This window comes from Phodopus roborovskii, unplaced genomic scaffold, assembly GCF_943737965.1.
Source record: "Phodopus roborovskii unplaced genomic scaffold, PHOROB, whole genome shotgun sequence".
NCBI lineage: Eukaryota > Metazoa > Chordata > Mammalia > Rodentia > Cricetidae > Phodopus > Phodopus roborovskii.
This window is the reverse complement of record NW_026126576.1, coordinates 2,217,556-2,289,644: the sequence shown is the minus strand read 5'-3', so window position 1 is coordinate 2,289,644 and position 72,089 is coordinate 2,217,556. Positions and strand designations below refer to the sequence as shown.

Genomic DNA, 72,089 nt, shown 5'->3' with positions numbered 1-72,089 from the left:
CATGTGTTTGGTCACTCTAGTGGATCTACAGTTTGAGGGACCCTGGTCTAGGTATTGAAGAACAAGAGTCTGGTTGGTCCATGTCAGTGTGATGTCTAAATACTGCTCCATGCTAATGAGATTCACCTGTCAATCACCTGGGATGGTGAGCCTCCCAGAGTGGCTAAGACAACAGTAAAACCAATTGCTTAAAAACAGTTTTCTGACAACTTACCCAACTTTTTAAGAGAGAACAAAATGGTATTCTCTCCATCTACAATGATTATTAAGTAAGGGTTACCTAGTATATTCAAATTTCTTTGCAACAAACTACAGATATGATTCCCTAGCTGGAGAGATGGCTCAGTGGTTAGGAGCACTAGTTGCTTTTCCAGAGAAATGGTTCCCTAAGGCATGGTCTTCATTTCCTGTTTTTTTTTTTTTATCATCAAGGAACAACTTAAAACACATTGCTGGTTAAATTCAGGCTTAAAGATTCTATTTGCTTAGTGACAAGGAAGTTTGGGTGGCCCAGGAAATCCTGCAGTATCATTCCTTTGGAGTTTTTGTCACTGTTCTCAGCCTTTAGGGCACCTGAAAATGCATTTGGCATTGAGTTAAAACAAAACCAATCCACATTGAGCAGTTGCAAAGAACAGCTGGATAGAAGGGCCACCCTCCCAAGAAGCACACATGCACCACCAAAACCATGCCTTTTGGTTACGTAATCTGACTTAACATGCTTCATTTCCACTTAACTCACTTCAGAAAATCTAAAGTAGTGACAAGCCCAACAGTGAAGTCAAGTCCACTAGCTCATCCTCTATGGTAAAAGCTAACTTCAGAAGCGGAATGCCTAGACTTCCAAAGAGTATCCAGTTGCCAAGAGCAGCTTCCAGGGATTTATCCAAACTTGCACTTTCCTACATTTAGAATTGCAGAGGAATCTGCATCTAAAACTTCTTAAAGTGAGGGAGATAGAACAAATGAAGCTTGTAAGGCACCACTCTAAAGTCTAAAGCAAAGGAGGAAGGCTACTGATACTGGTATCATCACCCATTGTTATTTTCAAAGCAGGCTAGAGCCAGAGTTCTCACCACCAAGTCCCGGTAGTTTCATCCTGGCTTCTTGTTCTTTTACATGCCAGCCTGACTGAAAGTCTTAGGGGCAAGTCAGGTGAGTCATCTTCCCAGCTGATGGGATGCGGCCCAACTGCTATCATATAATTTTGAAGTGCCTTGTAAGTAACATTAAAAACATAGCCTTACTAGAGATAGCTAGATATAACCATATGCATCATAGTCCCAAGGATTGGGACAACAGCCAAACTTGCTTAACTGTCATCACATAAGATCTATTTCACTGCTCTCCCTACCCTTTCATTTGAACTGGTCTCATTGGGGAACTCAGATCAGATATTAGTCATGAGGAATTACACTGGTTGACAAAAATCAAGTTAAAGGTGGCATGAAAGGCATGTCTGTGAGGAGTATGACCTGTGGATGTGTTGGCCAGTTATAAATAGCCCAAGGTGTCCCTAAAGTCATCCATCTTTGTTGTTGCCTGTACATATCCTAGCAGGTAAGAGGAAGAATAGTGGCCTCCAAATACCAAAATTCAAATTGTTACTCAACCCTGCACTAGTTTCGGAATCAGCAATGAATAAAACATGGTAGCCTGCTCCCCATGATGCATTTTCCTCACTAAGGAAATGGAGTCCATAATAACTTCCTCATTATGTTATTGTGAAGATTCAATGAGAATTCACTTAATGTGCTTAGCCAAAGCCCTTCATGGTGTGAAGTGTGAGCTAACTATCATTATTTTTATTATTATAAGAGATTCTAAAGAGTTGAATGAATGGAAAGTTAGGTGGGTGTGGGGAAGAAGAAAGAACCTAGCATTTAGAGTTCATTGCACATCTAAAATACTACAATTCTGTTCAATTTCCAAAGAACTTCATGGCTAAACACTTTACAACTGAATGTGTTTTATTAGCAGTGTCGGCTGTTACTGTGCCTGTTTGGAGGACAATATCATATAGGAGATGGGGCTAGAGGTCTGTGAACTGGGACTCAAAGCTCCAGTTCTTGTTACTGTTGCAGGTAAGCTGATAGGTATCCACTGACAGTTAACCTTTATGTTGAAGATACTACTAAGCCCAGACACAGGGGCCAAGGAGATGACACCACAGCTAGTATCTGCTGTGTGGCATCCAGGTAAAAAGCAGAGAATGGTAATGCCAGTCTAACCCCATTGCTGATTTGCAGGGACAGAAAAACCCCTGGTATCTTATTAGTCAATGCAGTCCAGGTTCCATGAGTGACCCTGTCTCAAAAGAAAAAAATAAAAATGAAGAACAGTAAAGAAAGATACCCAACATCATCACACCTTCACTAAAAGAAATAGCACACCATACTTCCTTTCCATTTTCAGGAGAACCAGATGCCAGGGAAGAACAGAAAGGAGAATTTTTTTTAAAAAAATAAATGTATTTGATTTTTAATTGAAGTGTTTGTGTATGAGTATGTGATCGTGTGAGTGCAAAACCCACAGAGGCCAGAAGAGGGTACCAGGTCACCTTTGGAACTGGAGTTATAGCTGGTATGACCCTCTTCATGTGGACAAGAGTGCTGGGAATTTAATTGGGGTCCTCTGTAAGAGCAGTATGCCCTCTTAGACACAAAGTCATCTCTCCAGCCTTGAAGTTACCTGCCTTTATTTTACACAAGAAAGGCCACAGATGGGTTGAAATCACAGTGTGAGCCAGAAATAGAATTGTAAACACCTCACATTCCCAACATGTGATAGGATTTTTAATCACAGTTGCAATAGGAAAGTATTTGTTAAATTAACAATATGTCATACCCACTGAATCCTTTGGTTTTTGTTTGTTTGAGGCAGGGGATAACTCTATAACCTTATTTTACCTTATATTTACTATGTACTCAAGGCTGGCCTTGAACTTGAAGTGAGCCAACAGCCGTTACCTCCCAAGTACTAGAGCTATAGGTGTGTACTCTATATCTGCCCCAACCAAGTCCTTTAGAGACCTTAGGACTTCAGTAAGCCAAAAAACAAAGAGGTCATTGTAGTCAGGAAGAATATAATGGAAATTGGTATATCAGACAATCCAAGTATGTCTGCATGTGCTATGCTGTTGGACTGGGCTGCAGAAAGTTTCAACAGTAGTTATGAAAACAATGTGTAATCCTATATAATTACTATGCTGGCTGCTTCCTCACTCTGATGGCTTTGACATCTTTGGTGACCCTAAAATGGTCTTGTCATCAAAGTCATGTTTCCAGAGTCTTCTCTCAAATGCCTTAATTTTCTCTTCTTTAATTCTTTTTGAAAACTTTTTTTTCAAAATCAGTAAAGCATAGAGAGAAGCAGCATTCATCTGGTGTGTGTTTTGTCTAATAAAAGAAACAAGAAACCTAAAGAGTAAGCCATTCAGTGTTGGTGCAATGACCATTCAATTTGGCCATCTCACCTTCTCATCTATACCATCAAGGTAGCACTCCTTTGAAAAAACCCTACCTGGAAGTGTTTCCAAGCATGTATTCAGCCAACATTTTCAAGCATGTATTCAGCAAACATCTCTAAATATTACTGTTTCAAAAATATTTCCATTGTATGTCGTTTTGTAACACAATATTCAGTGAAAGAATATTTTCTTATGTTTCATTGAAAACATTTTGCATTGAAATAACTATTAAGAAAATTTGAAAACTTGGGGGGCTGGAAAATTGCTCAGCATTAGCTCTGGCTGCTTTGGCAGATGTCTAGGGTTCCATTCCCAGCACCCACATGGTGTCTGAAATACATATACAACACCAGCTCCAGGGGATCTGACACCCTCCTCTGGCCTTCGTGGGCAGCAGGCATGCACATGGTATACATACATATATGCAGGCAAAACATTCACACACATAAAGCATATTTTTAAAAGAGGAAATTGGAAACTTTGGAAAATGGAAAACTAAAAGCATATTAAATATGCCTGGTAGCATTTGAATAATGCAGAAAACATGTTTGTGGGTAGAGAGCTCCTTCAGCTTGTAGTTTCTAGGCTACTTTTACAATGAAGAATAAAGATTAATTCAAAGTTATGTTTATATATTACACCCACACACAGTTCTATTGCCAGCCCTCTGTGTATTTCCAGGTCCCTGAGCTGAGCCTAATCATGGTAAAATTTGTGTTTTGAGAGTTTCCTCAGACTCTTCAACTTGAGTTGGTACCAATTAGTGGTTCATTTCTTATCATGTCTGCTTCATTTTTTAAAATTTTATTTAGAGATTATAACTACAAAAATTTTAAATCCATTTCTTTGTTCCATATCTATATATATGTACATATATATATATATATATACATATACATATATATGTATGCATGTATATATTTATATATTTCTCTGCTCTCCTTCAAATTTATGTCTTTTTCATGAAATGTCAATACATCCATATATGTACTGTATATAGATATATATTCCTAATACAACCTACTGAGTCTGTAAAATGTTACCTGTGTGTTTTCAAATGTAACTGTTTGGCAATGGACAACCAATTGGAAGGACACCTCTCCCTGCTCCAAGTCTCTTAGGTTGCTTGTCCTTCTTTCTGTAGGACTAAAGCCTCATGGGCTTTTCTTCCTCTACTTTGGCATGTCCACTCATGTCCTTGTTCAGTTCACATTTGGGCCAGCATGTTGGTGAAACACTATGGATATAGCTTCTGATACTACTAGGAGATATAACTTCCCAGGTTTTCTATCAATGAAAATAAGAATTTAAATAATCTTTTCAAGAAACCTGCTTGTGGGGCTTTAGGCATGGCTCAGCTGTTACAATTGCTTCTTGATCTTGCTTTCTTTTCCTAGTACTCATGTCTTGGGGCTTACAGCCACCTGTAACTCTAGCCACAGGGGATCTGATGCCCTCTACTGGTTTCCACAGGAATTTGCACAAAGGTGTGCATACACAGAGAGACAAACATAAATAAAAATAAAATATATATGCATGCTTATGATAATAGAAAATTTTGATATAGAAGCATGCTTATGATGATAGAAAATTTTCTTCTGGCAACATAAGGTGAAATTATTATACTTACAAAAAATATAAGCTGATCAAAGATAAAACTAATAGGATGTCATCTTCATCCAAAAATTCCAATACCCTACCTCCCTGCTTTCTGGGTATTGCATAAGAATGATTTGAGGACTGTTACACATTCTACCTTGTTTTCTTGGATGTTTGCTTTAAATTTTTAAAATTTACTTCATAATTCAAGATATTTTCTAGGATTATAGATATCATTTTTCTAAACTTTATGCAGCAGGGTGCACATTTTAAAGATATTATTACTCAAAGGCAAACATCCCAGGGTCATCTTTGAACAAAGCTGATGTTGGGATATCTGTGATTACTTAAGATCACTCTCTCCCTCAGATGTGATCTACAAGCTATGTCCTACCTGCCTAACATCAGCTTTAGTTCCTTGTCTTTTACCTTTAATCTATGGGAGATTTTAATATTTGCTTTCTATGCTACTTCTGTGATCTTCTGCAGTGTTGGTCCAATATGTTTAGTTTTGTTATACTTTATTTTACTTACTCTAAAGCAGATTTTAATTCATTAATTAGACCTTTTTCCTCTTTGCATCTTTCTTATTTCAAGAATTGCCCTCTGGATCTATTCTCTTCACTTGTTTAATGGTTAACAGAGCAAGCAAGCAAAAAAAAAAAAGAACAACAACAACAAAAAAACAGGTGTTTTGTCTTACCCTCATACTAGAGCCAGCACAAGTGCCAGAGTGACAGCTGACAGCTGTCTTCAGTTCCAGTGGAAGGATATTTTGTATGAATCTTTACCTGGGGTATCCATCCCACATTTTATGTATATGAGTATTCATCTTTCCCCATGTTGACACAAGTGTTTTGAAACAAAAACAGGAGACACTATGACAAAGACTCCTAAACAATACCTTCAGCTTTGAAGCCTTGACTGCAGTGACTATGTGGGCTGTGGAAATCATTTTCCAGGAACCTGTCATTATTAATAAATAGAACAAATGGACATTCTGTTTAAAAATAGACCTCCCCCAACATGAAATGGCTCAAGCACTTTATAAAATTGTCCTGTTATTTTTAAGACCTGAAAATTTAGACTAACTTTGTGGTAGCTTATTTTAACACTCTAAAATCTATGCAGAAGAGTTCACCTCGACATGCTTGAATGCTGAATATTTTATGGTTGGACAAAGAGCAGACTGTAGGTCTTTCACCAAGCATACTCAACACACTTGAGTATGGGTTACCAAAAAATGCTGAAGATTTTTTTCTATTTATTGTTATAGCTCAAATCCTTGTGTCTCTTGTAGGCTTTAAGTGACATAAATATGCATTTCCATCTGCACATCCTTGTCAGGAATAGTTCTACTGGGAGGTGTTATGCCACCCAAGTTCTTCCAGAATAGAGCCTGTTAATCCTGTTACCACTATAGAAACTCAGAGGAAAAGTCTACCCAGGCCACTACTGCAGCTGCTGTGGCTGTCCATGTTCCAACAACCACACCCTGGGCACCCAAAGGAAGCACAGGAAAATTCTTTAGGTAGGAGAGGATATGCAGTGTTGACCTTGGTCTTTTACTTAGGGCAGCAGTCTCCAACTGTTTTACTGGAAATCTTGGAAATCTTTAGTAGAAAAATAGCAGGGGACGGGATGGATACCAAACCTAAGTAATACCTATCACACACACACAGGGGGGGGGGGGAGGAGGAGAGAGGGGAGAGGGAGGGAAGGAAGGAGGGAGAGAGACAGAGAGACAGAGAGAGAGAGAGAGAGAGAGAGAGAGAGTATGGAAACAGATCACCATATTAACTTGAGTATACCATAAAGTATGCTAAGATTTACTACAGAAAATAAATATACATATATAGGAAATGATGTTCTATCTTCATTAGATAGGCTTGTGCCTCCCTGTAGGCACACTTTTTAGCACTCAGATAAATTTCTATCAGGAAGGTCATTAAAATTATAGCTCTTAAACTCTCTTTTAGGCCTTTTCTCAGATTCAGTAGCTCAGCCAGGTGCACAGCAGGCAGAGAAGCTATGGCTGAGCACATGGTTCGCTTCTCTGTCCTAACATTTTATCTTTCATCAGTGTGGCTTCACTTCCAGTTTCTTAAGGGGCACTGTGTAGATCTTTTATCTACTTTATGCTCATATAAGTAGATGGATGATGATTCCATAAAGGCCTGGAAATTTATAAGAAGCCACCCAAGCCCACAATGGATATGTCTATCACCTCCAAAGAACCCATTTTTCATTTTAAAGAACCCAATTAGCATTCATACAATAAATACTTAAAACAAAAATTTATTGATCTCTAAATACATAATGAATATTTTTAAATGCCCAATCCCACGTAACCTGATAGTTTTCTAAATTACCTAGGATCTAGCTGTAGAAGAAAAATTCCACAGAAAGGCAGTGGGCATAAAAAAAAAAAATCCTTTCTCCCCTTGTAGCACTGCAAGACTGTTTATTCAGCTGCTGGAAATTGCACACTCGAATCCAAGTTCCCTTCAAATTGATAAAAATATATTATTGTAATGGTAAAATCTAGAATTGGCTACAGAACAAGAGAGAATTTCTTCCTTTTATTCTTGGTACGAGTCAAAATGGACCATTTTTTTTCTGAAAAGCAAATTATATCAGTCTTTTCCTATAGTCTAAAACTATAGAAACTAACAAATATGAGATGAGAATCACACACATGACGTTAATTCAAGAGTACTTATAGCAGCAAAAATGTAAGCAACTCACATTTTATTAGATGGAGAATTGAGAGTTCCTGGTATGCCACACTAGTAACAGTATTCATTCCTTGTTTCCCCATCATTTGGGTACTCTTTGTATGCTTTTCTAGGATATAGTGATAATTTACCGACAGGGTCTCAGGCAGATGGCATCTTAAGTGTGGAAACACATATATCCCATAAGCAAGAAAACAGATAAGCAGATGCAGAAAATTAAACATGACACAATAAAAACTGCTGGTGGAAAAGTCTACTGAATTACTTTCTACAAGAGTCTTTCAGTTTTGGCACTATTGATTCCTGAGGTCATGGTCTGTAGTTTTGAGTGGTAAATAAAGGGAGCTCCTATGCACCGGGCAATGTTTGACAGCTTCCCTGGCTTTTAACCATGTAATGTTGATGAGACTCATCCTGGTTTGACAATCAAAGTGCACTGTTTCCAGAAGAACCTTGGGGGGGGGGTTGATGGCAAAGTCTGACTTCGATTGAGCAAAATGGAAGGTCTTTTTGTGCAGGTAACAGTTGAGAAAAGATTTGAGGAATGTTTTAGTAATCTTTAGGGTGTAGGGAAATGAATGTAGGAGAGTGGTAACTTGAATACCGTATTCAATAATGTCACAATACGTGTCCTTTTATTGTTGGCTGAAACAGACAGTGTAAGACATTGGTTAGGAGCCTCGACTTGAAGCCTGGCCTCCTTGGTTAAAACCCCGACTATATAACTGACTAGTGGTAATTTAGTTCTCCATAGAAGTGTATCCGTCTAATCATGAGGAAGCTGGTTATGTTATTAGCAGTACCTACCACAGGGCTGCTGGGAACATAAGTTGAGGCAAGACTCTTAGGAGAATAAATGTTTATTTATAGTCATATATTAATTTAAGTCAGAAAATATAATACTAACTGGGTCTTCAAATATACATTAGTATGTTGTACTATAATTATAATCTAATTAACATATAATAATCTTTACCAGATAAAAAAGCAGGAATTCTAATATGTAAATATTTAAAATATAATATGTATTTAAAATCTAATTAATGTATATGTAAACACACATATACACATATATACTTATATGTATGTATATTCATATGTGTATGTATATATAACCATAAGATATTTCTACCTTAGGTACACAAACAGCAGCAACAGATATAAAATTGTAACCATCAGAGAGCATTTTAACATCTTTGTGTCTTTCTATATTCCTTACATTTTACATACCAATACAAATTTCTCTTTGAGTTAAAAGTAAAAATCAGAGCTGGGCATTGGTGGTGCATGCCTTTAATCCCAATACTTTGGAGGCAGCAGCAGGCAGATCTCTGCGAGTTCAAGGCCAGCCTGGTCTACAAAGCAAATACAGGCTCCAAAGCAGAACTGAAAAACTGAAAAAACAAAAAAAAAAAAAAAATGTAAAAGTGAGAATGTATTTTATCCCAAAAGAACTACTATAGGAACACCAATAAGAATCAGCATAAATACTAAGAGTGGAAGCCAAAGGGTTGAGTTCAGAAGACCTCTCTAGGGATGAGTCCACTGTTGCCTGAAAATTGAGAGACTCACTTTGCTTTTGTCACTCAGCCTTTCAATCAGCTGAAAAGCAGATTTGCTTTCTGGCCAACACTGTGCTGGTACACTAAATATGAAAGGAGTATGCACCCCTTGGGAGTCACCACAGAAGGCGAAGATGAAACATCCATCATAGTTACAGCACCAGAAACACAGAAAGAACTACAATGAGGATTTCAACTCATCTTCTGAGACTTTCCATTGGGATGAGACAGTAGGAGTAGGCAGCTTCCCAAACAAGACTCGAGTTTGCAAAAACCAATCATTAGTTATCCCGTTTTCTTTAAACATACCTCTAAGGCATGTCCTAATCACATACCAGCAAGATCAGCCACCCTGAAGAGTTATCAGTGACAAAAAGAGTCAATCTGCAAAACAGTCCAACTTCTCATTGGCTTTCTGGGGACTATATATGGAAAGCAAGGCAGAAGGACTATAGGGACTGGGGACACAGATAGGTAAGTGCATGCAGCAGCTCTGCCATTCACTAGCTATGTACCTAAAGGATCCACCAGTACCTCCACCTGCCTCCACATGCAGTGACAGTCCTTCTACCAGAGTGCTGAGGGCTGCACATATGGTAGTGTACCCGGTAAACCTTAACCCACAATCAAGTACTTGGGTTAAATAAACTGACCCAGATTTAACACAGTAGAGGGTGTTTTGGGGGAGAGCTTGACCTTTTAACACTAACCTATTAAAAACTAATAGTGAAAAACCCAACTGCATAGATACACTGCCCATGCTTGAGTTTATAGCCTGATTGGCTTGATTCATTTTTTTCCCCCTCAGAGCCCTAAACTCATTAGCTACCCAGTACACGGAACTATAAAAGCTACTCACTATTTTTTCCCCTTGGGTAACATCATCTTTATTTCCTGAGACACTTCTTTAAAACATTAAACTGAAGGTAAGTGCATAAAAATGAAATGGGGACTCATAATTGCAAACTGTTTTCATGTTGGAAGAAGATTCAAACACCTCTTAGGTCTGCATTGCTCCTTGTTACCGGCCTAGAACCTGGCTATAAAAGTACATCATAGAGCAAGGTCTGCCTGCCTGCAGGGTGACATATGGCAGCCAGCAGAAGACTGAGTGAACTACCTATGGCAGTTGGGGGGGGGGGGGCGAGAGCCACCAGCAACAGCAAAACCAAAAGGACAGAGTCCCCAACCTGGAAGCTAACAATTGTTGGGAGAGCTTAGGAAAGGGCCATTGCAACCTTCTCCACTCATCTCTCTCAACTCTTAATCCTTTTCACCTTGAGCAGTCACTGCTATTCTTCTGGGGAAATAATACAATTATGGTCCCCCCCCCTTTAACATTTTCAACAAGATTCACTAAGGCTGATTGAAAGGACTTAAAATGTCATCTCGTCAGGGCCCTTGACAAACATTTCATCCTATGTCTCTGGGGCTAAGGGACTGAGGAAGACAAACCAAAGATACAATGTATAAAAGCACTGCTTTTACTGAAAGGTCTTTAAAGGCTGTGAGAAAATTATGGAGAGTAAAAAATCATGTCTCACTTATTCTGCCCCAAAGTTAGACTGATTGGATCTAAGGCTTTGCCTTATTCAATCTGGCAGCCAACAAGCCATCAAATAATTGCTTATTCTCATTCATTTCAAACAGGTGAAGTTTCCTGTCCCTCAGTTTCACAATCAAAAACAAAAAGGAGGTTTTCGGGGAAATGTGATTTCTCTGAATGTCCATCAGCATTTTTTAATGTAGGGGAATGAAATAGGGCGTCTTCGTTTTGCTCTGTTCTCTCTAAAATTATTCAGTGTCCCGGCGTGGCTAAAATGAAAATGAGAATGTCATGTGTGTTGGCACACACCTGTAATCCAAGCTGCTAGGAAGGCTGAGGCTAATGGATTCCAAATTTGAGGTCAGGATAAGCTACAAGAGAGACCCTACCTCAAGTTTTTGGGTACCCAGAGAAAATGTAAATGTAAAAAAATATACATTCAGAATCTAATAAGTTTAATTTTTTTTACAGGGTTTGATCTTGTTCTGTTACTTCTTTTATTTTACTGACTAAACTGTGGAAAATATAGTCATATAGCCTACCAGTGGTTGCAATTCCAACATCAGTGTAGACATTATGAAATTCCTCATATGCTTGAGAATATAAATATATAAAAATACATAATGATATAATATATATGTTATATAACTCTATATTGGTTGGTTGGTGGGTGGGTTGGAAATAGGGTTGTGTGTGTGTTTTTTAACATGTGCTCTTCTTGCATTGTGTCCTAAGTGCTGAGGTTATAAGGCATGCACCACAGTGCCCAGATAAATTAACTTTTCCTCTACAGGGTCACTTGGATGAACTACTTTCCCTAACCACAATAATTTGTGAATGGTTTGGTGGCTTGTACCTTGAAATGTCACTTGTCTACCTTGATCTGATTTCACCCACAGATAATTACACTACTAAATTCTAAGTGGTAGTTCAAGTCCAAGGGAAAATATAATTCAGGTACAGCTTAAAAAATGGTTCTTGCATTTGATATGCACAGCCTAAGTGTTTTGATCTAGAAATAAAATTAAAATCAGTCTAGCTTAAAGGCTCATCTTAAAATTCTCAGACAGGCTTCAGGAGTTGGCCACTCAGGTGAAAATGTTTGTAAGGTGCTGCCTGCTTCAAAAGGCAACTTGGCAACAGAATGGGGAGTCAATCTAAACTAAGAGAACTGAAAAATTATTCCGGTAACAATGAGCCATCAGCTCTTCCGTGTGCCTTGCTTTTGTGCTATTGTTGATTTAATCAATATTGTGATCGGAAGGCAAATTTTAAAACATTATTTTGATAATAGCATGTAAATGTCCTTAAGCCAGGCATGGTGATTCAAACATGAAATCTCATGCAAGCAGAGGCAGAAGGGTTGTTGGTTCAATTCCACTCTGAACTCATAGTGAGCCTGTGCGAAGAAAATCAGACTATAACTGCAGCTAAGTGGTAGAACATTTGCATAGTGTTTGGAAGGCCCTGATTAGACCCCCACAAACATAACAATGTGAAGACAATCATTCAGATTGAAGGTTCAAGTAATGATGGGAATGAAATGGTTGGCATGGACTTGAGGTTTATTTTGAAAAAGGAATGAGAACGTCTAAATCACCAACTGAAGGATGGGACCAGGCAAAGAATAGTTTCAAGTCTAACTAACTAACAATGGCCATACAAGGGAAGAAGTCCAGCCATGGATTCTCTGGGGATAGGTTGAGCTACCCACTTCAGTGAAATGAAGGGCTTAGTCAAACGGGGCATCAAATTGAAAAGATGTGGCTGGTAACCTAAATAAAATACCTGAAAGTCCATTGCAATCATGAGAGTGATTTGTGGTGACCACAGGCCTTTAAAGAACTGATACACTGTTGTTTTTCTCTGAATTCTCCAGCTATGAGTACACTACTGGAATAGAATTTATACTCAGCAAATGCAGCCTGGCTGGAAACTGGCTGGCTCTACAAGATTTAGAGCAGGCTCCACAAAACCAACACCTCAGTTATGAGAATGGACTAGTACTACCTTAGAAAGAGGGAAAAATAAGTGAAGAGGGGATGATGGGTGTGGGGGAGAAGAGGAGGGAGGGAGGGAGAGAGGGAGAGAGAGAGAGAGAAGGAGAGTGGGGGGAAAGGGAGAAGGTGGAGAGCAAGGGAGGAAGAGAGGGATCAAGGGAAAGAGGGGATCAAGTCTTAAGGAATAAAGATATTAGCTGATCTGGAAGTAAAAAGAAGTGCATAAATGAGACAAGGATGGCAAGTCAGAGAAATAAATAGAAAAAAATAAAAAAGAAGAGACCAAAAGAAAAGATGGGGAGAGATGAGAAGGAAACAGGAAAGAGAAAAGAAAAAAAAAAAAAAAAACAGTGAATAAGAATAGAGTGATGCTCTGGGCAGGAAGAGATGTTACTCATGTTTCTAACAATTGTATTATAGACTTAAAGAATATATGAACACAAAAATTATCAAGTGATATTTAGTGAGCAAAAATGGAAACCATTAAAATGTTTCCTTAATAACTTAAAGTAAATAAATGAATAGCTGCTGTCACGTTGATTCATCTATTGCATGTGGGTGCTCAATAAATGTTAATTGAATTAAATTAATAACATTTGCTCAGTGGTAATAAAAAATTAATTAACTGTCTGTCTTACTATTGCTAGTTTATGCCCACTGGTTCTTGCAATTACTTCTAACCCAAACAGGGATTTTTTGTATTACCGTGACTTTCAAGACACACTTTAATTTTTTTCTAAGAACTATAGAGAAGCTCCTAATTTTTGTCCCAATTTTTGGTTCATATTTTTGAAGTGAAAAAAATTTATTTTCCCTGAGTTAATGTCAAGAACTATGTATAACATCCCAAATATAGTTGCATGGGTTCCTTATTTAATTCTAAAATGCCATCTCGTGAGAGGATATGATGCCACTTTTCCGTGTTCCTCCTTTTAGCCCATGCTGCTTTTTAATACTTTGGAGACAATGTCAAATAACACTGTAAAGGAAGGAATCTGGGGGAATTATTGTTAGCATTCCAGATATAAAAAAAAAAAAAATCTGTCAGTAACATTTACCCAAAAAAAAAAAAAAAAAAAAAAGTGACTCACTTCAGATGTCAGAATTCTGGGTTGAACAGACTGGGCTCTGAATCATGTGCATGTCAGATGATTTTTTAATGAGCATCAGATAGTTCCCACTGGGGGATTAAAAAATAAAAATATAAACAGAGATATAGAGTTAAAATAACTTTATGAATGGCAGTTTAAATTCTCCATAAAATCCTCCCTGGGCAAACCTGGTGTGTTCCAAATGGTTGCTTAATGTAGCAAACCACTTACATTCAAAATGCTATACTTAAAAAATGCTGTACTTAAAAAAGTTGTCACAAAATTAAAAAGAGAATCATATACCACTTGGCTGTAAACTGTACTCTCTGCATGTTTTTACATCCCAGTAACCTCTATCCAACTCTTTTTCTGATGTTGTTGTTGTTGTTACCAAATTACTTTGTGCAAAAGTGATTCAAATTACATGCAGTCTGACTGTGCGTGATAATTTGAACCAATTGTTAATGAATTTTGTTAAGGAAAGAGCTGCTGTAATCTCTATAGTCATCATGGTTTGCTACCAGCTTCTTCCTGAGCTACCTTTGAATGGACAGCACAAAGGAGCTGTAGCTGAACAGACAGTTCTTCAAGTGTAAAATTGGTCGTACTTCACCATGCAGTGAAAGGAGGTCTGTCAAATGGAGTGATGTGTAAGACTGCCTTTAGGGTATTAATGCATCTCAAGTCTTAGGGTACATAGTGTATTGCTGATATGTAGTATAGTCTCAGCTACTAAAAGACAGCTACCTGAGATAAAGGCAAAGGATCCATTAGGGACATATATAATATTTATGAAAAACAAAGATATGAACAAAGATTTTGGAGTCCCTAGAGCAATGGTTCTCAACCTCCTTAATGCTGCAAATTTTTAATATAGTTCCTCATGTTGTGATGACCCCCAACCATAAAATTATTTCATTGCCACTTCAGAAGTATAATGTTGCTACTGTTGCTCTAATTCATCTACCAATTTCAACTCTAACTATAATAATTCACCTAGCAATACTAACTTCTACTTTTCCCATGCCAAAAAAGAAGCCAACAGTGGTGTCGATCTTCTATACTCATCTAGCTGGCGTTTTAGCAAGATAAGGCATATAAACAACAATGTTTGTGCACAAAGCAGTGGTTTTCAACCTGGGCAATATTGTCCCAGGAGAGAAATTTGTCAAGGTGAACAGTAAGTTTTTATTTATCATAGTTTTGGGAAACAAAGTGCAACTAGTATCTCCTAAATAGAAGATGAGGAGAACACTCCCTTGTACATCCATTGTCTGGCTCAAAATCTAGACACTACTACACAATCAAAGGCAGTATTTGAATATCTATCTCAGTGGGAAACTGGCTGATTACTGGATGCCCTCATTCCCAGTAAGAAAAATAAACTCTCATTTTCATCATCACTACCACCATCATCATTGTGTTATTAACATGGCAAGTACTTCATAAGTTAGAGGAAGCCTACAGTTTGCCAATGTATGGTGCCAAATCTATTTCCACATTCAGTATTCAATACTACATTAATTGCTGTCAACAATAGATGTTTTTCCCGAACCCTACTTCTGCCAATCTTTTTTAGGGTGGATTAAACCACCACCAAGAGATTTAAAGCCAGCAGCATATGGGAAAGGGAATAAAAATTAAACATTGTCAAAAACCAAGGCTGTTTGGAAAATCGGAAGGAAACAAAAATGGCCCAAGATGACTGCGTGTGGCAGACTGTTTGGTTGGCTTCCAGTTCAAGCCTTCAGAGAGAGACCATTTCATGATGGGTTTTGAGAGACCCTGAGTGACAAATCTGTGGGTTTTTCTTTATCTTCTTTTCTCCTCCCTGCAAAGCAGAACTCCTTAGAATTCACAGGCTTCTCTGCATGTTAGGATCACCTGAGACATTTCAGCAAAGTCCCCAAAGGACTGTGATTCAATTGGTCTGCTGGGGGCAGTGGTACCTGAGCCTTCGAAAAGTTCAAAAACTTTAGAGTTCCCAGTGGAGTGGACTCTGTAGGAGCTTTAGGGAATCATACTCCTCAAAGGTAGGACCAAGCAGACATTGCTTTCCTAGAGAAGAAAAGGCAATTTTGAAACAGTCCATAACTATGAACTTAGGAAGAGTTGATTTTCTTCACAGAACTGGATGTGCTCATTAAATCATGTCAGCCTCTCATCAAGCACTGCTGAGTCAGCCCAACCCTAGACTCAGTGTGGAGTGAGTCTAGAACACATTTTCCATTTCTCAACAGTGCCACTGGAAGACATCCCTGTGACCAATCTGGTGGTGTGTTTACAAATGTATTCCTGTGTTTCTTCTTTTTCCATCTCAGGACTTTGCTTACAGGTTAGATATGTTATACATTAAGCGGACTACCAGCTTCATCCTCTCTCTGACACAGCATGGTAGATTTTACTTCTCTACACACTCCTGTTTGCTAAAGTGCGGAAAGCTTGTGATAGGCACACTGAATCCTAATGTTCAGTTCAGTGTTGGCTCCATAGCAAACTCTTTTATTACACAGAATGAGGTCACAAGCCGTCTCGGCTTTCCCTTTGCCTCTTCAAACTGAAGTCTTGGCCAGTACATTGCCAGGAGCTCCCTGAACATCTCCTGCTCATCTCAATTATTTTCACACTATAAGGTATGTTCCCCAGAAGAAATCCCCAAAGCCAGAGAGACCATCACCTGAATAGGTACCTATTAAATGCCAATGTTTAGATGCAAACATCCAATATATGAAAGGGTGTGTGTGTGTGTGTGTATCAGAGATTTTTCTGACAGCAGAGGAAGATCCCGCTTGTAGACTGTTCATCTACACATGGCTTGTTTTTCTCCTAAATAGAAGGAAAGTGAGGTTTGTAGAAACAAAAGCAAGAGAAAAATGAATAGTGATCTTATTGAGACCATCGGAAAGTGTCAGAATTACCTGGCTTCTCATACCCATGATACATGGTGATGTTGATACAACACAGAGACATCTTGTTGATCCATATAAATGAATCCTTTGTTTTTTTCCTACTCACAATGCTAAAAACTGATAGTAGAGTAAAACGTGTTAGAAATTAATGTGAAATTTACACTGCATATAAAAGTTTGTGGTTTCACTTTTCAATTCTATCTGAAGATAATCTTGCTCAATAATGTTTTATTCCATTTCACAGAACTTTATCTTTCAAAGTGTAAAATGTGAATTTTCCTGAAAATGTCCTTTCTTAGATCACAATGTGTTTGTATATGTGTGTTTTCTTTTTTCCATCTAGATACACAGCTCACAAATGAAAAGCATGCAGAAGAGAAACCTATTAATGCTATCATTATAAATTCAGTATCCGAATTCAGTATCACAGATGGACCAGCCCAGGAAAGCCCCAATGAGAAAAACCTGTCAGGATCGAGCACTTCACTCTCCTCCCTTGAAGAATGCCAAACGAAATTTCCCTACCTCCAAACTAATACTTCAGTTCATCGGAGAGATGCTGATGGTACGTTTCTCAGAATACAACCCATCTCTAAATAAAGCTCCCAAACCCAATCCTTGTAAAAATCACTACATATGCTGTTAGAAAGAGAAAAAAGTCTTTATGAATATTAAACAGGATGACTTTGATTTGAAAACCCTACTGAATGACATGTGTCAAGGTCACTTTGCAGGGAGGAGGTACTTGGCAGAGTATTTGCTCCCAGAACTGGGAATCTGAGGCTATGTTTTAAATAGCTCGGACCAGAGCAGCATGCTCGGATGGGGCTGGAAAACCAGTAAAATCAAATAAAAAAATCTTTTCTCAGAAATGAGACCACTCTACCCATGTCTCTAAGCATATGGGGCAGAGGAGCACAGAGTGGAAAAGAAATAAAATGCTAGAAACAACAGACACGCAGGAATGGAGAGATGGTTCTCTTAGTAATGTGCTTGCTGTGTAAGAATGGAGAACCAAGTTCCCAGAACCCCCATAAAGAAGCTTGCAGGGGTGGTACGGTCTTCCACTGGGGAGGTGGAGGCAGCCAGATCTTTGGGCCTCTTTTGGCAGCCAGCTTAACCTACTTGGTGAGCTCTAGACCGTGAGACACATTGTCTTAAAAGTCAAGGTAGACAACACTGGAGAAATGACTCTTAAAATTGATCTCTGGCCTCCACACAATACAACCCCCCAGCCCAAACACAAATAAAAAAAAAGATGATATAAAATATCAAGGCATTTACATCAATCATCTCTGGGCAAGGGTTGACTCTCCTGGCTACCTCACTAGGTATTCTGATCAAGTGCAGCCATAGACCAGCACACCCCATATACTATGTACAACAACAGCCATTTTAGATTTATTTGGTGCTAAACCATCAGCTCAGTCAAGTTCAAGCTCATGGATCTTCCACCATGATAATAAAGTTTAGGTCTGAATAACTTTGCAATTGCTTCTCCAGGGAACGTGAACTGCTCAATAGTTCTGTAGTATTCCAAGTCTGTACCTATGGTTCCATTGAAATAATCCCTTGGCTTTTCAGAAGTGTGGTTTCTCATCTGCACCTCATATTTCATTATGGGAAATAAGAAAAATGGTTAAAGCTTTCATTAAAACCCCTTCATCATCGCATCAATTTAACTATTGCTTCAGAAGTTTATTAGTTGGATAAAACAAGACAGGTTTGGGGTTTGCCTTTTTTGTTCTAACATCCCAACCTTAGGATCTTAGTTCTATACCAGGGTTAGCAACAACCCAAGGGCCAATGTGGGGTTTGAATGAAATATGTGTACAAAGCACACAGAATTTCAACTTTAGCTTTTCATATGATTGCAGTTTTTTTTGAGAGGAATGAGAGAGACTTCTACCATGTGTTGTAAATGTGTGGTCTTATGCAAATGTTGATATGGATACCCAAAAGCAGAGACTAGAGAACTGATTGGTTAAGAGTGCCAAAAAAAGAATGTGAATGATGAAGCTGGAAGTAAATGGGAGAGAACAGTGAGGACTGTGGGAACCCGAAGATTACCTCAGCTAGAGGTCATTCAAGCATCACTTCTGAGAGCATGACTGTGTAGCTTAAGTATTTTTCTCTCAGTCACAAGGTTGGAAGGCTAAATCTCCAGAACCCACATGAAGAAGGCAACATAGTGGTGGGTTTCTAAGCCCAGCACTGAGGAGGCAAAGGTAGGGGTACCTCTGGTCTCACCTTCAGCCCAAGGCCACTTGATAAGCTCCAAGTCAGTTTGAAACCTTGTCTCAAGGGAGGTGGACAATGTTCCTAAGGATGACAACTAAGGTACTCCTGGAGCCTAGAGAGAAGGAAAGAGGAGGAGAGAGACAGTCACTTATTTTAACCAACACAAACCAGAGAAAACAATAGGTTTAAAGTTGCTTGATGTTTTGTTTTGTGTTTTAATTTGAAACAGGGTCTCTCTATGGAGCCCTGGCTGCCCTAGAACTCACATTGTACAGCAGGCTGGCTTTGAACTCATAGAAATCCACCTGCCTTTCCTCCCAAGTGCTGGGATTAAAGGCATGTGCCACTCTACCCATCTGAGTTGACAGATCTTGAAGGGATCTAAAACATGTCGAGAATAAGTTTGCACATGAAACTTCTAAGTATTTTAATATTGATAATGACTTCTGTTTACTCTCTGGCACTCACAGCATCTCTATGTATTTTTGGGTCAACTTTGATCTGTCAACTCAGGCTTCCACTAGAGTTTAACTTTGGTTGAGACAAAGGGAAGGCATGAAAACAAGCAAGCGGTTGGATTCTCGAAAAGCATCCAATGGCAGAGTGTTTCTGTGGGTTTTATGGGGAGGGACAGATGTTGTTCATTGTATGCATCAGGGAAATGATCCCAGAATTAGGGACCATCTCTATACACAGCTCCAGACATAATGTCCCTCAAAGAGCATGTCCCTCTGTTCAGTTGGGAACCCCAAGAGAAGCATGAGATTAGCTGTCTCATGTTCTCAGGGAAAGTGGAAAATAATCACACTGTTTAAATGATGACTGATAGTTCAGAGCCTCCTGGTGCAAGAAAAAGATTTCTCCCATTCAAATGTGCAAGGGGGGATAAGAAGGGTGTGTGGGTAAAGCTGTTCATTGTAAGAGGTGACAGAGACCAGTAGGACCTAGAAAACTCAGGTTTTCAGCAGAGGATGTATATTGTAAGCCACCCTTCCTTGCTTCCTTTGTGGAAAAATAAATCTCCCTGGTGAGGTTAGAGTTTTTGGTAGCTGGATAAAAATAAAAGACTCATACTAAGAATCACAAATCATAATTTAAAAAATAAAAATAATCATTATCCTAAACAGCAATGAAATCAATCATTAAGCCAGTCCCACTCCTCACCTCAGAGATTTTTTATAATTTAAGGGTGCCGAAATTGAGAAGTGGGGTCACTTTAAATAGAAATGTCTACTAGGAACACAGGGAAAGAGGAAAGAGAAGGTGTGTTCACTTTCATGCAGTTTGTGGTTAATTTATTTTGAAAAGTATAAATGAGTTTTGGGGAGTGGATGCCTAATTACTAATATCTACATACATCACCTCCACTTTAAACAGAGTGGAAAAGGCTCATATAGACAGATTTTGTAAAATGTGTTGTGTCCATTAGCAGAGTTCACAGGGTGTGCTCTGATGGGAATTTAAAAGGATCTTTACTGAACCTCGCAGTCTCTACTCCAGCAGTTTGTCAGTTGCTATGACTCATCATGTGTGGTCTCTTTCCAGAAGGAATTGGAAAACACACCCAGGGTTCCCTGCATATACCTGCTCCCCGGTCCATAAATTTCTACTCGCAAAAGCATCACATGGAAAAGGAGGCCAGGGGCACACATCCCCTTAGGTACAGGCTCATTGGAAAGTAATCCTGGAAATATGCCTAATTGATGTATAATTTTGAATTTCAGACATCTCATCCAGGGGGAAGGAGAAAATCATAAATACAAGATACCTGCAAAGAATAGTCTTAATTACACCATGGGCTACTGAATAAAATGATTACATTTTCTACACTGTAAATTTTGTACAATTAAATGTAGTGGTGTCACCTTATAAAGTGTTTCAATTTTGTAATTATTTCAGTTCATTTGCTCAGAAAAAAACATAAGCACAAATTTACCAAGTATCACCCAAATCTAGTCATTCTGCTTCTAAAGGAGTGACTTGGATGTTAGCTGTGCTTGCCTGAGCTTAAATAGATCTTGACATATTTAAGGAGCTGTTAAAATTGATAACATCAGGGATGATAGCCCTGCTAGAGAAAGACATTCAGTCACACTTTATTTATTCGAATTCTATGTTACAGACATGTATTTATAAAGAGCTTAATGCTGGGGGGGGGAGGAATTTCGATTTTTATGCTGTTGGACCCAGAACCTTCAGTATCCAGTTGATGCCGTTGTGTTGTATGTCGGTCAGTGGCAGTACCCAGCTACACTGAGGCACTGGGCTGGGGCCAGGACCATCTCGTCTATTCCTCATCCTACTGTGTTCTAGAAGAGTAATGGGTGAGGTTGTTGTTTCTCTGGCTCACTTCTATAAAACCTACACTTGTGACACTTTGCTTGATGACTGCAAGGAAGCAAGAGGTTGTTTCTGAAGTTAAAAAATGTCCTAGGAGCCACAACTGGCAACCAGAGATGTCTTTCCATATGGGGAAATCATGAGACAGAAAGCTGGGAAGGCAACGTCAAGGAATGGTGATGAGGCTGACCCCAGGTACACAAATGGAGCATCTTGGCTTTGTTATCATTTCCAGTATAATTAAACATGAGCCTTTCTAATGAGACACATTCTCCCTCTTAATTAGCCAATCCCCAGCAGAATATTTAGCACCTTGAAGCTGCCTTAATTCTTCTGTGTTATTAGAGTATCATCACTTAGCACATTCCAGCTTGAAAGTACCTTAGGGGTATAGAAAAGATTTGAGACAACCCTCAGAGGGATTTGCCAAGGCTTCTTGCTCACAGCTAAATACAGCTGTGGCTGCTTGGCCTGCAGGTCTTGGATCATTTCCTACTGCCTTTATTCTAGGTTTAGGAGACAGCAGTGATTAGAGGCAATGCCAGGGTACTAGGTGGTTCAATAGAGAGGGTTTCCTGTGCAAGGAACTTGTTGCAAAGGTGTTAAGGGGGTTGAAAAGGCCAGTGCAGCAAATAGTGGTGTAACCCAGAAACTCACACCATAAGAATGCTCTATCTATCCCAGGTCCTCCAGACCAGTGCACTACTGCACTGAACTCATAACTCATAGACCCCTAGCAATGAACCAGTACTAGGCAGTGGCTGCTTTTAGTCAGAGCCATGTGGAGGAGGGCAGAAGTGGGAGAGAGGGCGGGGAAAGAATAGCTAATATCCAAGACAACGAGCAACATGCAGAACTGGGGCAGAAGAAAGACTCCTGGCTTTCTTTCCTTCTCTCCCAGCTCCTGGGCTTTTTTGAATGCTTCCCATTGACTGAAGCTAGCCAGTAGTCATGGAAATAACTTGGCTACCTACATTGCCAGCCTTGTGACTCAGAAATGGATGGCTTCTTCTAAATGTTCACACCTGGTAAAAAGCAAGCAAAAGCCTGGAAGATCATGGTTAGCTTTGGGAAGTTCAAGCTTTCGGCAGTCCTAGGTTTACATAACAACCAACTCACTTGCTGGGGGTCCTGGATCATGACTCTTTGAATTCTCTGAGCTCTGGGGCCACATCTATAAATAGGGGTGATTGGAGTATTCAATCCAGGGTCTTCTTGAGGGCTGTCTGAGATTCATATTAAGCACAGACAGCTGTGAATTGGCTTGAGGGGAAATGTGGACACGTGGAACATGGGGATTCAAAGTACAGACTTCTGGTCTAGAAACAAACAGACTTCCATCATCATTCATCAGGCCATGGGCCCTTCAGTGATACTTTCCTTTCTCATTGTTGGTCTTACTTGAACTCATTCATGGATTGACCCAGTGAGAGGTAACAAGCTAAATTCACCCTATGGGCAGCACTGTGAAGGAGACAGTGAGTGTGGTGTTGTGCATGTTTGAGAAAGAGCATCATTTGAAGGGAAGATGTTTCAAGCAAAGAATCTAAGGGTTTGAACACTAGTTGGGTGAAGCTTCCACCAGGAGGATGACTAAGAAGAGAGCACAGCACATGCAAAGCTTGTGAGGTCAGTCCATTTTGAAAACTGGGATTCAACCAGTGTTGTGACAGCACAGTGAGTAAGGAGTGAGACAAGGCCAGGAGTGAGAGAGGGTGGCAGGAGGAGCTTGCAGGAGCTTCTTGCTAAGGTAAGGGTTAGGGCTTGAAGGGAGAATAAGATCTTTTCATTCAGGAATTCAAGTGTCACAGGGGCTAACAGATTTCAAATCATCACATGTGGCAGCAAGCCATCATCAGAGGGAGTTTATGGCTGTGTACCTGAAGACAGCTAAAGAGGGTACAACCAGGCAGGGGGGGTGCAGGTGGATGAGGATGAGGGAGCTTTCAGGCAGCCTAGTAACTACACTAAGATAGTAGGAGAAGCACAATGACCGACGATGATGCCAGGTTTCTAGTGACTTCACAGGGTACTGCCATCCACAAGTGCAAACTTGGAAGGGACAGGTGTGCAGCATGGAGAAGAGGAAGGAACAAAATAAGACCTGGCCTTAGGAAGCAGTGTATTTGGAAGACCCTGCAGAAGACCATTGGTAGCTGGACACATGGTGTGCTCTTACAGACTGGGCAAAAGAAAGGCATTAATCATGAGCTATGCCTCTGGATATCATGTTTATTAAATACTACAGTCTAGGAAGCAGCAAGGAAAGAAAAATATACTCAGTCTGGAGAAGGGGAAGTCCTGGACTCTTCAAACAGTTGTAAAATTTCTTCTGTACTGCTTACATTACTTTTGTGCAAACAAAATTGCCATATACAGAAGAGTTCAGCCTGCTGGTATAGTGTTCTTTAATATGCCTTTTAGGAAAGCACAGTGCACACTTGAAAGTTAAGAAAAATCTGTTTGCAATTCATTAATGTTACCATGCTTTTCTTCAGCAAGGGGTTCTGCCTTTTATAACCAAATAAATGGGACAGACTTAAAAACAGGGGTGCAATGGGAGAACTGTTCTATTCTCAAGTGTAAAATAGAAGATGGAAGGAAACAAATGTCAGTTCAGCCAAAGGATTAAGCCTAAACTCGTTGGGTAAATAAAATGATGGTACACCAGAAACAGAGGCCTCCAGAGTTTGCCAGCTGAAGGTGACACTAGCCAATGCAACTGAAATCAAAAGGTCATGTGACCTCCTGAAATTACAAAGCTCTTCTACAAGCAGGGTTTTCACATTCTAGTAAGAACCTCCAACTTTAAACACTACAGTCACCTTGTGCTCTACTCTCTACTCAATACAAACCAAGCTTCATTTTTGTAGGGTCACAACCCTAAGAGTTTTGAGGCCCTAGTCTGAAGAATTGTGTCCAGAATTTACTGTGAATATTTTCTATTGAGAATAGCTTCTCTGCCAGGAGCATGGGTGAAATCAAATGAGGTTGTGTACTGCACATCCTTGACCACCAGCACACTCTCTCCAGAAAGGCCGGGACAGAATGGAGTCCAGGAACTCTTACAAACTTACTCCTGAATTTTTGTGGGTGGTTTGTGGTGACTTATGAAAGGTGAATTAGTTGGCTATATGCTAGAAGATGGCGTTAAGTGAATAAAAAGACAGCCAGCCTGGCAGAGAGATGAGTGAGTACAGAGTATACCTGCTACAGAAGTATCAGGGAGCAGACTACCTGTATTGCACCCTGAATGCTGAAGCATGGCAGCTAAAGTCTTTGTAAAAGGTGTGTGCGTGCGTGTGTGTGCGTGTGTGTGCGTGTGTGTGTGTTAAACACCACCTTTCTGAGAAGAGGGAAAAAGAGATGTGGGAAGAGCAGGAGGGTTAAAGAACGATGTGCACCTACACTCAGATTTCACTTTGGAACAGATCAAACCTGCTTTCTTTCAAATAATTGCTCCTTTCTTAAAAGACTGTTTCTAAGTTTTCCCTTCCTTTAGAGAGTACCCAGTGTATGAACAATTAAAGAACAAGACCATGCTTGGGAGGTGAATCAATTTGTAGGGGTCTCTCCAAGTGAACATGAGGACCTGAGTTTGGATTCCCAGCACCCACACCAAAAGGAAAAAACCCAGCTGGGGAGCATGAGACTGTATTCAGCTTGTCTGGTGCTAAGAGAAGTCTATTCTGTATACCTATATGTCATAGGCTATAGTCAGAAAAACCACAAAATTACTAACATGCTTAAACAATGGATTCTTATGAAACCCAAATTTTAGGGACTGGTAAATCCATCTGAATTATGGCATTCAACCATCAACAACCTTCAGATTACTTATTAATTGCATTATATGAATTTTTACCTCATCTTTCACCCCCAAAATCCACATTTTTGAGACATCTAAAACACATATACAAAATATAACTTTAACAAGAGAACTGCAACATCATTCTAGCTAACTCCCTTTATGGAGCAAAAATATATAATAATCTATAACCCATCACAGCTGTTTGGCTAGAATTACCAATTACCTTCAGTACCTCAGAGATGCTTTCCAGATTCTTTAACAAGTCCTCATAGTAAATTTTTAAACCAATTTTCTTAAAGGCAACTGATAAGATTTAAAACCTCTTAGGCAAGAGATGACGAGGCTCTCTACTTAAACAATTCAAATATGAAATCAAGGCCTTCTATGATCACAGGAAGATGGAGACAGGAACTAAAATAAAGCACAGCCCAAAAAGCTGTGACTATTTTAAACAGCATTTCAATAAAATTTGGAACCATGATTTTCCCTCATATTTGGATATGGGTGTGGTGGATTTATGGGAGACCATGTGAAATTATTCTGGGAGCATGGTGACAAGCAATGGAACATCTGTGATCTCTCCTTTTCCCCGGCTTTAATGGCTTCTGAGCCAATGCATTCATTCAGAGATTTGCAAGGACAAGTAGCTCATCCAGTGCCTTCCCAGCACTTCATAGGCAAACTAAATCAAGAGGTTCAGGACAAAATGACAGCACACTTCAAGTAACTTGATTAGGCAGAATCAATAGGGAATGCTCATGAAGTTAACAACAAGATTAGTTAAACAGTGAGGAGTGAGATGGGGGAGAAGTTGGGCAGACAAGCTATGCACACCACTCCTCATGGATGGGGAGGCAGCTTCTAGGGTGAAGAACTTACTGGACAAGCATAAGGACCTAATTCAGATTCCTAAGACTGAACAAAAGAGTTGGGCGTCTGTCACACCTGTGACCCGAGACCTGACAAAGGTCGGGAATACATAGATCCCAGAGGCTCACTAGCTCACCAGCATAGCAATCTCCAAGTTCAGTGAGAGATGCCAGCTCAGAAAATAAGGTGGAGAAAAAAATTGAAGGAAACATCCCAGTGTCAAACTCTGGCTTCCATAACAGCCTCACAGGCAAGCAGATACACAAACATACGAAACAGCAAGAGGTACATTGCATACATCTCCATATCTGTCTATATTTGAGTGACACTACTATATGTGTTAACACTAACTTTTTCCATCTTTATTATGTTTTTGTCTCATGTCACAGTAAATGTTTGGTGTGCACAAGCATGCAGGCATGTATGCATGTACACGTTCATGTATGAAGGTTCTGGGATGGAACTCATATGCTCATGCTTATGTAGTAGCCACTTTACCAACTGGGCTGCCCCTCCAGCTCTCCCATCATGCATCTTATTGTTTTAATTGTCCATACATGTATCGCGAATGGGTATATGTAACATGAACTTGGAATAATCAGATGAGGGCAGTCAGCAATGCCGTCCCCTCGAACACTATTTACATTTTTAAAAAATGATTCACATGTACTGACCTTCTCTTTCTTTAAACAGAGGAGTGTGCCTCCCTGATCCTCACCTGTCTCTTTTGCCAGTTCTGGGACTGCCTCCTCAAGCTCCCTGACACATGTGAAACGGTGTGCATCAACCTGTGCTGCCCCTCTCACAGGTACTACTCTGCCTCAGATGAGAACCATCCACGCAATGATTGCAACTTGACCTGTGACATGGACTGCAGCCTCTTTGAATCTTGCCATGAGACCAGTGAGTGCCTGGAGCTGGCCATGGAGATATCAGAAATCTGTTACCGCTAGTGCACGGAGAAAAAAGCATGTGGGTGGTAGGTCTTTTTGGCCACAGTGGGGAATTCTATTACAGTGAATCTGAGATAAGAGCTCCATGTGCCCAAATGCAAGGACCATACATGTTTCTTGGATGCTCTAGGCCATTTTATGCTGCACCTGTCTGAGAAAGATACTACTGTCAACTCTGTGGTCTTGTTCCAAATTTCACAACCGCATGGCTCATTGCAAAATATGATTCTTGATCACACACATGATGAACAAATTGTAAATACCTCTTAAATGCCATAGGTACAAGATGTTTCTTGATTGTTAAATAGCATGCTAAACCACACTGCGCTCTTGACTCAGCAGCCTGCATTGTGGCTCCAACTTCATTCATGAATTCAGGGCAAATTATGCTTACTTGTAGGCTCAACACACATTAGTTATCTTTCTGATGGACTCATGCATAAACATTATGCATTATTGGTTATTATTAATAATGTATTGTGTAACATCATTTTGTAATTAAAAATTTATTTACACAGTCTCTTAAAATTCACTTATATGTACAGTTTAGGTAGCAAAGGGAATTAAATGAATCAGAAACCATGTTCCTATAATTAAAGCAGATGTCTTTGAAACCTCTCCAATGAATCTTGAACCTGGTAGACTTCAGGAGAGCCCAATAATTCTAGGCATATCATTGTATGTCTGTGACTGCATCCAAGAGATCATGTATAATCTTAAATGATTACATAAAGATGCTTCTTTACTATTACAAGCAAAAATGGGAGCCATGTGCATGTTTTGGGAATGTGATCTATGATAATCACATCTTCAATTTCCTCACTTCTGCTTGTCAGGTGTAATAAGCAACAGGATAATAAAAGGGAATCAGTTCATTTTACTAAACTATCCCATGTACAGGCACCTAAAATCAATACACCTGCAGGGACTTTCACAGACTACATTTCCCAATGCAGCATGCATGCTCTGGAAACCACAATTCTAAAACCAAGATTTTAATTTTTTATGCTAATAAAGTAATTGATGACTACACTGAAAACTTCTTTAGCCCTTACACTGTTGCAAAAGGCATGATGCATGCTACAATGTTACTTTCAAATGGAATAAATCAAAGCACACATCTGGCAGGAAAGTCACATCTAGGTTGAAGAAACTTGGGACTCTCTGTAGATCTGGAAGAATGAGGGAAATGCTTTATTCATAGGCATGCATGCATGTATTCCCATGGATGGAACACTGTGTTTCATAGGAACTTACAAAGCACAACACAGCAGCAAATAAATGAGTAGAAAAATGAAAGTTGCTGAGAAATGCTTATGTGGGCTGAAGGAACAGGTCCTTCAACAGTCCCCAGAATAATTGCTTGGCTTTTACATTATTTTACTCTCCTCCTTTGGGCAATTTTCGACAAAAGCAATGTTTGTTTGTACAGTAAACTAGCATTATTTTTCCTAATCTGTAAAACATTTTCAAACACTGGACAGAATTAGTCTTTAAAAACTACTGCTGAGCTGCCTTGAGATTATATTTAACCCCTCTTCGAGTGCTCTTGGAAGTATGCTTAATGCTGGTTTTTCCTCTTCTGTGGATATTATGTTATTCATGAACCACAGAGCATGAGAGTATGCCACCCCCAGCCCCAAATATTTCTTTTTATCTACCTTTCAAAGCTCAAAGGCACAACTCTGTCTCTTTGCATATAATTCACAGATCATCAAAAAAAAAAAGAGTGCAGGGACATGGTGGTACCCACCTCAATCTTAGCAACTGGGAAGTCAAAACAAGGGTATCAGCAATTCAGTGTCCATCAGATATATAGCAAGTTGGAAAACAATCTGGGTTACATGAGAAATGTCATTAAAATTATAAAAACACAAAGCAAGCCCCAAGAATGGGTGGGTCCAAGATGACATGGTGAGTTCCTGACAGTGTCAGTATCCCAACTCAGGGTCTAACTCTGCTTCCTTACTCGACAGTTACTCACTTGTTAACATCACAAACATTAAAACACTATCACCTGATAACAACCAGTGACAACCTTGAACCCCTTATGCTTCTACCACCCACCACTCTGGCTCCTCTTGAAGCACCCAGCAGTCCACTCACATCCTAGTCACTAAGGAAGGACACACAGGTGTCTTTGGACCCCACCCCAACAGTACGTTATGTACCTGGTCTCGTTGCTCAGCCTGTCATATTCATGTTCAGTGTTTTTCCATCAGTCCCTTGTTCTTTCTCAATGACATGCCCTCAATCTGTGTAAAGACTGTGCACTTCAAATATGAATTCAATGCTTGTTGTTTAGAGACATAAAAGTCAGCAGTTTTTATTTGACAGTGTTGCCAGACCCCTCTAAAGTCCTCCCATGGCCTTGCTTTCCACGGTTTGTTAATTTGTTTCTCACTCTGAAAATTCACCATGCTCTACCAGAAAGGGTCAGTTATACAAAGTGTGAAATTTCTTTTCTTTACAGCCAATAATAAAAGATCATCCTTTCTGCAAACATGAATGGTGATTTCAATTGAATTTCCTACACAATAAAACGTGCAGCTGGAACGACACAGTTGTAGCAATAAGGCAGCTCAAAGCCGAACACGGTTATTGATTAAACACAAATATCAGGGGCTAAGGCACTGGTGTCCTCCACCAATAATGAAGGTCTGTCATTACAAGCTGAGATGATGCTATACTTCTAGATAGGCCTTCTTAGGGAATGGAGCATTTCTACTGTAAGGAAGCACATTAGAATTAAAGAGATTAGAGTATGAATATACAGTCTTTGTGGAGAATGGAGAAAAGGGATATCCCCACCTAGGGATGTGACCACATAGTTACATTGTCTTTATTTTGCTCCACATAGTTTTATAAAACCATTGTTCTGCTAAAAGCCACCAAAATATGGAAAGCAATGAAGAAAAGAAGTTACTTGCTAATGAAATCATCCCACTACATGAGCTGAGAGGACTACAAAATTAATTGCAATGCTGGACAATCAAAGTTAATAGAGCAAAAGGCACTTCAGGTTTTTTTCCAAGATGATAAAAAAAACATATCCAGGCAGGGAAACTTCACCAATGTGAAGCTCAAGGAGATCATTCAGAATTGATTTCAAGGATAAACACACAAGTAGAAGGTGTTTGAAGAAGAGATTTCATCACTCAGAGTCGTAATTTCTCCCTCTAAAGATGGGGGAAGGGAGAAAAATGTGTCCTGTGATAGCTTTTCTCACTATGATATATAAGTAAGGCAATCAACTCATTAGCAAAAGAAAGGTTTGTTAGGCTCATAGTTTTGCAGGTCCTGGTCAACAGTTTTGTTGCTATGAGGTTCAGGGCCTTTTGCAGGAGCACAGAACAGGGCCTGGAAATAGGCCCAAAGAAGCACTGGGTCCCACAGTGTCTTTCAAGAGCATGATTCCAATGATGGGGGGGGGGCAGATTTCACTGGGCACTGTTATTGTTTTCTGCAGCTTAAGGCCATGAAACACAACCACAAAACTCATGTGGAGTTTATTGGGCGAAGGGAACAAAGGGAGGGGTAGGTGTTGGCCAGTAGGGAACAGAGATGAAAGAGGGGAAAGAGGAAGGGGAAAGAAGGCAAAAAAAGAAAGGGGTGAACAGGTGGGAGGTACTGGCTTAAAAGGGAAAGCTTGTACATGCATACAGAGTCCTTATGCAGCCATGTATCGCATGATGTAGCCACACATGCTCTTTGAGCTGTCTATCTGCCTGAATGCCGGTGTGCATACCTTCCAGTTGTCAGGGGGCAAGGTCAGCAGAATACCAGTATATCAACAGACACCACTTCCTAAACATACTCACAATAGGGACCAAGAGTTTCACACTCGTGCCTCTGGGAAGGCACTCGGGATCTCAGGGACTTGAGCACTTAATTAAGGTAATTATTAGAATCACCACTCAACTGTTAAGGATCCTCAGACTGTGGAAACTGATAGCTTCCAAAGAAATGTGCACACTTGGCTTAAGGGTTTGTTGGGTACTTTGTGAAGAGAAAACATGAGCAATGGTCTGGCATTTGCCACTTAGAACTTCAAATGAACTATAGAAAAGATAAAGGGAATTGAAATTGAATTTGTACTAGTCACTGTCTCAGAAAGAAGTGCACACCGCTCCCTACCTTATAAAGAAGAAGCAGAGGAGGTAAAAGCCAGTGAGGAATGGGACAAAGCAGGGTACAGCCCATGTTATCAGGATGTAAGTTCCACCTTTGGTCTACCATGAATCAGGGTTAACAACTAAGAGTGATTTGCCCTACTTTTCCCATGGGGTAATGCTTGAAAGTAGAACTTATTGTCAAACAATAGAGAGGAAGGTTCTGAGACTGGGTAGCTAAGGGAGAGGAGCCAGGCACACTATTGAAGAGCTAATGATGACCCCTGCTGTGCTGCACTATCGAATGTTTCCCCTGGGCTCAGGTGTTTAAATACTCTGCACTAATGAGTGAAATGTTTGGGGGGGGGGTTGTTTGTTTTTGTTTTTTGCTTGTTGGTGAGTTGTGAAACTATTAGGAACAGAGGTGGGGGGGAGGGGAGGTTTTGGAAGGTTCTAGACTAAGCCTACTTCTCTGCATCCTGGCAGGTGCCATTAAATAAGGAGCTGCAGCATACCCTCATCACAAAGGATTGAACACAACACCAACCCTTCTCCATCACCACAGACTGAAATAGCATGAGTCAAAATAAGTACTTCTCTCCTTCTTTGTTTCAGGCACATATCAGAAATGGCAACTAGTAAAGTAACTAATGCAGACCCCTCAAAATGAAGAAACGTTCAAACATCAGTGGTCTAGTTTAAGAGACCCTGCTCAGGAAGCTGTTGGCCATCTCAATGAATATACCTAAAACATTTACAATCAGGGTTGCAAGATAAAACACAGGATACCTTGCTAACTTTGATTTCAGAACAGTAGCAAATACCTTCTTATGAACATGTCCAAACTACTGCATGTGACCCATTTATACTACAAAAATGGTTATTAAATCTGGAACAATGGTTCAAAAGCCCTTCACTCAAGGATGAGACCTGTTTTCAGTGCTTTTTTCAGAAGAAGATGAATTGGTCATCTCTTTTGTTACATCCCAGGCCATTCACTGAGTCATATTTTGTAATCTATGTGATTACAAATGACCATGGGACTCTGGTTTCAAGAAATTCTGTTTTATTTCTTGCCCCAAAAGGGCCACTATCATAGGGGACAAGCTATGGTTTTCTTTGTGCCTTACCTCAATTATTACTTAAAGGACCTCAGAGTAGGGCTTTCTTTATTCAAGAATTAGGGAGCTAGTATATACTGGAACTTAAGTGTCCTCTAAAAGGCCACATGTTAGTCATTTTTCTCAGCTTGATACTCTTGAAAGTAATAGAGTCTAAGAGGTGGTGGATAATTGGAGGTCTTTGGGTCATTAGGAAAATGTCATCAAAAGGGGAAATAGGGGAAGATGTCCAGGAGACAGCTCAGACAGTAAAGTGTTTGGTTGAAGGCAGGATGACCTGATTTGATCTCAAGAACACATTTTTAAAGCAAGTTGGTTGTGCTGGACACATACCTGTTAGCCAGGTGCTATGGAGGTAGGGACAGACAGATCCCTTGAGCTCTCTGGTAATGCAGTCTGACCTACTTAGTGAAATTCAATCAATGAGGGACCTAACATCACAGACAAAATGACTATACCTGAGGAAGAAAACCTCAGGCTGTGTTCCTCATTCTACATGCATACCAATGTTATGCATGAACACTCATGTATGCATGTGTGTGAGCACACACACACAGTAGCTGGACTCAAGTCTGTTTTCCATTCTAAGATGAGTTTGCTCTGTCACAGGCTACACGTGAATATGCTATCTGTTCACAGTTTCTAACAAAGTAGGCTTATTCATGGACTAGACTGTGAACCAATGTACTGAGTATTCATGCAAAGCTGCATACCTCAAATCCTAAGGTCTGACACTAGCTTTTTGTGTCAGCCCTGGACCAGAAAGCTCCATTTTGAGAGCAGCTTACATGGCTATGAGGGAATATTCTCCCCATCTACTACATTATTTCCATATATTGGTAAAGAGGACTGATGGGAAGGTGAAATGGAGACACTTCCTGGTCATGGGTTCAGTTCCAACCACTAACATCCAAGCTTCATAATGTATTTCCTGTGTAATAGTGGGCTTTGCTATTTTATTAGTGTTCATTTTGTGTATGTAAATGTTGCAATATTTAAAATACTGAAGTGTTTTCTTTGACCAGTTCCTGTGAAATACTTCCTAATCTTAAAATACTTCAATGTTTTTAGGAAGACTTAACAGAAATTCAGCAACTCCCCATAAAGCAATTGTCACAATTTTAACACAAACATATTCTTTCCAAAGCCCATGATTATAATTACTCACCCTATAAGTTAAACATGATTAAAAAATAAATGAAAAGGAATCAAAACTTACATATTTTCTCTGTAAGCAATCAGATAATTATAATTACTCTAGTCAAAGAAAAAAAAACACTCCTTCACAATAAATGTCTTAAAAGTTGTTATGTTATGCAAAGATTGGAGCTTGGATCATCTTCAAAATGCTTTTCTGATATGTACCCAATAAGTAATAAATGCAAAGTCAATGTATTCCAATTTAATACTGATGCCATAGCTTTGCCTCATTCCTCTAGGGTTATAAAGACTTACCTTTTAGTGGTCCATTTTCAAGAAGCAACTTTGAACTCTGCTTCAAGAGAATCCATTGTGCACACTGAGTCCAGGCCAGCCCCTCATCAGCATTCCACTGCAGGGTTCTAGGATCATGAATGGATTTTAATCAGTCAACAACACTATGGTCAACGAAATGCATTCTGATACTTAGACCTTTTATCTCCAAAGCTGTGCAGAATCCAAGGTCATGGTGACCTCTTTTATGGCTTATTGTTCCTCAAATGTACTTAGAGTGAATTTACAAAGCCACAACTTATTTTGTGGACACAAAGCTTTCATTAGGTTCAGCCCGCCCTCCATCCCTTGTTTCTTCTTTTCAGCACTTTCTGCCAATGGATCCTCATTTAACAGCAAGTTCCCGTAAATTCTCTTTAAAAATAAAATAAGGATATTGAGTAAGATTCTGTAGCTAAGCTACTCATCATTTGTCACTGAGGCTCTTCAGAAGTACACTTTAATGTTTCCAATGACAGCATAGCCTTGCAATGTAAGGCATCAGTTCCTACAACTGTTAAGGAAAGAAGCCTGGATAACGCCTGGGTCACCAGGTTTCATCATGGTCCTGTGATTTCCCAAGTGGGCATGAGAAAAACACCCCTGGCTCATATGGTGGGTTTGTGAAACTGACCACTGGAAGAGGAAATGGAAATTGAGTTTCAATGTTCTAAAAGTCCTCAACAGATCCATGCACCTTGCAAAGTTATCACTTAACTAATTTCTTTGATAACCTTCATTTAAACAATAAAACATAGCAATCTATTGCTCTGAGAACTCTAGTTTAATTTCAAGTAGCACACAAAACAGAGAAAACAAACAAACAAAAGCAGACATGGTAGAGAGTTCTTGAAATCTCAGAGCTGGGGAGGCACAGAAAGGTGGATCCCTGGAGTTCCCTGGCCTGGCAGCCTACGTGAATTGGAGAGCTCCCAATCAGTGAGCAAGCCTATCAATAAAACAAGGTGGACAGCATCTTAGGAAAGGCATCTGAAGTGGGCCTCTGGCCTCCACAAGAATGTGCACATGCACCTACACTTGATGAATACAAATATACAAATATATGCAAGTGCATACACTACTACAATTCATGCAGGTACATGCATGTGCACCTACACACACACAAACACACACACACAGAGAGAGAGAGAGAGAGAGAGAGAGAGATGGAAGGAGGAGACAGAGAGAGCAAGAATAAGGCCAATTATGAGATCCTTTAAAGAAAACTACTGCCCACTTCTATGTAGCATGTTGTAGACAATTGTCATATGCTAAGTTTACAATTTATTCAGGAGCCAATGAAACGTCATTAATGAATGGCAGTGAGAGAGTAAAATGCTAAGAAGGAAGGAGGGCTACACAGAGGTGTGCGGGGCACATCAAAACAAGGGGAATCAGAGACAGAAAGGAACCATTACCGTATGGCACTAGAAGCTGAAAGCTTGAAATAGGAAACTGACGGGGAAAACAGGAGGGAAGAGATGGATGGGAAAGAAATTAGAAAAGGACCATTAGTCCTTTCTCAAAGTTCTTATTTTAAGACTCAAATATTCCCTACTGTCTATCACATATATGAGTCATGAAGGCATTATTTTCATTAGGGGAGAAACGGATTGGGGAAGGTGGGGGTGCTCTATTCTAAGTGGAAAGCCAAGGTATATTTTTAGCTACATTAAGCCAGCCTTCTGCTGCTCTGAGCACTGATGTAATTCCAACATAAAACATAATCTATAATATTCCAGGGGAACAAATCCAATTCTTGGTCATATAAATTTTCATATAAGTCCATCACAATTCATTCCCAAAACATCTCATTCTCTTTGAAAGCTGGAGCTGCAGCTAGTGATCAAAGAGAGGATTTGAAAATTACTCTGGAATTTCCAGAGATGCTAAATCTAACCTGCCTACAGTACAGGACCAATCCCCCAAACTTTAAATCAGAGGTAAAGCATTTTATGTTTTAAAAGATATATTCCTCAAAGTTTATCATGGTGTATTAAAGTCAAATGTGAGTTATTACTTACCAAATCCAGAGCTGATGTCTCCCTTTGATTACCCTAGGTAGGCAAGGATAAGTATCTTCCAACCAACATATATATATATATTTTTTTACCTTTTCATCTGCCTCTTGCTATTTAAAGTAGAGTGAAAAATAATAGTCAAGGAGTGACTTTGCTGGGGTGGACCAAGTGCAAATCCCACCTGACTGTGCTCTTAAATTGTATTCCAGGTGCCGAGCAAGTTTTGCTGCATGAAGAAGGGAGAAATGGCTTCTCCGAAGCTGGAAGGATCCCAGAGGAATAATCAATGGCTGTTCAGCTAACGAACCTTAGCATTTACCCCAGCTTAGATCCCTTTGAATATATTATTGTTTGGGCCTAAACGTTACATCTTTCTACCCTTGCTGGGGCTTTCTGCATGATAGACAGCTACTTCACGATCAGGATGCCTGTGAAACTGCAAATACAAGCAGAATATCTATAACGAGTACTAAGATGCAGAAGCATCCCTGTTGACTTTTCCGGTTTTATCCGATGTAAACACAGTCATTATTAGTAATGCCATTCCTTCTAAGAACTGGGGGAGCTAGGGGAACAGGGTCACCCTTAGAAAGTTGCCTTCCCTGCAGATGAAGCAGATGACTACCAAGACCTCTAGATCCAAGGAGCACCCTCTAAGTTCACACTCCCAAATACATACTCCCCCCACCCTACCCCCACTCCAGTCTCTGGCATTATTTAGCTGTTAGTAAATTTCTGACTTAAAATATTTTCTCATTCTGTGAGAATGTTGTAATATAATGTTTCCAGTTAACCATGGAAAGAAGGGTAAGAAGGTTATAGTCTATACATATATATGTTTTCAAATCCGAACACAGCACCGCCATTTACTAAGGAAGAAAATAGGACTGGTAAGCGAATTTTCTTCAGGTTCGTCAGTTACAAAATGTGGTTACTTGGATGCTATCCCACTGAGTCACTGACAGGAATAAGCAAAAAGTTAAACAAGGACCACTTGATTTATGTGTGTCTCTTAGAAGCTTCTCCTTGGAAACACAGGACATCTAAGTTTGGTTCTTAGCTATTCCTCAATTCAGAAATATCAACCCCAACCCTCCTAACCATTAGAAACAATTGGTTTTTGTTTGTTTGTTTGTTGTTTTTAAATCCATGATTAAAATGGAAGATAATACTATTAGGATTTGTTTTTTGAGAAAGAATTAATGCATACATGGTAATACAAAGCTTAAGAAGCCATCATGTTAATAAATCTTCTGGGTCTTGGAGCATGCCCTGTTTACAGTGAATTGCATAAAAACAAAGACAGTGTCCCTCAGCCCCAGATGCAGATCATGAGGCAATAGTAGGTAAGGAGGCCTGTGTGGAACACACTGTAATCCTCTGACAAGAAGGGGGCAAGACTAGAGAACCATCACTTTAAATGTCCTGTGAGGCATCTAAGTATAAGGTAGAAGTTGACTTAGAGTAACATTCTGGATTGCCATGCTTGGAAATAATATTTATTTGTTTGTTTGTTTGTATGGTTGGTTGGTTCTCTCATCATAAGAAGGGAATTTCCAGAAAGCAATAGATAGTGACAACCCAAGATTGACTTCTTGTTGTCATATACAGGCTTAGCAATATACAGATAGTTTGTACAAGGTTTACAAACATCTTCCTAGGGGCTTAGGGAAACAACAGTAACTGGGTAGCTTTTACACTCAGAGACAATAGGACTCCATTGGATGTTGGAAATAAAGATACAATGGCTACTCCCACAATGTTGAGCACCTGTATGAAGGTGAACAGTGTTCTGGACTTTCTTAGTGTGCATGGATAAATGTGTTCCTTGATTTAAAGTTTAAATGGCTTCTCCTTTTGTGGAAAAACCCAATTAAGACTTTCCTGAGGATTTTGATATAGATTTTCATATACATATATACATATGGTCCAAGTTAAGAAAACCATACATTAAATCTTCTGGTTTCATCCCAACACTTAGAACTTGAGAGACTATGCTTAAGAAGCAAGACCACAAATTTCCTTAATTTTGCAATCTGACAAAGCCATGTTAACAAGTCAAAAGAAACAAGGAAAAAGAGGGTTCCTAAAGCTTAAGTTTCACTAGCTTTAAGGTGAATCCACTCCTTTTGGGGGACATAATAAAATAAGTTTCCCTGGAAACAGTTGATGGAATTCTCCATGCCAAAGCACAAGTAATTTTGCACCTAATCCAAAAGGCCCCAGCGGAAGATTTGCATATGCTAATTTTCCTTGGAGGAGACAGTTCTATCTTATGGGGAAAAAAAGGCAGAAGCAAGCCTGTCACATCCTATAGTATACTATCCTTTCTAGTCACTTAGACAAAATACTCTGACAGAAGCAACTCAGGGGAGAAAGGGCTATTCTACTCACAACTCCAGGCTACAGTCCATAGCAGCAAATGCCTGAGGGAGCTGCTTAGAGCACATCCATGATCAGAAATGGACAGAAGCAAATGCAAGCATGACAGCACCTAGTTCTCCTTTATTCCAGGACCAACACCACAGCTATCCTGCAGGCCGACTCCTTATAGGCAGTTTTCCAGGGGAGTCCAGATTCTGTTAAATTGACAACTCCATCCAACTAACCATCATATCTAACAATGTGAGAAGTACAATATGCTAGGCTCCACTTCTGATTCCTCTTGGGACCTTCACCCTAGGTGACACCAGGTGCAGTTACTCCGGTAAGGCTACAACTAAAGTATTCAGTGGGAGCTTGACCTCAGAATTCAGCTTTTCTTATACTTCTGTTTTAGTTTCTTGCATCTTATATGATTACCTAATTAATTCTTATAAATTAAGCGCTACAAGTTCAAAGAAACAAAGACAACCTGAAGAGAGGTAAACACCTCTCTTTTAAAATGCATTCATATATGAACTAATCTGTAAGGGGAGACTTACACACAATCACCCTAAATAGAGCTTAAGAGTAACTCTTTAAGGAACAATGTTTTTAGATTTCCATAAGTATACTGGGCAGCACAGTTATTCCAAAAAGACTCATTGTGACAACACATTCTAAGGTCAAATGATACAGTAAAGGCTCTGAGAAGTCCTGTAGTGAGAAGAAGAAAAAGAAAAAAATTCTCACTCTTGTGTTAACTCAGCATTTCCCAAACATATGCTAACCAAAGAACATTGTCTATTAATCTGGGCAAACATATTTGAAACATTGGTTTCGGCATTTATTTAACATTTCCGAAGCATCATGGCTGATGCACTTTACTTGATATTATAAATTCTTTTAGACAGTTACACAAGACAGTTTTCAGAGAAAACCAAATGACCCAAACCCCATCTTTCCAACCACACTGCTTCCAAGAAGAAACTGCAGCGGCATGGTGCACCCATCTGCTTCAGCTCACAGGAGTAAGGACTGGGAATCTTTTCAACATGACATCCAAAAGAAGACTGTGAATCTGCCACGGGGAAGGAGTGACATGCTCCTCTTATCTTTCTATCCCATGATGTGCGACTCTTTCTTCTGCCTTGCCCTTCCTCTACATATGTATCTGTGCTCTCATTATTTTTGTTCTTAGCTGCCTTCAGTGTGGGAACTGAGAAAACGCTTGCTTATTTGTTGAATTCGCTACTGGCGGTGGAATGTAGTTCCAGATTTGGGGAGAGGGCATCACATTATGCTGTGTATGAGATGAGTAACAGTTCAACCTGACGCTATTTTTTGAGTGAAAATTCAAGCACCGCTGGGATGAAAACACTGGCTTTCCAACAAAGCTGTGCCCCAAAGGGGAAAAACAGCTTCCAGCTTAGATATTAACAAATGCATTAAGTCAGAGGTTATATTTCCCAAGTCAGCGGTTTCTCTGACTAAAAAAGAGACTTCTTTTCCAATGCAGAGAAGTGTTTGCCTCCTCCCTTACCTTGGGGGATATTAGGATTATCTTTATGTTCCAGGATAAATTATTGCACAGGAGTCATGTAGAGAAGTGGCAATAACATCTGCTCTGGGAATTGTGGGATATTTTGTTCTCTGTGGCTCCTGAAAACTGAGAATTATGTCATAATGCATATTTTTAATAATTTCTTCACCTAAATCCCAATTTCTAAGCCTCATTTTCCTCCCCTGGAACACAGAGTCCATTCAAACTTCAATTATATTGAAGAGAAAAGCCATGTGTTGTAGTTCACACCTCTAATCCTGGTGCTTGCAAGCTGAGACCAGAGGGTGACAGTTCACATTACATGGCGTTTTCTAGGACAGCCTAGAGTATTTAACAAGATCCTGTCTCAAGAGAGGGTAGAGGCAGGAGGGAGAGGCACAGAGAATAGAGGAAAGATTCCGTGAATGGTTTTTGTTATTGTTTTTGTAAACGGTCTCACTATGTAACTTAGGCTGACTCAAACTCCAGATGCTCCTGTCTTATGTGCCCCCATTCTCTCATGCTGAGGTGACAGTACCATTTGGCACTCTACAGATGGCCATTACTTCAATCGAAAAGTCAGTGGACAACTTAGTGTCCACTTCTCTCTAAAGTTTCAGGGTAAGGGAGCCTTTTGAATTGTTCAAATACCACTTTTGATGAGCTTTCTGGTTGGTGCCATTTTCTTCGGCATCATAAATAATGGGTGATGAAAACATGATCTGTTCAGTCATTTGTCCTTAGGAGCTGTGGGTTATGAGCATGACAAGGAACCAAGTGAGCTACCAAGAAAAGGGAGACGAAGAGTTGACCATTAACAGTTCATTCCTAATGAGTATAATTTGGTGGGAGCTGAGCCACAGTTGTCCTAAATTAGCCACAGATTTACCTCGGAGAGAAGACTCTGCAGTCCCATTACTAAGAATTCCTAGATTTATATCTGAATAACATTGAACTAAATTGGGTTAAAGTCATATTTGAGCAGGTTGGGAGGGAAGGCTTACTATAAATTATCCTATGAAGCTGTAGCGATTGAGGTGAAATTTCCAAAAATGCGGTCTTCACTGAGGGAAAACGGACTGACCAGTGATTGCTGAGAGTCTGCTTCAATCTATATTTTTTTTAAAGTCCAAACTCAAAGGCAAGCTTTCCTCATTCCAACTGCACCCCAAATGCTCTCCCCCATAAAATGCGGTTTAAAGGCCAGCTGCAGTGTGGAGCCTTTTCTCGGAGCCCACGGTTTCAAACAAACGACTGGGCAGAAGCCAGAATCTATATGGGCTCGCGAAGACTGTAAAACATTTGGTGCCTAGTGGGAAACGACGCCTGTGAGCTCCGCCAGACGTCTTCAGCTTTCTTGCACCTGTGCCAAGTGTTTCGCAGCTCCCCCAACCCTTTCCTTTGGAAGGTGGGGGCGGGGTGGGGGAGTTAAGCTAGCATTCTGAGGGCATATGCCATAGGGACAGAAAACCCACTCCTATCCTTAGATGCTGCTTTTCCATTCAGTCCTTTCCATAGGTAAAATGAGGACCCTGGTCAATCTTAAGACTGGAATGGCGGTATCTGAGCCTTCTTGACTGTCCTAACATCTGTCCATGGGTTCTCACAATTTTGTCTTCTCCATCACCTAGCTCCCAGAACTCCAATGGGAACCCCCACCTTCCAACAGATTCACCCTCATCCATCACACACCTCAAACTGCTAATCACACCAAGAAAATAATGTGCACGTTGACATGACACAGTTTGTAATATATATATATATATATATATATATATATATATATATATACACATATATATATATTTCTTCCATATATATATATATATATTTCTTCCATATATATATATATATATATATGGAAGAAAGTATATGTTTCTTAAAGGACGAACACCCAAAATGTTTTCAGATGAAAGTGTGAAATTGTCTAAACATAGATGACACGATACAGATCATGTGAAAGTCAATTTGAAACTACCCTGGAATCCTGCAAGGCTGTTTTCAAAAGTAGAGGAGTTTAGGGAAGGGTGGTCCATCTTCTGCTCTGATTGGCAGGTTATCACAAACTCTCCACTGGTCCCACAGTGGTGTCTTTTTTTTCTGGTGGAATTTATCACTTGATTTGACAGTCCTATGAGATGAGGACTCTTATTTTTCCAACTCACAGATAAGGAAATTGAGGGCTAAATTTTTAAATACAGCCCAGTCATAGCCTTCTGTGGCTTACTTTCTCTGAGCTCTCAAACACTGTTAGGTTGACCATGGTGCTCAACAAAAGATGCCCCCTTCTCTCTTAAAGCAAAAAAAATCACAAGAGACTCTCTCCTTTGGTTTAAAATGCACACCAGTATTAAAACATACATGTCCTCTCATTGCAAAATATCCTGTTTCACTAGTGACTGCCTTATCAGCAGTGAGAACATTGGATCTTTTCCTATGGACATGCTTTAATCAATACAAAGGTCACAGGCAGAGCTGGACCACTGCCCTTGGTGATGGAGTAAAATACAACAGGCACAAGTGACTATGCATTGCCAATATACATCCCTTGAAAATGTAAACCAAGGAAGATGTCTGTCTCAGTCCATAATGTGCTTGCCACACAAGCATGGTGACTTGAGTTTGATCCTCAACTAGATTAAAAAAAGAAAAACTGGAAGAGTGTTTCTAATCCCAGTATTGGAGAGGTGGACAGGCAGATCCCTGGGACTCAAAGACCACCTGACATAGCATACATGACAACCTCTAGGTTAGTGAGAGACTCTACCTCAAAAAGAAGATGGAAGATGCCTGGAAAATGACACCCAAGCTTGGCTTCATGTCTCCACATACACATTTATGCATGTATATGTGCTTCACAGATACATAACACACACACACACTCAGAGATTGGATGATCCTGTCACTTCAGTGCTTGCTACTTTCAATGGACACCCTTTATGTGTGTGGTGAATTGAAAGCTCTATCAATCTCTACAAGTCAGGAACATGTGACCTTCACACAGGTGTCCACCTTGGCAGGCACTCATAGTTAGTTTCCTCAGGAGAAGGTCCTTCCTTTATCAGGCCACCTGCTCTTTTTAATCTTGCCTATGGCTAGCCCCAACTCAGGTCTCAAATGTTGTCTCTTCTTCTAAACCCTTCATTTGAACTTGGAACCTATGCTCCAGTTCTAGTCTCTGTGCCTAATGCTTCTCTTTACCCTCTCCCCTGGAACTGAGTCTGTAATACTCTGGCATCAGCAGGGACATAAAATCTGCTGTGGACCACTGTATAACCCCAAATAAGCCTAGTTACTTGTCTGCATTTTGTATAGATTTAGTTTGGGGGTAAAGATGAGTGGGGGCAACACAACATGGTATATGTCAGTCATCTATCATTGTTCAGCATGGTAGAGTACTTCTGAAGGTTCAGCCAAGAACTTAACTCTCCTTGACTAGACACTATATATTTAGAGATATGATATATATATATACACATATGTATATATATTTCTATGTGTTATATACATATTTATTACTTAATTACTTAATACATATTCTTATTTTGTAATTAGGCTAGCTTGTTGGTCATTCACTTCCCATGCTGACCATGATCCAATCCTCCTGCCTCAACTTGCTGAGTCCTCAACCCTGAGTCCTAGGTATTTACAGTACCTAGGCCTTTGTAAAGAGAAATTCAAAAACTTCTACCTAGTTTCAATAGTTTTCTTATCATCATTTTTATTGTTAGGGAAACTTCTATTGCCCTAAGAACTTGCTGTGTGCTAGGCATTGGCCTAAGCAATTGACAATGATTGTTCGGTCTTCACGAAGACTTCCTTAAATGATAACTCCATCTCCTGCATGAGGAATCAGAATTTAAACCTAACACGACTATCATATCTAAGCTTCCTTAGATACAGTATCCAAACATAAGTTTCTTAAAAATCATTTGTTATCAAGTGAGTTTCAGTTCCTTATTCTAACACTTGAAAATATAAAAAACAAAAAAACAAAAAAACCTCCCTCTTCTTTACCCATGCCCTCTGTTTTTATCTTTCTCTCCCTCCCTCCTTCCTTACTCTCCCAATCCTCCCCCCCACACACACACCACAATGCAAACTTTTGCTCAATGAGAACACCAGAGGCATGAAGCTATTGGGCCATTGAAACTACCTATTGGGCAACTTGCCTTTATTCTGGGGAAGAGAATCTTTATTAGAAATCAAGCTTGACCCCAAAAGACTTGTCAGCAAAACAAGTTCAAAAGAGAGTCATGGACCCACTCAGAGATATGATTTAGTAATGGGATGTTGTGATACCTGGTAGACAGGTAACTAAATTGCATGTTTTCTTCCCAATCTGTGATGCCTTCAGTCATTCTAAGACCTGCCTAGAAGTAAAGTATTGTTCTAGGATATAAAGATTCTAGTTTTACAAAACCAACTCTGTCATTAAGAAAGTCACTGGCTTCTAGCAAATAAGAAGGCCACTGCAAAAGAAAATCTTGACTTTTACTGGAGTATACCAAATGCAGTGCTTTGGTGACTGGGCAGGTAAAAGGAGACAGGGTTAAGGCAACATATACCTGAACAGATCTTCCCTTTCTATTGCTGTAACTCATTTGCTGCCTTAGATACCCTAGTCCCCATATAACTTAAATTCATCTGAATGCATTCAACAAACATAACCAAGAACAATGTACTATAGTGATGTGTAAATGTCTACAAACTTTGCTTCAATAATAAGGCTAGCCATAATCCAATAAAAGAGGAGGAACAGAAGAAGAAAGGAAGGAAGGAAGAAAGGAAGGAAGGACCCATGTGAGAAGGTGTTAGAGTCTCAGAAGAATTCTGAGATCCTTCCAGTTTTAACTTCTGACGGCTGAGTCCTTTATCCTCTAGAGTCCCAATTTCAAGTCTTTAAAGGAGATAATTAGCCTGTCTTCCTCAGAAGGGATATGTGTCTGCAATGAGAATGTTTTATTGTAAAGTTCTTACTATTGCTCCATAAGCAACTCAGAAATAATCAGTTTTCCCCATGAGGCATCTGCCATTTCTCATGCTCTAAAGAGGGCAAGACCCTAAGTGCCTGCTCAGTGGGACACATGACTTTGGAAATGCAGGTATTCAACGCCTTCCACTCAGAGCCCAGCCCCAGCTGTGACACATTAGTTGCTTCTCAATTTCATGCATTTTCCTGGGTTGCAGAAACTCCTCCACTAACAGACAGAGGTGCATTAGTGGGAGATTTATGCTAATATCTCCAGATGGAAATCATAAGGCCCACTATATTCTCATTCGGTCCAAGAGATGTAGCCAGGGTCCATCCTTAACATAATTTCCAGGAAGGAGTCTGTGGCTTAGGAAATGCTGATTGGCTGGCATTTACAGATTCCAGGAAGAAGGCTATCTTAAGTGTATCAGAGCCTAAAGCGGAAAATTCTCTTAATGCCCCCTCCTCCCTCCACAAATCCCTAGCATAAGAGAAGAGCAGAAAATACCCACTGGCTAGAGAATTGCTGGCATTAAAGAAGAGCCCTGAACATTTTGAAGAGCCCTTAGAAGACAATAGGACAGCCCTCCTGGAGGAAACGGCGTGTTCATATCCCAGCAACTGCTCTGAGGACAGCCCTGCCAGCATGTGCAATGGCCAACTGGTTCATCTTGCTAACTATAACGCTCGGCATATGGAGAGGGAGTGTTTATAGATATATACATACACCATACATTTTCACAGCAAGTACATATAGAGACCGTCCAACTGTATATTTTGCAGACATACAAATACGCACATATATTGTCCATATGTTCAAACAATTTTAAAACTATCTTATGAACAAATAAAGCTCTCCTTGTAGGAAAAGTTGCTAGAGGATGCCACTATGGACACATTAGAGCATGCCTTCAGGATGGACAGAAGTGAACACAATTCCAGTCTTTCTCCAGCTTGTGACCTTGTTTTTGCAATGGGAATACCAGCAATCTACACCACACCATCATATGTGTAAAAGCACTTAGCACACCATCTAGTCCAAAGTGAATTTTCAGTAACTGTTGGAAGTATTGATGTCAGGCATCATCGAAAAACCATTCACAAGGCACAAATGGACCATCGCCTATTATACAGAACCCACTTAGTACCTTCCCACACCTCCTGTGTCATGCTGCACTACAGGAATGTGCTACCATTGTGCTTTCTTTCTGTTGGATCTTAAAGTTAGGAAAATCTTGTTTTGCTTTCCAGATTCTAGGCTAGAGATAGTTTCATGCAGGGTACTCATTGAATACTGACTTTATAATGGTGGATGGGTGGTAACCATTATTAATCCTTATGCAGAGTAAAGCATTGGATCTTTGCAAATTGGGGTGGTGGAGGGAAATATAAATCATCACAGGAAAAGACAATGTCTTGAACAAAATCACCCAGATAAAGTAAACAATCACAAAAAGGCATGTTCTCTTCAGATAATTTGTTTCCACTTGAGATATATATATATTTCCATCCTCAGGAATCTCTCAGGACAACAAGGCTATATGAGTATATGATCATCTTAGTCTGCATATTGTTCTCATATAGGCTAGCTCCTTGATGTATCAACTAATGTTTTCAGCCTTGTTATTACGGCACAGATTCAAATCCTTGAGAAAAGTCTTGTGAAGATTACTTCTGTCTGTGATACTTATAAGTTCCAGCCTCTGTAGACTGCTTCACTTAACTGCAGAGAATTCTAGATGTAAACCTTTATCAGCTCTTTCCATAATAGGATATTTAGGGATTTTTCTAGACTCTTATTATATATAAGTTTATACAATATTTAAATTGCTATGTGTGAAACAAGTACACTAAGCTTTTAGAAATCTGGAGACATCACCATGTTAGTTCAGAAATTGAATGGTGGCAGTATTAGAGTAATATTATCATGACAAGTGATCAAAGTACATTCTCTGGAAGAAATTCTGAGACTTAAAGTTGCTTAACTGGAAAGTTCCAATATGTAACTTTTTACTGCCTTTGGAATGACTCCTGGACCATCTCTTTCAGAAGAATTAAGCAAGAAGGAAAACTCAAATTTTATATATGAAAAATATTGTTTTGACTTATGTTAGGTCAAGATATTGATGAAAGGTGGCAAGACAACACTTTCAAACAAAGTCAAACCACATGCACTGGGCCTACATTACCTACACAAGCTGTTTCTGCCTTTCTGCCTTCTCTGGTAACTTTGGTGAAACCAAGATGTGCAAAGCTTTGTCCTGAAAGATTTCCAGAGTTGCTTCTGAGTGACAGCCTCTGGCACATATATCCCTGCAAGCGTCAACAGAACTGGAGAATGTATAGCTTCCATCATCACTTACCCAGGAGGTCTAGTCCTAAGTTCCACCAAAAAAATTTATTAATTAAAAAATTAAGGACCACAATAAAACATGAAGAAGATGATGAATAATTTTTTTATGTCCCACTTGTAATTTTGTTATTATTTTACATAGTATTCTGAATTCAAATTTTTTGTTGAAAATGTGACTTTCTAGTACATTTGAGCCTTGGAACAGGGAAAGAAATATCTTTAGATGAAGTGTGTTCTTGATAGCAAACAAAAGAAAGTTAAACCCAATTACTATGTTCAAAGGTGTCTTTGGGGGCTCGAGAGTTGGGGGCTCAATGTAGAGAACAATGATGAATTCTCAGGAAGTTGCAACTTCAAATGAAGTTCCCCCATAAGAGGGCCCAGGACCCAACACTTTTTATCAGAATGTGGTAACTACATCTTGTGCATAACAAGCCTCCCATCAAATCACACTAAACCTTTACCATCTTATCAGAAATTTACATCCAGTCATCCGCTATTGTTAAAGATGACTGCAGAGAGAGCAAAAGAGGTAGAGAAAGTCCAAAGCCTCCGAGTCAAGAGTAGACTTGGACCCTTCCATAGCTGGTTGGCAGGAGTCATCTTTCTGGTCTATGCCTGTCTTAGTCTTACAAGAGAAGTTCTCAATCATATACTATCTGCCTTTCACATTGCTCAACTAATTCTTGAGACTTGAGAAAAGCTTCAGGCATAGAGTCTGGTGAGAATGAGACAGTCAGTGAAAGATATTTCCTTGATAACTGCCCAGTCAAAAAATGGCCAATCAGACTAACACAAACAGGCTAAAAAGAAGGACATGTATGTTATGGTACAGACAAAGATATTCTCCTTTTCATTTGGCATGTGCAGGGAGGTAAGATGTCTTAGTTGCTGTGGGTAGACAACTCATGGCTATGATTAAATTAGTGTTACTTCTATGTTCATATTGTTGGCAGACAGGAAGATGAACTGCAAAGCCTTCAATATAAACTACTGTGTCCATCAAAAGCTAAAACTGCTCATCTCTTGACTTCTATTAATTGAGATAAAAAAATCTCTTCATTACTTAAGTCAGTTGAATACCAGCATTTATGATAAAAAAGAAAAACTACTGTATTAAGTGTTCATATTGATTTTAAGATGTATTTCAATTTGAAAATAATAAAATACATGGGTAGAGGTAGAGAGAAGTACTTATTAGAATTTGGGAAATAATCTATAATAAAAATGTGTTAGAATTGGCTTGGTTTATGATTTTGAAATTAGATTGCTCATTGAGGATTTACGGTCTATAATTAGAAGTCACCCCCGTTCATTGGCTACTGCTCCAAAGAAAGTAGCCTGAAAACTCTTAAGTCACACTACTAATAATTGAGTAGATAATTGACAGGATGGAAGGTTATCTTTTCTGGATATTCTCTTGCATTTGTAGACACAAGGATATAATAAAACTACACTGTACAAAAATGCTCACTACTAAGAAAATCTGAAACAAAAATTCTTCTCAGACACCATCATTTTTTTTCTATGCTTAAATGTCATTTCCCTAAACCTGGAGTTAATAAATATCTCAACCAATTCTCTAACTTTCTATCACTATAGTATTATCTGTCTTAGCTCTTCTACTCTGTACATTGTGTGAATTTCTTTTGGCTCAATCTTGGTCTGAGCTTCAGACACAACTTCTTCATAATGCTACTAACCCTTCCAATACCTAGCCCCTGACACCTGTGAAAGAAGATATGGACACGTGATTGTATCACTATTTAGATTTTTTTCAAAAGATGAAAAGCTACATACAGTTCCTGACATAAACCATTTCTATTCTTACTATGCTTCATTGTTAAAAAAAAATTACCAGTTACAGAAGTACTTTGTTTATGGAATCTTGAAATTCATAGGCAAATGGATGGAACTAGAAGAAACCATCCCATGTAAGGTAACCCAGTCACAAAAAGATATAGTATGTACTCACTCATGTATGGATTTTAGACACAGAGCAAAGGATTACCAACCTACAATCCACACTGCTAGAAAAGCTAGAAAATAAGGAAGACTCTAAGAGAGAATTACATGGTCCCCCAGAGAAGGGAAAAGGGACAAGATCTCTTAAGCATATTGGGACCATGGGGGCAGGGGAGAGGGAGTTAGGAGAAAGAGAAGGAGACAAGAGGAGGGGAGAGGAGGACATGAGGGAGCAGGAAGATTGAGTCAGGGGAAGAATAGAGGAGAGCAAGAAAAGAGATACCATAATAGAGGGTGCCATTATAGGTTTAAAGAGAAATCTGGCACTAGGGAAATGTCCAGAGTCCTACAAGGATGACCCCAACTAACAATCTGAACAATAGTAGAGGGTCTACCTTAAATGCCCTTCCCCGATAATGAGATTGATGATTACCTTATATGTCATCCTAGAGCCACCATCCAGTAGCTGATAGAAGCAGAAGCAGACACCCACAGCTAAACTCTGAAGCAAATTCCTGAAATCCAGTTACAGAGAGGTAGGAGTGATGAGCAAAGGAGTCAAGACCAGGCTGGAGAAATCCACAGAAACAGCTGACTTGAAAAGGGAGAGCTCATAGACCCCTGTCTGATAGCTGGGAAACCAGCATAGGTCCGACTAAGACCCCCTGAAGGAGACTGTTAGTTAGGAGGATTGGGCAGTCTATGGGGCCTCTGGTAGTATTTATCCCTAGTAAAGGAATGGACTTTGGGAGCATATCCTATGTAGAGGGATACTCCCTCAGCCTAGACCATGGGGGAGGGCCTCGGCCCTGCTCCAAATGATGTGACAGAATTTGAAGATCCCCCATGGAAGGCCTCACCCTCCCTGGAGAGCAGAGAGGGGATGGGATGGGGGTTAGGGGTTATGGAAGGAGGGCAGGGAGAGGGAACTGGGATTGACATGTAAAACAAACTTGTTTCAAATTTAAATATATAAATAAGAAGTGATTTGTTTATGTCTAACAATAAATAAAAATCAATACAATCAAACAAAATACCATATTTAGCCTACAAATAGCACTTACCCAATGTATGGGTAATGTAAGAGGTATGGTAGAAGATTGCACTGTATTGAATACTTAACTTGCCCAAGAGACTCCCCGGATCATAATAGGGAGAATTTAGTTTTGGAGTTAGTGACAAGGATAGTTCTGCATGGAAACCTTCTGCTGTGTGTCTGTTGATCAGCCATTTTTTTCCCAAGGTTAATTTATTTTTGTGAGTGTGTTTTGCCTACATGTCTCTTTGTGTACCATATGCATGCATGGTAGCCACAAAGACCAGAAGAGGGTACTAGATCCCCTAGAAGTGGAGCTATGGATAATTGTGCACACCTATGTGGGTGCTGGAAACCAAACCTAGGTCCATAGCAAGAGCAGCATGTACTCTTAACCTCTGAGCCATCATTCCAGCTCCTGAGCAATCATTCTTATTTATAGTCATCTAATACTTCTTAGATACAGAAATATAGAACTGGGTAACACATACATTTTAATACATCAAGGTTGTTTCCCTAAATCTTCAATGCATCAAACTATTGCTTATACTGGAAAGTAAGGAAGGAAATTCTCCCTTAAGAGGAGAGTGTGGGCATTTATAATACTGTTTTTATTATCTTCAAAGAGTGAAAGAAAGATAGTCTCTAACTTATATGGTTATTGACATTATGCCAAGTATTTAGATATATTTTCTCTTTGGGTATTATTTGTACAAGATTAATGTACACTACACAACTGACAATTCAGAAAATAAAAAACTTAAATCATTCAGTTGATCATATATAAAGCCCCATACATATTAAAATAGTGGTAGAACATAAGTGTTCAGGATACTATACAGCCTAAAGAAGTGACTCAGAATTAGTGATATACACTTGTGTTGTTAGTTGAAATGCAATTTTTTTCCATAGTTGTGAGAGACAGTGAACATTTTTATATCATTTTAAAGCCATTTTTATGGAGTTTGGAAATCCACTACTAATAGTAGGCATTCACTGTATGTTTTAAATAAATTAAACTGAATTGATTAATATCATTCTACCTGCAGATTTTATAACAAAATGGAATATAGAACATTTTATGGGCTACCTCACAAATAGTTGAAAAATAATAGATTATGCTGTAATTCATTAAATTTGTAACACATGAAGGCAATGGATGTGGTGTGATAATGCTTATATCAGGATAGATATACACAACTTATAATTTCTCAAGAAGGAACATGCAGGGAACTTTCCATAGTTAAGTTTGTGGGCAATAATTTTCATAGTCTCTTAGGCTCTCCATGGCACTGGGTCTTCTGCTGTGGATGGTTTCAACATAATAGGTAGAAAAACACCACTCCCACATGAAGTAAAGGCAAAGGCCTGACATCTTCTGAGCCACTTATTTGTGATGAAGCATGATATCTCTTTAAATAATAGAAAAATAAACCCAGCACTTATAAGAAAACAAGTATAATGAACTTTTTACCCCTTTAAGTAACACCAGAAAGCTGGCAGTAGTCATTTCTTAATGGCCTGGAATTTCCATAGAATTAAAAATGAAGCTTTGTTTTCTCTTTCTCATGGATGCAGGTGGGACCATAAACTCTTTCTGGAATGACGCAGTGAACACTCCATGGCCAACATGAGACCATCACTTAAAAAAATAAAATAAAGAACACTAATGAAACAAAGTAACAACTTAGGGGCAAAATCTGTTTTGGTTCCAATTACTAACTGGCCTTTTGAGGAATTTAAAAATATTTCACCTGGCCTGTGGTTACCTATAGACTAAAAAGAGAAAGTTTCTTTTTTTTTTTTTAATGAAACTTAATTGAACAAGCTTAATAGAAAGTTCCTGGTAATGGGAACCGTATTTTGAATGGATCAAACTAGCTGCCTAGATGAAATCACTTCAGATGAGCAAACTCTTGGTAGATAGCAACTCTTTGTGGTGGAGACAAGTTTCGCTTTATAAACCATGACTGATACAAAGCCAGGGCTCCAGCTACATGCTCCAAATATAAAACCCTGCACACTGACACTTCTGTGACTTAAGTCTGTATCTCTGCTCGTCTAACATGCAAAATGCTATCTTCAAATCTATAGCAAGCAGGAGGGACCCACTCATTTTGGTTATCTGCTGATTTGTAATAATGCCTGTGTCTCTGGGAAAGAAGAGTTTAAGAGAACAAGTCTTAGATTCCAATAGACGTGACATCTTTAAGTATGTAAACATCCTTTATGGTCTTTATTACAGATAACTCATCCATGAATAAATCTGGGAGTTGAATTCTTAAAACACTGCATGTTTCAAACCACACCAATGTCCATTTTCAATAAGATTTTTTCAAAACTATTTCAGCCAAGGCTATACTCAGATTTTCCATTTTCTGCAATGTGCTCATTTTAAAAATGTATTTTCATTTATAGCATTATATATAGAACCTATAAATGATCCAAACACTATGCATTTGGTACATCTGTAGGTATTTTTTTTTTTACTTACATTCACAGTATCTTCCAGGAGGGAGAAATGGCAATGAAGTTAGCTCACACTCTACACATAACTCAGGTGCTCTCAAATTCTCTAGGCATCAGTCATAAAAACAAAATAGGTAATCCGTCATTGGCAGCTTGAGATACAAATTCCTCACAAGATTTTGACATCCGTAGGTTGTTCAGACAGAACAGAAATCTTAATTTGTGAGAAACAGAGTACAGAGAAAAACTAAAGTGAAAAAATGATTAAAAAATATAAAATAGTATGTTTTCAGGACATCAGGAAAGCAGTCAGTTATTTTTGGAACTTTCATTGCATAAAAATATCACAGAGCCAAATTCTGCCCTCTGATGATTTTTCTTATGGTTGCTTGAGTCCATATGTTTCTACAAGCTCAATTTGTTTCCTTGCATTCCAAGGTCTAATCGTGCAGCCATTACATAGGCAGAATCTCCATGAAATTAAGTGTGTGTGTGTCTGTGTGTGTGTGTGTGTGTGTGTGTGTGTGTGTGTGTGTGTGTGTGTGTGATATTTATCAGAGTACTTCCTGAAGCAAAATGTGCTCAAAGATGGTGGAGATCTGGGGTTAGTGGGAAATAAATCGCAGATCCCCAAAACATGGCTGTATTTCCTAGGTTTTTCTCATGAGGACTCTTCCATTTAGAATATGCCAGGATCTCTGACAAGGCAGATCATAATATCCCACAGAATTTTTATTTATTTCTGTCAGAAAAAAGTAATGGTGCCCTTCACAATATCCTTTTTGAGAAAAATGTGATTTAAGTGAATAAAACACATATTTCTACATGAAGATCCATAAAATACAGAAAAATAAAAAAGGGAAATCAGACAGGCAGGGACTCTGCTAAAAACTGTTATTCTAAAAGTCTGGTTGCTAGTTTAATACCATATGGTCATTAATTGTGCAGGATAGAGTAAAATATTATGTGCTTTTCTGTGCAATTAATGAATCTTACATTCCAGAATTTCAAAGAGAAAGAAAATGATTATGCCAAAGTTCAGATACACAAAAATATCTCTGCGATGTCACAAATCTTTGAAAGTTTCTGGACACGTCTTATTTCCTGTAAAGCTCAATTCATCTTCGAATCAAAAGTACCTGTTTCCTTTTTCAGATAATACGTGAAAGAAAAAAAAAAAAGAAACGAAAAGAAAAAGACTCCCCTACATCTGTACAAAATATGTCTATCCTCATTAGATCCATTTTCTCAATTAAATTCAAGTTTCTCTGTCCAAAAGGCATAAATCTGGGTATTGATTTAACTATAAAATCATGAAACTCCCAGTAGTCTTCTAAAACCATTTTACTTGGATGAGCATATAAGCTTTTAAAATATCAAGTTATTCCAGTATTTAATACACATAACTGCTTCCAGAGGGCTAAAGGCAGTAAGACACAGCTGCCCATTCCTTTGGAAGAATTACAACTAGATTGCTAGCTGGTATCTTACTACTTTCTCTCTTTCTTCCCAAGCGCTTGCTTCTATTTTATTCAGCATGAGTTTGATACCTTCTGAACATGAACTATATCACCAGCAGCCAAAATCAATAACCTATCTAATCAAGGCCCTATAAACTAACAACAGACCCTTGGTGCTCTGTTCCTATAAAATGCAGTTCATTTTAAATCCTTCCTTCCAAAACGGTCTAACTCTAAATTTATTATACTCTCCTGACAAGGTTAGAGCATTGTCTACCGAAAGTTCTAGAAGACTGTTTTGGGGAGCAAATCAATTACCTCTCGCAAAGGAAGGACCTCTCTGGGCTTGCCTTGCAATCTCTTTTATTTAGCTTCAATTTTCTTTTGAAAGCAAGGAATCTCTGCTGCGAAGCTTTCATGCAGCAAACAGCTACTTCCCTTCAAATAAAAATCATGAGTAAATATTTCATAGACATGTCTCTCGTGTGAATTGCACAATATGAAAAGGAGATGTTAAAGAAATATTTCTCTAAATCACACCAAATGAGAAATACAAACATTTTCCTAAGATCCGTGATGTTTTGAAGTAAAAACCATAAATTCTCCTTGCATAAAACATGGTTTTATTTTTATTTTTTTGATAGCCAGAAAACTGTGGCTGAATAGCCTTCACTCAATGACTTCATAGTGGATTTGATACTGAGGTTTATTTTAAGCTTTTTCAAATGATATTTTCCATGTTCAAACTGAGAAGGATTTTGTGCCTTGAAAGATTATTCATAGGTACCAATGTAAGCAAAGGCAAACTTTATCCAAAATTGCTCTTTTTTTCCTTCTCTACCAGATTTGTGACATTAAACACATGTGTGCAAAACCACTTACCACGAAAAGGGGGTTTACTTGTGTATACTTGTGATATGGGTCTTTCTACCCAAATAAATATGGATCTACTTCAAGAAAGTAGAAACTTATTTCTACCCTGTTTCTGTGATTAGCATAAACACTAACAAACACACAGCTGTTAACTGTGTGGGAATGAAAAACCCAGAAAACAGCTGGAGAAATTGAGCCAAATATCCACAAACATGGTGGCAGGAACCGTATCGTTTCTTGGTAAACTGCAACCCTAACCCCCCTTACAAGCAGTATAAGAAATTATGATTGCTATAAGCAAAACAAACAGAATGTGCACTAAGAAACTGGTGGGCAAGCAGAAATGAACCCATCTATTCAGAACCCTCACAGATGCCTAGTGTTAGAAAAGGAGGGCCATAAATGAATATTGATAGGCAAACATTAGTGCTGAGTCCTGATGCCGAGTCTAACAGCATTCTTATCTACATTCATTGATCTCGGGAGCTTGGGTTCTTTTAGGATCTACTGATAGCCCCATATTTCAAAGAGCTAATCTTTTGTGCAGCTTTCCTTACTGACTCTATATCCACTCTCAGGAGCAGTGTCAAGCCTAGCTTTCACTGCAAACTGACCCTGATCACAGCTAGAAATATTTGCCTCTCTCTGGGAGAATAAACTTTGTGGGTTAATTCTCTCTAGAACCCCCCCTCCTCATTCCTGGGCAGGGCTCCATAGGTTATGAGTTGTTTTGCCAAATGAAGTGAATGAAAGGCATATCTTCCTTGTCACCTCGGCTTTCCACAGCTCTTCCAGCACCAACCATGCCCTCAGTTAGCCCAGTAACTATTAGAGGTACTCTGAGTGATTTAAGTTCACTCATCTGCATCGTAACTGAACATTTTCCTTTATTTTCCCCCAACATAATATTTTTATTCATTATTTTGGGAATTTCATGCAGTGTACCTCATTCACTCTCACTCCCCATTCCTCCTGTACATGCCATTAAACTGCTCAGTTGTCCTAATTCATGTGCTCCTCAAGATTCTCAAAGAGGCCTCCATCGAAAATGCTTGAATCCTTCCCAGAGTGCATCTTGAATAACAGAAAACATTATCTTTTTTTTCCTTAAAATTGCTTCTGTAGAGGAGGCATTGTAGCCATGATAATAGATATTCAAGATTTAAAACTATTGTCTGTTTCATATCTTGATGGAGTCCAAAATCAATACTTTCGCACCTACCGCTATAAGCTGTTGGTGTGATCCTCCAAATTAAGTGATGTGGATGACATCAGCATCAACGGAGGTGACTATAGGCTTCTTCCAGAATGCAACATCTCTCTGTAGGCATCTCAAGCACAGCCCATAGTCATGAAAGATTTACCAGCTGTAGTGCCATAATAAATATCAGAGTTGGTGATCATTGGGGTCTATGAATTTCATTTGTTCCCCTAGCACTCATTATGTTGACATGAAATCTGATGCATTCAGTTGGCCAAAGTCATGAGTAGCAGATCTTTACATAGATGAAAATTAGAAACTTATGCGGGGAATCTGAAAGATGCATTCACTCTAGACATATGGTCTCTGTCTTTCTGGCATCTTCTCAAATACATCTCCCTAGAATACTACATGCTGGGGTTCACTATGCCCTTAGCTGTGAAAACCCCAAATCTGCTGCTTTGGGGGAAACACTGAATCTCAGCATGGTCATATTTTTATTATGTTTTGCTTTATTTACTTTTCATCAGAAAGATACATACTATGAACCCTTGTAATTCTGCTCAATATTTAAATGCAAAAACCACTGACTAGATATAGTCTATAATGGGTACACTATTTTATAGCAAATAACAAATTAGTTGTTTCTCTATCTGGTTACTCACATTAGTTAGCTAAGTATAGCTTATAAATAAACAAAACTGCACGTCCTAATAGCTATAGGTGACTACTGAACACATAAAATACAGCTAGCTCAAATTCAGAAATACTAGAAGACAATATGCACCTGATTTCAAAAACTATTTTTGATAAAGGCTTATACCAATTGCATGTAAATATGATATTTTAGATATATGAATTAAACAAAATACTGTTGAATCTAATTTTGCCTCTTATTTTCTAATGTAGCCAATAGACAGTTTTATATTGCATATATAACTCATTGCAGGCTGCTGTTATATTGAACATCACTGATGAAGAAGATAAAAACAGATCAAAAAAACAACCAGAAAGGATCATGGCTAGATCTTACAAAAATCTTCTAGCTATGTCAACTTCTGAGAGTCTTTCTCCTAAAGCATAAGAGACTGAAACCTACTGAGATGGTTCATGCACATCTCTGGACTTCAGTGATTCAGAAACTACTAAATGCTCACTCTGGTTCAGTATGATGGCTAATCTTGTCAATTTAATGGGAACTGGGTCCAACTGGGGATTTTTTTTTCTCTGAGCAGGTCTGACATTGCCATAAAAGATTAACTGGAGGGAAAACGACCCCCTCTCAAAGAGGCAGACTCTTCCAGTTAGGTGGCCCAGAAATAAAGTGGTCCAGGAAAAGACAATGCTTCATCTTGTCACCTTTCACTAGTTGCTGGCGAGTGAGTTTATCAATGGTGCTCTCCCACTGTCACCACCATCCGTCGTCATCAGACTCCAGATGCTTCAACCTCTCAGCATGACTGAAGCAACCACCTATAATCCTCAAGGCTTGCAGTATCAGGCAGAACTGTTGAATTTAGCTAGCTATATTGACTGAGCCACTACCAGGTTATCAGCCTCTTGAGAAAGCAGAAGACTACCCAGGCCCTGTGATGTGAGGTAGTCTAATAGCGTTACAAGATAACATAACATCAGTTCTGTTCCTTAAGAGAAATTGGCCTGGTGCAATACTTAGGCTGTCTTGATTCTAAAAGAAATTAGCCAGATCCAGATCGGACTTAGCATTGTGAAGGTATTGGTGTTTAAAGCAGGTTACACACCTTGAGAACATGACTGCTACATTTAGGAAGCATGCCTATAACATTAGCTCTGGGGGAAGTGAGGTGAGAAAGTATTTTACAGGTATAGACATGGAAACATCATCACTTCCTTCATGGCTGAGGAATTTCTGACCCTGATTCATCATTCTGACTTTTTCCCATAGTTTCTGGAAGACAGCTCCCTACAAGTCTTCCTACATTCCTATATTCCCTTCCAGCTGCTATAACAAGATGTCATAAACTAGGTGGCTAAGATACAACAGAAATTTACGTTTTTTAATATTTCTGTAGGCCCTGCCAAAGGGGACTTTTGAAAGGAAGCTAAACAATGCTTTGTCCCACATACTCATCTGTGACCCTTTAAAATAGTTGTGTTGACCCCCACCTATAGAGTATTTCCATTGCTACTTCATAACTGTAATTTTACTACTGTTATAAACTGTAGTGTAAACATCTGTGTTTTCTGGTGGTCTTGGGCAACCCTCATGAGAGGGTCGTTTGACTACCAAAGGGCTTGAAACCCACTGGTTAAGAACCACTGGCTTAGTGGTTTTGTTCCACTTCCTAGAAAAGCAGAGAAAGGCCTCTTCGGAACCAGCTTGTCTTCAAATAAACCAGTCAGAAGTGGCCCCAAGATCATTAAATAATTTACCTCACTATGTCCCATAAAGTCTCAGGATGGGAGATGACACTGCACTTCCTGCAAACTTTAATTTTCTCTACTTCTGAGTGCAGCCCCCGCCCCCATCAGTGTGCTAGGAGTTCTCCACATATTACCTCACCTGGGGCTAAGTGTTATTACCTTTACCATGGAACTGGGAACAAAGAAGCTGGGAAAAAATGGGACAACTGCCTGAAAGTGAGAGGTGGTCAGACGCAGGGCTATCTTGCGAGCTTCGGTCTTCCTGTGCCAGACTCTCAGATGTTTGCTACCTATTGCCCCTCACATGACAGTGTGAGCATTAGACATATTTAAAAAGAAGCTTTCATCAATTTTTAGAAACAGCTAGCAGCACAGACACTGCAGAGTAGACACACCAGTGTCTCCATTAATCAATTCCTTCAAGAAAAATCACTTTGGCAGTCCCCATCCCTTGAAATCTTCCCTAAAAATAGAGTTTGTGAGTTGTTGGGAAGCACAACTAATACTTTGGGAACACTCACAGCTTTGCTGTGATATCTGTTCACACATATTCACACATACACTTAGTGCCTTGGAAGCTATGAGCCAGAAAATAAACTTGAGGTAGTGTTCATGATTGTCTCCAGCACAATACCAACCTCAACTGGGGAATGTCCATAAACGTTAAGAAGCCACAGCTTCTCAATCACTGCTCTCCCGTCCTTTTGCACTTACTGTCCTCACCCCAGATGCCATCTTAATTGCATCCTCATGCCACCACTGGGCCACTCCTCCTCACATCATCTTTCCATTATCATTCATTCCCTCTTTTCACAGGGTCTCCAAATTGCATTCTCAGAATCTATGAGATTAAGTTCATAGTGCAATCTAGTATCCAAAATCTTGCAAAACAATGCTAAGGTATAGTTCATAAGGCATTCCAGCACCAAGGGTGTGGGAGAGAAGGCAGCCACCAGGGCAAATCTATGTTCAGACAAAGTTGATCATCTAAGTTAGACTATTTATAATTAAGAATTGTCTTGTAATCCCCAGAACAATCATTGAGATAAGAGGAAGATATGTAAAGACTAAGAGAAGAAGTAACCTGAATTTTGTAGTAAAAATACACCAAACACAAAAGACAGCAATGAAGAGACAAGAATAAAGACAACGTGAGATAAGTGAGGAGTAAACAGCCATGTGCATCCCACTGGTTGAAAGCTACATTAACTAAGAGGGAGGCATCTAGTCATAAAGCAGCCAGGGTGGTAAGATGGTTAAGGGCAACTGGCTGCCCTTCCACAGGACTCGGGTTTGATTCCCACAAGCGATATGGTGGCTTGCAAGGTTCTGAAACATCTGTTCCAGGGGATCTGATGCCCTCTTCTAACTTCCCTGAGAACCAGGCATGCATACATATGTTGTGAACAGATATACATGCTTGCAGTCAAAACAGGAAATAAAATAAGTAAATCTAAAAGATAGGCTGGATTATAAAAGCAGATATAGTTAAATGCTATCTGTGGAAATGTTTTAGATTCAAAGATATGAATTAGTCACAAAGAAGGAAGTAGCTAAAACCATGTAAAATATGATTTAATAAAGTACGGGACAAGCTGGATAAATGCCAGAGAAAGTAAACTTTAAATATTTTTAAATATGGAGATTATTTTGAGAGGTGAAGAAGGTATTTCATAATGACAAAGTAACTAAGCGAGTTCTCTAGATTTGAATCACACTACCAATCAATGCTATCAGTGAGGCATGTCTGAAATGCGACCCAAATGTGAGCACATTATGTGTTCATTCTGAATGTACGTGAGACAGACTCCATATTCATCCTGACACCAGATCATGTCACACAGCTTAAAAAACTCAAATGAAATAAGCTTATACAAACCATGCAGTCTGATCAAAATTGAATTAAACGGAAACAATATAGAATAAAACTGTAGTTCAGAAACACATAGAAACTAAACAATATATTTATAAATAACTCATACTTGAAGAAAAATTACATGCAGAGTATGATGATACAACATACTAGCAGATAAAAACCATCCTTGGAGGGAAATTGTTTTAAATGACAAGGTGAAAAGTCTAAAGCAATTACCTGATCTTTTATGTTAAGATCATGGAGTAGAAGACAGAAAGCCGGAGGCAAATGGGAGAGCAAATACTGTGGGGCTGCCTGGATGTGTCAGTTGCATACATGAACAGCCTACAGAGAATGTCTCTTTGATGATGTAAGAATGAAAAATGCCCTCCAAGACATGGATGGGAAGGCTTGGCCTGTACAGCCAAGTAAGAAAAACAGGTAAAAAATCACCCGCAAAGAATCAGAACTGTCACCTGCACATGGGATGAGGCAACATGTGCCAATTCTTAAGTACAAGCCTAAATAAACAGAGACTGGAAGGTCACAGGATTGAAGACCCATATATAAAACAAACTTATTTCTAAACACAAAACACCAAAGATTTAAAAACTACATTAAAACTGCCTTTCAGAATAACATCAGAAACATAAAATATTGAGGAGTAAGTTTAATACACCTTAGATATGTTCACTTAAATGTATATATCCTGCTGAGAAAAAAAATCCAAGTAAATATAAAGATGTGTAGTATGCATGGATATGCTTTATGTTGAAGCCATAATAACTCAGGCTTAAGGCCTGAAACATTATGACCTGGGAAAGGACCTCATTCTTTTTTTTCCAAGTATTTCCCGGACCCTCAAACAAGAAAATTTTGTTTACCCTAAAGTTCTCCTATGTTCCCATGTCTCTGTGGACTTCTTTCTCACCAGTCATGCCCTCTTAGATGCCCCATAAGATCCTGTAAGGATCTCATTTAGCAACACTTCACAGACAGTAGTAACTCCATACCCCAGTGCCCTATATAAGACTATGATAAAAACAATGAATTGTGACTTGCCCATGAGAAACCTACACCTATACACTTCCTTCTGAGTGTCTCTTTTTATACAGTCCTCCAGTTTAAGTCTATATAAAAATATCTTTACTTTCCCCCAACTCTGCTCCATAAATTAGCTAGTCTTAAAATTCTTCTCTGCTGCAAAACATGGATTGGCCAGAGTCGGGTCCCTAAAAATCAAGGTGAACTCTTCAGGTTGCTGATGACAGCTAGAAGTTGTGCCTGGGCCCCAAAACACTGATAAGAAGGCTCAATAAAGTAAGTTGAAGTGTGTCAAATATGTCAGTGCTAAAGGAAACTGTATGCTCATTCTCGAACACCCAACTTAATATGAAACGCTCAGTAGAGCTTCTGTGAATGAGGCAATGGACAAGTGCCGTCTTCCCATAAGTGACAACTTAGCAATTCTCCAATCCTTAAAATAGAAGACTAAACTGAAAAATTTCTTCTTCTTTTAGCTCCTATAATTCTTCCAAATGAAAACATCAGACATTTTCCAAGAGTTTAGACATCCAAATTTCAACCCAAAGACCTGTCTTTATCAAAGGAAATAGCTGTTCTTGCTAAGGTTTTATTCTTCAAATGACTTTTAAATTGCCCCCTTCTTTTTTTCCCATTCATTACAATAGTAACAGCCTACATCATTCCTCCTTTGTCACTTTGGATGGGAATCTTCATTCTTTTGCTTCATTCTTCAGCATTGTCTCTATTAAATACCAGTTTTGAAATTTTCAATGAAAAGCCCATGGTTGTCCCAGTTGAATGAAGACTATTAGTCCCTTTCTTGGCTTTGCATTATCACAGGGTGCATGACTAACCTTGGATGCAAATTTCTCAAAGATACTTGGGCTCAAAATACCTGATTTCAAAGATACATTAAGAGAATGAAAAGTCAGGGCTAGAGAGATGGCTCAATAGTTAAGTAGTGCATACTATTCTTGCAAAGAAACCCAAGTTCAGTTCCCAGCACCCACATCAGGCAACTAACTGCCTGTAACTCCAGCTCCAAGTAACTTGACACCATCTTGTGGATACTTGGGCACCTGCATTCATTTCCATATACCCACATACATATATACATAATTGAAAATCAAAATTTAACAATATAGAAGTGAATGAATGAATCTACAAGTAAGAAAATACTTAAATAATTTGGGATTAAGTTCAGAATCCTCAGTGTAACCATTCATTTCTTCCAGGGGTCTAAGTTGGAAATTGGTAGTTCTAGCAGGAAAAAGCAAAACAAACCTGTTCTAGCCCATGACTTTCCAAAGGAGCCTAGGTTAGTTGATTTTGCCTTTTACTTTATTCATCACATAGGGAAGAGGCTTCTCTCACTGAAACTTAGACATTTTGCTTAGGAGAAAGTAACTGAGGACAGAGGTTTGTTTTGAGTGTTGGCTCCTGATACTTAAAATGCTGACCAAATGGTTCCTGCTCTACAGTCAAAATCAAAGTTTCCTATAAAACTGGAGTGATTGCTACTCCAATGTAAAATGCTTATTAAATACCTACCAGATGTTTTCAAAAGATGCACAGTTAATATTTAATATTTGAGAGTTCAACACCTCAGGTTTATTATTGGCCACACTGTCTTTCTTGACAAGCTATCCCTTTCTTTTCTGTTTATCCTCAGCAAGAACTAGATTTTTAAGACAAATGAGGTTGCTGTTTTTTTTTTTCTAGAATAGAGAGATGATTTACAAAGATACCAAAACTGAAGAGATACTTCTTAACCATCTTCTATGTTATTATTTCAGAATATGAGAGGAAGGAAAGAAAGAAAGCTTCATTACTGCCAAAGTCAATTTGACTCTTGCAAACCTAATTAAACATGTCTGAGGCCCTAAGATATATCATCCCCAGATAGCACCACACTGTGAAGTACTACATTTTATTAAAGGCTTGCATTAATGCTTCCTCAACATAAATTGTAGACCCAGACAGGTACTATTTGAGAAGGCTCACAATAGGAATGACCTAAATTAGGGTGACAGAGGCAAAAGACAGATTGCTGGTGCCTGTCTCTACAAGAAGAAGGATGAGGATTCCATCTGCCATTATGGCCCAATTCTAATGTGCTAACATTAACTCCTGACAAAGCCTCCTTCTAAGGCCCTTATGCTTTCCCGAAGTTCTACGTCAGGATAGGGGTTTTCATTCCCAGGAGGAATAAACCCAACCCCAAGGTCATGGTGGCAATGCTAAAAGTCCCTTCCAGACCCCTGAAATGCCATATTTTACTAATGAATAACATGAGGTCTGGATCTGTGAAACATCTGAAGTCATAAGCTATTATATGTACTGTAGTGTTTGGGCAGAAAATAAAGCTAATATAAATAAGTTATTGATCAGAATTGATTTAACCATAAAAGATACAAATTCGTGAACTTTTAAAAATTAATCTAGAGTTTTATTAGTTTATCTTATTAGTCCATATCATCCACACTTAGCATGACTATCCTAAAACACCTCTATGGTTCATGCCAACTTCAACACTTTCTTCCCTGAGTGCTAGATTTTTAAATTCCTGCTTGGGGTGCTCCTTTACCATGGGATAAAAGGGAAAATCAAAGTTAATAGGGTCAAAACAACTCTCGGTAAAATTCCACAAGATTCCATAAGATAATCAGGAATCAAGAAACTTGGCAGATCAACCTTCTCACAACAAGCTCTATTTTCAGAATTCCTCTGAGCTTCTCCTGTGTCCTCCATGGTCAGCTAAAAGCCAAAACTCTTTATGAAGGCTGATTTTCAAAGCCATTCGTTTCTGGTTACTTGTGTTCCAGCCTAGAGTTCTTGTCATGAATGCACACTGGCAGGCTTTCAGAAATGTTGTTGATCATAAGTGTTCAGTCTCTAGCTCTGCCCAGTTAAGATTCAGTCCCTCATTGATGAGAAAGACAACAGAATGCAGAAAGAAAAAGCCCGGTGTCTGGAACCAAACTTGAGTATATCTAACTGATCTTCTACTATCTTGGCTTACACTTTAATAAAAAGGAAAACAATAGGCTGCCTTTAAAAGAATACTGTGAAATGAAATACATGAATGAATACAGTATAAAAATCACCCCCCTAACATGGTTACAATACTACTGTTATTATAAAAGCAAACGCAATCACAAGATAACACCTAACCATGTACAGTTGTGATTTATATACAAGAATCAATATATGTATCTGATCTAAATTTATTTGAAATCTGCCTCTACAACTGCACTAAAATGGAAGGCAGATTCCAGAAGTATTAGGGTATTACGGAAGCTTCAGCCTTTAATACCAAGATAGAATATCATTAAAAAAATATATCAAGGTGGATACAATTCTAAGACATTGTGCTAAGTGAAAGAAATCATACACAAAATAACAAATATTTCATGATTTTGTTTATGCAAGGCACCTAGAAGAATTCAGTTCAAAATGTATAACTCCAGCTTTCTTTATTTGTTCCATATTGAATACCTGAGTCTGAATGCTCATGAAGACGACTAGGGGCTGGAGAGATATTTGTGGGTAAAGTACTTGCTGTACAAGCCTGACACCCTGAGTTCAGTTCTCATACATATATTCATAAGAGGGGAGAATCATACATATGTAATCCCAGGGCACCCCTCCTGGAAGATGAGAGAATCTCCATTAGCCCAAAGGAGACCTAGCCTGGCAATACAGCAGTGAACAAAAGAGGCTCTGCCTTGAGCAAAATGGAAAACAAGGACTGATAATCAAGGTGTGTCCTCTGACACACAGACAGACAGACAAACAGACACACACACACACACACACACACACACACACACACACACATACACACACACTTCTCACCGTCTAACAACAGGACAATGCTTTGGAAAAACCCTCTCCCCACTTGATTATAACACCACGTAGTAAATGGCATCATAATGCAGAGGTACCTGCCAGAAAGAGAAGTCATACAGAAACCCAGTGAGGCTGGAGATGGAGCAGTGCCCTGACTTGTGTTTCTTTTAGCGGTGTTCTCACGGACTTCCTCTGGAATCTTCCTTGCTACAGGCAGTGCCCTTGATAGCATAATGACCTCCAACTAGACTCCACCTATCAGTCCTGCAAATCCCTCAGTATATGCCACCAGAGAATACATTCAACCCATATCCAATCAGAGCATCCTAGGACCAACCCTCAGTTTGGCAATAGGAAGTTTCAGAGACAGATGGTAGTGATGGTCACATAATAACTTGAAAGTATTTAATGCCACTATAATGCATGCTTAAAATATTCAAATCATGTCTTTTATATTAGATATGTTGCTGTGATACAGATTTGTCTAAATATCATAGGGCTATGGAAAATATTTAAATGTGGTATTCCCTAATCATAAGATTGTATTCAAGGTAATCCCCCTTCAATTATTCTCTTTATTTTCCTCAGATTACACACACACACACACACACACACACACACACACACACACACACACACACATTTTAATTTTTGACCCCACCTCACTTTTGACAGGTACAATGAGAAGTTAACCTACAAAATATGCATCAATGTTACCCATTTCAATGAATGGGGGGCAGTAGAAAATACCCTGAAATTTGCAGAGACCCCTCAAATGGAAAATCCTGTGCATTAATAGGTAAACTCTGACTGACATTTCAAAGTTGCTATAGACTTGACATTTGATTGATGCTGTGACAGCTTTTGCAAACCTTATACACTGTCAATGCAGCCATATTAAGAACAGTTCTTGACTTTGTAAAGTCATTTTATTTTTAAGAAAAAAAAAGGGGACTCTTGAGGGTGAAGATTAGAAAATATCCCATTGACATCCCAAGGGCACTTACATTGAAAGAATAATGTTCCTCACTTTGGGACCATTTCCTTGGGAGAAAATAGATACATATGTGCATGTCACACATATATACTTTTCATTGTCCCTAGAAGAAATACACCTTCTAGGGACAATGTGTTGGCTGTGTGAGTCCTTGAGATTCATTAAAGGGCCGATGGAATGCCGACTCCGCATTCATTTACGCACTGTGTGTGACACTTCTAGTGAAATTCAATTGTGACTATGAATGCTTCCGACCAGATACAATTTTAACATTTTCTGCCACTGGAGTGGGAAGACCAAATAGCTATTGCGAATTCACATTTCCCTTTTCCAATTGATTGTGGTGCTCCCCTTGGAATGCCCCATGTGATAACAGTTCTACCTTTCCAATTCATTTTCATGGGAAGATGCTGAAACATGAAGCGATACCTTCTCCTCTACCAGTCACCGTGGTTCCCCTAAGGGTATTTTTGTGTGAAAGCAAGCCACTGGGTAACAGACTGATAGCTTTTCGTCTTCCAAAGCTCATTGACTAAGAAAATAATACACATAAAGGCAGCCTATTCTAACAATATCCCAAGGGAGAAATAGTCTATTGCCACCCACTTTTAGGGATGGTGATAGAGAGGGCTAGAGAATAAAATATCTTGGGGGTTACAAAGGATTTCACACCAGTTTTGTATGTTTTGACGGGGGAAATCGTGAGGGGGGGGGAAATCATGAAAACTACCTAGTAAGAAAATTCAGGAGAAGTTACCCACTGTCAATCCTGATTAGCTAGGAGTTAGAAATGAGCTCCACGGATAATAGCTTTTCATTGAATTTGTGCATTACTTTACTAAATGAAAATACAAAAATGGAAAGGACACAGAACGGCATTTTGCTCCTGAGAGAGCACAACCTCTCCAGACTTTTGGGGACAGTCAGTGCCCAGAACCATACACTTGAAATGGAGTCTTTAACCTCTCCCTTCCAATTGCTGGGTGACACTTATCTCTTAATATCACTGCAAAGCAAGCATTCAAAAGTTCAATATGGAAATAATTTCAAAGCTGAAGCATACACATATTTCTGTATCAGATCCCATAATTATATCATACTTTATAAACATTATCACTTGAACCTGCACAAATGCAATATAATTAGGAAAAAGTAAAAAGCAACATGGATTTTTATTTCTGTTTACAATTTTACAAACATGGCTAAGCTTTTCCTTTTAGTGCTGTTACATCCAGCTGTAAAATATCCTTAGAACTATTTTTAATAATCTGATTTTATTCAAAATTGCTTCCTTCCTCTGTATATTTATTTCATAAGAAAAAAAACAGTGTTTAAAAATTGTGAATCTATTTTAGAAAAGAAACGTTTGACTCACATGCTTTAAGATGAAAATTCCAGTGTTCTGAGTTTAAAATAGCAATAATGGTAGGAAATAAGTCTGATTACATGAAAAAAGAAATCATGCACTTCAATAGATGGCAGGATCAAAAGCAACTTTTGCCCTTCATTTTTATGATTTTAAATTTTTGTGTTGAAGGAATGGAATGCTTAAGTGTAGCCGGTGCTCTATCACTTACAAATGTCTTAATGCTTATCTATTTTTCAAAGCATACCATCAAGATAGACAAAGCTATTACTGGGCCCATTTCACAGCTGAGAATGCCAGAGTTCTTAGAGACTGAATCATAGTAAGGCGGTAAGCATGTAGCCTCTGAGTTTGAAAAGAATTAATGCCCATAAACTCTGTGATGGTCAACACTAATTGTCAACTTGGCAGGATCTAGAATCACCTTGGAGACAAGGCTCTGGCCATGCATGTGAAGGAACTTCTGGATTGGATTAAGCAAGGTTTCAAGACTTTCTTTAAGTATACTTAGTACCATTCCTGGTCCCAAGCTGAATAAAAGAGAGAAAGCAAGTTCAACACCAGTGTTCATCACTCTCTGCTTCCTGATTGTAGTTGTCATGTGACCAGCCCTGCACACTCCTACTTCTGTGTTTCTGCACCATAATGGACTAGACCCTCAAACTGTGAACCAGACAAACCCTTCCCTCCTTCCTTAGGCTGCTTTCATTTGGTTATTTTGCTTTATCAAGGAGAAGAGTAACCAATAACAGTTTCAGTGGTAATCCTGTTTGGACCTTAATTCTTGGTAACAGGTCTCTCTACCCTGGAAGATGAAATCATTTTTAGCATCAGCTTTGTGCAGAAGCACAAGACCATATTTATGCAGCAAGGATTTCAGGTGAGTGAGGGTCTCAGAAAGAACAGCTGGATAGCATATCTGATTATTAGAAGCCTGCTGTCTAGCCCCACAGGCTCTCATCTTCCAGCCTCCAATGCCCACAGCACCAAGCTCTTTAATCTTTTAGCCTAATACATAGTAGCTTCTTCCTATATCTGTTAGATTTTCCTGGGTTATTTTCGTGTTTTACTATTTGGGAATTCTGATCTCTATTTGACCATATTCCTTTTTTAAAGTTTCCCCACTGAAGCCTTAAAATGGGCCAGTTTTCATGACTGAGCTCTGACATAGTTTGTTCACATCAAGCAGGAACCGTTTCTTATATCCATGTTGTCGTTAATGTAAAAGCACAGGATGTCACATTTTCAACTCTAACAAGAGATTTAAACATGGATTCACACAGTTCTGTGGCCTAAGAAGTTCCTTATGAATGGCCTTAAGGGGACAGGAATAAAGCCACTGGGTCCCTCCCCTGTCTCCCAAGTGTCTGGGTCAAATAGGCACACAGATCATTGTCTTGAAGATGTTTCTGGAATAATGCTTCCTCTTAACTAAAAGTAAAAGACAGGGACTGTTCATTCTCTGTAGTAGTCCTCTATACTCCCTGCATGATTGAGTCAAGGGTACCAAATGAAGGATCATATTTTCCTGGAATAGTAAGAGAATGCTGCTAATCTAGTACAAATCCAAGCACAAGGCATTTGAAGCAAGGTTTGGGGACAGATCCAACTATAGCCCAACCTTTTGAAGCTTCCTCTTTATCTCTGCTTTGTAGATGTATAATGAATATCCTCCAGTCGAAGATCTCAAGAGCTATATGCCCAAACTTGGATGAGAACTTGTTCAAGGAAATAATGTTCTGATGAGTTAAATGCAAATGAATGAGAAACATACGAACTGGATTTCCCTTGAAACTCAGAGGGATTTAAAAGTTAATGGAGAAAGTGCTGGCAACACACATTTAGACATTTTATTGAAACCAAGCTGTTTGAATAAACATCATGCACTCCCTAACTCAAACCGAAAGAGGGTTCACCAGTCCTCAATTACAACAGCACTCCAAGTGACAAGAAAGCATGTCACATTCACATTTCAGATGGAAAGCTTCACCTGGCAACAGACGTGGGTTCCAGAAACTTCTGCAGTTGTGTTATAGAAACCCACTGAGACATTAAAACAGGCAGTGACGTTCTCAGCTCGAGCTGGAAAGCACCATGAGACAACTGGAATTTAAAAACAAGGAAAAGGAGTGTCCAGAGTGTAATGATTAAGTTTAGAAAGGAAGTTAGAATTGGACACATAATTTGGAAAGAACGTGGCTTTTTAAATGCAATAACCATTAGCAAATCACACAGGAAACTGTGGTCAGTGCTCTAGTTTCCCCTTCTGAACAAGAGCTTCTAATTAAGATCTGCTAGTATGTGAGAGATGGACAGACCTGGGATGGAACTACGATTTTTCCAGTGTCTAATGTTTGCATTAAGAAATCAGAAATGGTAGAACTTTTATGACCAAGTAGGAGCAAATCTGACACCATTAAGTGAATTCCTGGTGGCTTGAGCACTAACTACCCCTGAAATTGTTCAGGGTCTTGTTTTAAATAGTAAGATACCACACTAACCAGCTGATGGTTTCTAAACCCAGCATGCAGTATCCAACCCTTTGCTGTCACCAGAAACCTAGGAAGGGAACCACTAGCAATGGCTCAGTGGTTAAAGGCAATTGTGGTGGAAGAGGACCCAAGTTCATTTCCCAGCACCCACATGATGCTTCGCAACCATTCACAACTCCAGACTAAGGGATTGCAGTGTCCTCTTCTGACCTCCATGGGCACCAGCCATACACACAGTATGCATACATATTTTCAGGCAAAACATTCATCACATAGGAAAATAAATGATTCTTAAAAGTAAACTCAGACTGTGGGATAAATATGATTGGAACATATTTTATGAATATATGTCATCAAATAATTAATAAAGTTAAAAACACAGAATGCTTAATACCTGATCAAGGATATTACAATTCAGCATGTCTGGGGTGGAAGCTAGCATTTTCCTTTCTAAGAAACTTCATATATGATTTTTTTACTTCATTGCATTTTGTTAAATACTGTAGTCTTCCAAAAGTTGTTATTTTAACCTTTCTTAATTACTTTTCTACAGCTGTGGCAATGCACCATGACAAAGACAACTTACAAAAGAAAGCAAATTTAATTGGGGGCTTGCTTGCAATTTCATAGGGTTCATGACCATCAATTATGTCAGAGAACAAGATAGTGGCAGGCAGGCATGGTGTTGGAGCAATAACTGAGACCTTTATATCTGATCCAAAGAAGTAGTCAGGGAGGTGTGTGTGTGTGTGTGTGTGTGTGTGTGTGTGTGTGTGTTTGAGAGACACAGACAGAGATAGATAGACAGACAGAAAGACAGATAGATGACAGATAGATAGATGGATAGATAGATAGAGATAGATAGATGATAGATAGATAGACAGACAGACAGATAAATATAGATAGATAGACAGAACTTTGAAATATCAAAGTCCATCCTCAGTGACACATAACCTCCAACAAAGCCACACCTCCGAGTCCTTCTCACACTGTTGCACCAACTATGGACCATGTATTCTAACATACGAACCTAGGGGAGCCATTCTCATTTAAGCCACCACAGCACTTCACACAACTAGCGGGAATCCATGTGTATATCTAGCCATTCTTCTTTCTTTCTCCGGTGGGTGTGTGACCTCTGTGGACCCAGCACACTCTCTTGAATACTGAAGCTGCTTATGCAAATCCTGAAGATGAGCAAAGTGATTCTTCTACCTTGATTCTTTTTTTCAAAATTGCTTCTGTTAGAAAGAAAATTAAGAAGTGGCTTTTGCTCTTTTATATTCTGAACCTACCCATGATGATGTTTAGAATGAACACTTCTGCTTGCATTTCAATTGACATTATATTTAATCAAAGAATCAATTAGGAAAATTTGACATCTTTATTATGGGGTGGAAAACTATATTAACCTCGACTCTTCATATATCCATGAATACAGGATATATATCAGTAGTTTATTTGATTTCTTTTGTTGATGTTTTAAAATTTTTGGCATATAGATACTATGTGTGCCTTGTCAAGTTTCTAGCCAGGAATTTTATTATAACCAAGTTTTCACACATAGGTTGTAATTGAAAAGTTTTGAGCCAGGCATGGTGGCACACACCTTATTTCCAGTACCTGGGAGGCTGAGGCAACATAGATTTCTTTGAGCTCAAGGATGTCCTAGTCTACATAGTAAGTTCCCGGAGAGACAGAGCTACATAGTAAGACTCTATTTCAAAAAAACTAATGAAATACAATAGAATTTTTGATTTCTTAGTTTCCACTGAAATCTAGAAATGAAGTTTATTTGTGCTGATGGTATATTTTATGGCTTTGGTAGACTGGCTTAGTTCTGAGACTATCTGAATATTCCTTGGGAATTTTGTACAAATTATCATATCATGATGTTTTGTACAGAACATCAGGGAAGGAATTATAATTTTTGGTTTTTTTTTTCCTTTCAATATGAGCACCTTTTATTTCTTTTCCTTGCCTGGGTATATAGGCTAGGACATGCG

At 39.1% G+C, this 72,089-nt stretch overlaps 1 protein-coding gene across 1 annotated transcript; it reads left to right on the top strand.

The window, feature by feature from the left end:
* The first annotated feature begins 15,112 nt into the window (after nt 1-15,112).
* Nucleotides 15,113-27,129, top strand: Mdfic2 (MyoD family inhibitor domain containing 2). The gene is made up of 3 exons (XM_051203483.1): nt 15,113-15,185; nt 17,258-17,479; nt 26,870-27,129. Exons 1-3 carry the CDS (start codon nt 15,113-15,115, stop codon nt 27,127-27,129), a joined length of 555 nt encoding a protein of 184 aa, XP_051059440.1.
* Nucleotides 27,130-72,089: the final 44,960 nt, after the last annotated feature.

What these genes read in the sequence shown, in the direction of transcription:
- Mdfic2 (XM_051203483.1), top strand. Translation starts at nt 15,113, where the DNA reads ATGTTTGTGCACAAAGCAGTGGTTTTCAACCTGGGCAATATTGTCCCA. An exon ending in GAAATTTGTCAAGGTGAACA is followed by an intron (nt 15,186 to 17,257) that starts GTAAGTTTTTAT and finishes TTTTCCATCTAG; the next exon opens with ATACACAGCTCACAAATGAA. An exon ending in TCATCGGAGAGATGCTGATG is followed by an intron (nt 17,480 to 26,869) that starts GTACGTTTCTCA and finishes TTCTTTAAACAG; the next exon opens with AGGAGTGTGCCTCCCTGATC.